Consider the following 72,089-nt stretch of genomic DNA (forward strand, 5'->3'; position numbering starts at 1 on the left):
TTTTACACTGATCATAGGTCCTTTTGTTTCCGTAACCGTATATGGCATTGGTTTGAACTGCGTAGAGCACTTAGACGGTGTCTCATTTCGCAGTAGCACTTTGTCACCAATGTTGATGTGACGTTCCCTTGCCCTAATCCTTCTGTCCTCATACTCTTTCGAGTGGGATTTTGATTTCTCGTCATTACGCCTTGCGAGTTCGTCTAATCTTACATCTTGTTCTGGTTTTGCGATATCTGGTAATCGCGTTGATGGTTACCGCTGAAACAATAAACGGAACGGCGTAAAACCAGTTGACGTATGTGGCGTCACTCTGTATTGGCGTAAGAAACGGAATAACTCCTGTTTCCAGTTCTTTCCTTCTACATGTGAAGATTTGATGCTATCATTAGGGGCTTATTAAAAGACTCTGCTTGAGCATTTGCCCGCGGCCACCTAGGTGTGATTTTTCGGTGAATAAATCCACAGTATTTTGCATAATCTGAAAATGCATTACTGTTAAATGGACTGCCATTATCCGTTTTGATCACTGTTGGTACCCCGAACATTGCTATTATTTTGTCCAGCACTGGTATGACAGTGTTCGCCGATACTGATTTGACTATCTCCACAATTGGATAACGTGAATATTCATCAACGGTAACTAATAAATAGTCCCCAGTTTGTAACGGTCCACAAAAGTCCGCGCTTAAATTCATCCATGGGCCTGATGGCATTTCCGACATTCTCAGTGGTTCTCTTGATCTCGGTTCCTTTGTATTTGCTTGACAAGCCAAACAACCTTTTATTGCTGTTTCGATATCAGTGTTCAAATTAGGAAACCAGACTTTTGAACGTATGTAGCTCTTGGTTCGCACGACCCCTTGATGCCCTTCGTGGCCCAGTTTGATAGCCTGCGCTCTTAACGATTTAGGCATAACGATCTTGTCATTTCTCAATAGTACAGTTCCACAGTGTACACTCAGTTCATCCTTCACACTTCTAAGTGCAGATAATTCTTCTTTGTTTATTTTTAGATCACTTAGTGTCTTTATTTCGTACCATTTTCCATTTTCTGTAAGGTCAATAGCCTTTCTTATTGTACTGTCACTTATCGATGCTGATTTTACCTCATCTAATGTCATAGCATTTGGAACAGCTCTTTCAGCGATAAAATATTCCTCTGCTAGGTTTCTATCGTTACCAACATCTTGCAATGGATGTCTTGACAGGTAGTCAGATGGATTGTCTTTTCCAGGCTTGTAGACAATGTTCATTTTGTATGGCTGAAGTCGTAAACCCCACCGTTCAATTCTTAGAGGCGGTTGTTTTTTCTTCCATATGCATTCTAGCGGCTTATGGTCGGTTATGACAGTGAAGCATGGAGCACCACGAAGATACATGTTATAGTGTTCGCATGCCCATACAACACCTAACGCCTCTCTTTCCGTCTGACTGTACCTAGACTCTGTTGGTGACAATGCCCGACTTGCATATGCCACGACTTTGCCCTGTTGGGTAAGAATTGCTGAAAGTCCCACCGGTGAAGCGTCTGTCACTACTTCTATTTCCTTCCCTGGGTCGAAATACACCATCACTGTGTCACTTGAGAGATCCTGTTTGAGCTTCTCGAACGCGTTTTCTTGCTCACGTTCCCATGACCATGGTGTTTCGTTTCTTGTCAGTCTTCGGAGAGGTTCTGTTATTGTCGCATATTCCTTTATAAAACGGGAGCAATATGCTGTCATTCCAAGAAAACTTCTTATTTCTGACACATTGGTTGGTTGTTCCATTTTCCGGATAGCTTCCACTTTTAACGGATCTGCTGAGATCCCTGACCCATTGAAAACAACACCAAAGAACGTAATCTCTGACTTGTTGAATTCGCATTTTTGTTTATTAAGTGTCAACCCGTTGCGATGAAGTGCATTGAACACTTTGTCTAATGCAATGTCATGCTCTGTTTGGTTTTTCCCATATACAATTATGTCGTCTGAAATGTTCTTTGCTCCTGGAATTCCTGCTATTATTGAACTTATTGTCTTTTGAAATACTTCGCTTGCGGAGTTTGTCCCAAAGTTCAATCGTTTGTATCTGAATAGACCTATGTGCGTCGAAAAGGTTGTAATTGGGCGTGACTCTTCTTTGAGAACTAGTTGATTGTATCCAGATTTCAAATCCATTTTACTAAACACCTTTGATCCATTTAAATCATGTATAAGCTCATCGATGGTTGGCATTGGGTGTCGTTCCCTTTCAATCGCTTTGTTTGCTAATCGCATATCAACGCAAATTCTGACGTCACCATTTTTCTTCGGTGGTGTCACGATTGGAGACACCCATGGCGTTGATTCATTCCTTATTTCCTCTATTATGTCGTTTTTTAACATTGTTTCAATTTCCTTTTCGACATTTTTTCGCAAATGAAAAGGAGTTCTTCTGCCTTTTTGTGCCACTGGATGCACGTCCTTGTTTACGTGAAGTTTCACGGTTTGCTGCTTCAATTTCCCAATACCTTCATATATTCCTGGGTATTTCCTTTCGATCGTTTCCTGTGAAATGTTGACATTTTGGATTATTTTAACAACACCTAAGTCTGAAGCCGTTTGAAATCCCAAAAGTGTCCCGTAATTACCTTTGACTAGGTAAAATTTGTCTACAACTATTTTGTCATTTTTCTCAGCTGTCATTTCACAACAACCTTTCACTTTCAAGTTTGAACCCCCTCCGTATGGTAATAATTTAGGTAAATGTTTCGTTTTAAGTGTTGGTTTTCCGAGGAATGCGTATGTGTTTTCATCGATAATGTTTACACTCGAACCGGTATCTATTGTTACTTTTATTGCTATATTGTTAATTGAGATGAGTGTTTTCGGAGTCTTGTTGTTTTTGCTAACACTTTTTACACTGACTTGGTAGTTGTATTCATCTTCTGAATCGGACTGTAGCTTAACTTCCCTAATACCCCTCTGTCGGCAGCACCTACTAAAGTGATTAGGCTTTTTGCAAAGATTGCAAGTTTTGCCCTTCGCTGGACAGGTCTGCTTGTGTGGATATTCATAACCACATGCTCGGCAGGTATTTTCATTCAGTGGAGCGCGATCACGTGGTCTCGCCGATAAGCCAGGGTGATCACGTGGTTTCGCCGATAAACCTCTTCGCATGCCAGAATTTGCATAATGCTGACCACCGCGCTCTCGTTTATGTCCACGCCTGTTCACACTGCCACGTGGTCGTTGTGAAACCCTTTGCACAGTGTCCGAATTCTCCATAACAGCAGCCTGTCGGTCGGATTGCTCCAGCATTCGACCCATTGTTAATATGTCGCATAATGCCTTATCCGGTTCTCGCAGGGCACGACGTCTTAATTGGTTCGATCTGCAGTTCTGAATTACTTGTTGTAGAATTTCCTTGTCTACGTTTGTGAACTCACAATTTTTTGCAAGTGTCCGGAGTTCTGTCACGAACTCATCTAATGACTGCGTGTCATGTTGCTTGCATGACCGAAAATTGTATATTTCCATTTGAACATTCTTTTTAGGGGCGAAATAATCATTAAGCACTTTCCTCGTTGCCTCGAAGGTCGCATCCGTGTCCCTTTTTTCTACATCGTATATGTCATACACTTTCTCACCAGCGTAATGAAGCAACAACGCCCGTTTTTGGTCATCATCTGTCACTTTTAATCCTACAAATAAATTTTCTAACCGCCCTAGCCATTTCTCCCAACGCGTGCCAGCGTTTGATTTGTCTGTGTCCACATCAAAGGATGGAAAATTCGGAAGATTATTCATTTTATGTTCACTGTTTAACGTCTTTATCCATTAGTTAAACAAAATGATCATTAATCCAAATATTACACTATTAATTCACAGTATCCTCGTCGCCAGATGATATGTTCGGGGATTAGATATTCTTAGAAACAACCGATGACCGTTCACTAGCTTTATTCATGATAGTATATCTTCCGGAAGTCCCGGTATCATATTACATGCACATACATATAGAGTGGCTACTGAGGACACAACATCTACGGTCGAGTGTACTTATCGGCCATGTAAAGGGCCAAAACCTTTTGAGGTTTTTAAAATGAATATTACTGAAATTATTCTCCTTCTTGATTTCATTCTTTGTTTTAATTATTGTAATATGCATTTAATTATATGGACCGCTGGCAAGGTTTGAAGGAAGAAAGGTAATACTAGCAAAATGATCATACTTTATCAAAATTTGTATAAAAAGTATGTTAAAGTAAGTGATATCAACTCATTACATGCACTGGTGTTGATAATGCGATATTGCGTCAGTAAATAATTGAATAATAATGTATGATTATATTAAACTGGGTTAGGTTTAGTTTAGTTAATTATACTACTTCGACAAACACATATGATATCAATATCAAATGGTGAATCTGGAACAAAAATACACACACCAAAAACAGGTGTCCGTGAATTTCAAATTATAAAAATAGACAAATCATGACATAAGAATGAACTGATAATCACAATCGTATTGCATACGCAGACGACGCCTGACTATATGACCCGCCCGCTTGTGTCTGCAATGATATGGCCACGACATAGCAAAATTAAATGGTGAATATGGTACAAATATACACATACTATTAAAAGCAGGTGTCTTTGAATGTCGGATGCAAAATATAGACAATTCATGACAACAATGTAGTGATAATCACAAACATAATTCATAAAATAGTGCTGCACTTCCGCTCATGTAAAGGGTCGTCTGCTTTATCCCTATACGGAACTTCCGGTTTGTTGATATAGGTGAAGCTGCATCTCAATACGGAGCTTCTGCTCTAATATCATGATTTCTGTTTAATCCCTATATGGAACTTCCGGTTTGGTATCACAGATGAGGTTGCATCTCAGTACGGAGCTTCCGGTCCGGATATGCGATGTTTGTTTGATAATTATACGAAGCTTTGGGTCTGGCGTCACGGTTCGTTTCTCAGCTCAATACCGGTCTTGTCACGCGGTCTTTTTTGATAACTGTACACAATGTATGTTCTGGTAGAGTAACGTGTGTGCCATTAACTCACTGGTTAGACAATGCTGGGTGAGTTGGGTCATGATGCGCAACTTTATGTATGGTGTCACAGGTTCTGCTGCATCACATTTACAACGCCTACTGTCCAGACTGGTGTCTCGGATTATCCTGAACAATTGTACGCAATTTCCGGTCTAGTGCCGCAGTTGTCGATGGCTTCCAACACAGCATCGCCTAAAATAAGGTCAATACTTTTGGTTGATGTTTGGCTGTTTACTTATCATTATTTGAAAGTTGTTCGAATACATGTACTGTAATAGGAATGAAAAGAATCCATTTCACCTTCGCAAAATTGTGTTTCAGTTATGAGGTAAAGAGTAACGAAATGGTGATGCACCCTGCCCTATTTTGGTAGCACCCTTTTGTCATCATGGAAATCAGCAAGGGTACCCTTCTAACTTCATAGAATAAAACGCTCTATACTGTCAACTATCTTTTTTGATTTGATTAAAACTCATTAGAGGCTTATAAATACATACACACATTAAAAAGGTCGCAGTTGAAACCTTATATTACTTCGAATAAACACATTTTGTAACATGTTTTGTCAAAATCATTATTTTTCAGTTATTCACAGTCCTCTTTGATGTACCCTTTCTCCTGTAGTAACATATCCTTTTTAAAAGCCCAAGTTATATTCTGACAACATTGACCAGTTTAGTAATCAATACATTACATAGTAGTCACATTCAAGTTTATTGATGTTAAGTTTTGCCTGTTCAAGCGGTCGGGTGAAGCGGTCTATTTGCGTCACCAAATTAGTCCATATTTGATTATACAATGATACTTTTACCGATGTTTTCACCTTAGTGATATATTTGGAATGATACAATTATTGTGTTTGGGAGGTTTATAAATAGTTAAACTTGTTATTTTAAACACGATTTTTGCAGAAACGTGAAAAAACGACATGGACAAAAGGTTATGTAAAAATAAGGTTTGAAATGAGGTAACATGGAAGTAAGGTTATATATGAAATAAAGGTTACATGGACACAAGGTAGCATGGAAATATGGTGACATGGAATAAGGTTACATGAAATAAGGTAACATGGAAATAAGGTTACATGAAATAGGGTAACATGGAAATAAGGTGACATGGAAATAAGGTTACATGGAAATAAGGTTACATGGAAATAGGGTAACATGGAAATAAGGTGACATGGAAAAAGGGTAACATGGAATAAGGTTACATGAAATAAGGTAACATGGAAATAAGGTTACATGAAATAGGGTAACATGGAAATAAGGTAACATGGAAATAAGGTAACATGGAATAAGGTTACATGTAATAAGGTTACATGGAAATAAGGTTACATGTAAATAAGATTACATGGAAATAAGGTTACATGGAAATAAGATTACATGAAAATAAGGTTACATGGAAATAAGATTACATGGAAATAAGGTTACTTGGAATTAAGATAACATGGAAATAAGGTTACATGGAAATAAGATTACATGGAAATAAGGTTACATGGAAATGAGGTTACATGGAAATAAGGTTACATGGAAATAAGGTTACATGGAAATTAAGGTTAGTAATTGAAAATAAGGCGACGAAATGTTGCCTAAACCCGACGACAACGACCGATCGATCACAGAAGCTAACCAAGAACACTTCAATTGCACTTGATGATAAGCCCAAACATGACAGCCATTTTATCATTCTGAAGATCCTCCCAAATATCCGTTAACATTGAATTTTAAATGCGATATACTAAAGCTTCAAAACACTTACCCTCAACGCTCTGTGAATTTCAGTGAAGTTGTGATTTATCCCGGCCTTATGGTTGTCTATTCCCGGCTTTCACGTCATGGAGAAATAGTCTGCTCCGCCTAAGCCTCAACCATCTCCGTACTTGGATACAGGCATCTAAAAGGAATGATTACAAAACCTCGAATAGTATCGATACTCCATAAATATCTAGGCTAATGAAATGAATACTTTATATTCAATATGTGCAGCCGTCGTGAGTTCGATTCCCGGTTGGCCGGCTATGCACACAAATATGGCTCAAAATGGAAAGTTCGAAACCGCATTTAACTTTTATTGAAAAATTCACGCATACAGTATCACGTTTAGTCTCTAGTACAGATGCTAATTGTTAATGTTTGTTTTTGAGAAATGTTTCCGCTTCCGTAAAGTATTGTAACGGTATTCTATCAAAGATCCTGCATTTGGTGATATTATTAGTTATGATTTGGTGGACATTTTCTGTAATAAGATGTCAATGAAAATGCTTTTAAAATTACACAGCGGGTGACGAAAACGAAACTAATGTTGCACTTAACTAACGTTTGAACAACTGATTCACCGTTTAAGCCTTCTTTAATGAGCGTATAAACGCCCCTATTTATTGGCATTTCATTTAAGTACATGCAAAAATAATCATCATAAAAAGCGACAATAATGGCATGGTAATCGATATGTAAGAAAATGCAGTTGCCAAATAATGCTGCACTTAACTAAAGTTAAATTTACTGATTTTTTGCCTGACTTTTATATTCTCTACTACGACAGCATAGTGATCTAGATCTGATAATGGCTTGCGGAGGCAGCCTCGCTCATGAAAGTCCCTTTAAGCCACCTTGGTCCCTGCCGCTACCAGCACATAGTTCAGAGAATATTCGGCTCAAATTTGTAGAAGGCGTCGATCGCGTGTCCACCACGGTTGAGCATCAGAGGTATTCCACTTACAAGAAAACCCGAACAAGCGCTACCAAATCTAGACAACAGTTCCATCGTAAAAGTTAACATGAAAGTGATGTATTTTAACTCATTGTTGTACCATTGCAACAACATATTACAATTTAGTTAGCATGGAATGTCCACCGATATCTCATGTATGCTTTGCATTCCCGTGTTTTATTATGGTTTTCAACAAAGAGCCAACGAATGCTTTGTGCAAATTGTAAATTTTTGAAACTATATTTTGCTTATTAGCATATGGGTCCAAAAAGAGCACCACTAGCACTTAAAAAAACTTACAGTATTGTGACAATGCATATTAGAAATAATACAACTTAGCTGGTAACATAATTTCCACCATTTCTGCTTCATCCAAGTAATATGCCAAAATTGCTGGCACTGAACATTTTAAAATGTTAATATATAAAGGGTAAAGGTTGACTAATCCTTCACTGATGGCTTACCCTTAGGTTATATTATACGCTAACATATACAATAGTTTCTTAATTGAACGGGAAATTGATTGATTCGCCCATTGGTTAAAATCGCTCACTATTGTGTTATTGTGGTGATAATTGCTAACCACTGTGTAACTTTCGTCCTAACAGTAGGAATATACACCTTTATGTTACTTTCCTACCAGCGGCAATTTTCATAACGTTTTCCTTTCAATCAAAACCGTTTCTCATTTGAAGAAAGTCTAGACCGTGATTACAAACAGTATTATGTCTGAGTTCAGACTCAAGTGGGCAAACTGCAAAACTTCATTTCATTTCAACTTTCTTTCTAGTTGAATATTGATGATAAAAGTTGCATTTGACATGATTTCTTTCTATATGTTACATTCGCCTCTACGGTTAAGTCTTAAATTGCGAAAGAAAATGTTAATATTTTTAAAAAGTTCTTAAAGCTGCACTCTCACAGATTGAACGTTTGGAAAATCCATTAAAACCAGTTTAATAAGAAGGCGGACAAAAATAAGATCAGAGAATTTAATATTTAAGTTCAAAAATTGAAGTTTTATGCATTTTTCTTAAACCGTTAGTAACGGTTTAGGCCATAAAACATTAGTTTTCGAATGGAAATATGAATATCTACGATCTGAGTTTTTGTCAGCAATCTTTTATTATTAGTTTGCAGATATTTACGCAAAAATGTGCTCATTCCAAGACAAAAATATAAGAGAGTTGTAAAAATGGTAAATCTGTGAGAGTGCAGCTTTATGGCCGATACGACAATAAAGGGATTAATACAGTATTTGAAATTGTACAGTTATTAACATTTGTTTTAGTAAAACGAAGAGAACAAGTTTTATTTTATAAAAGTACTTAACTGAGTCAGAGTCTAGACTTGGAGAGTGTCCGTAATCATGAGCACATATTTCGTTTAGTTGAACTATAAAAATTGCATCGAAAAATAATATTAATATATTTACAATATGTCTAGGTTGACCCTTTAATGAATTTCTTTCAATGGCCTTTAAAACTATATACAAATTTTGTTTAAATACCTTCAATATCAGTAATAGCTTTATTTTCGGAATTTTAATTTTAAATATATCAGTTTTAAAAATTATTGAAAAGAATTATTATAGAAAAGAACAGAACAAAACGTGTACCTATTTACCAGAAGATCATAGACCAAAATGGCCGAATATCATACAAAATGGCGACAAGTTCAAACATGTGTACATATTCCTATACACTCATGCAATTTCATACGTTACGGACAACATATAACAAACCAATAATAAAATTTTTTAACAATACATATACCTTTACATATACGCACATACATTTTTCAATCTGGACCCGAAACACATGATAAATATTATAAGTCGGTAAACCGTCGAGGTTCAACCTCGTCTCAACGTCGGTTGTTTGCTAGGAATCTGCTGCCAAGAATTTACACATTGGCTAAGTTTTCCATATTTTGGCTATATAGCAAAATTGGTTATCTTTAAAATCGAGCCATGTATCATAAAGAAATTGACCGGACATGAACTGCGACGGACAGACGGACGGAATCGAGCAATCCTATAGTCACTGATGCAAAATTGATCGTATATGCAACGATAACCATCATGATTTGGTTCAAAAGATATCAAGTGACCAAGTGACCCCTTAAAGCAACATGGTACTTTTACTATAAAATGAGGTATAAGTGTTGAAAGGTTATCAAAATATTGAGTGCTACAGATTTCGACAAATTAAGCACATGTGACCTTGACCTTTGGTCCAATGAACCAAAACTGTACCTGGGTCACTTACGAAATATGTTCTAGCATCCAGTAAAATATAAGGGCTATAGCAGACATTGCAAAAACAATATGATCCCTAATTTATCTTTGTGGCATAGACTGTTTTAGGAATATGTGACGTATACGTATGAACAATATTTTTACAAATGTTTTTTTTTTCCTTTTTTGACATGTGACATATACGTGTTTGCTTTGAGGTGGAGGAGTTAGAGGTACAAAACTTATAAGATTAAAATCAGAGCAAGTGTTAAAACTGGACATGTCATTTAAGAAACAAATTACTGATCAAATTGTATATCAAAAATATGAGTTCAAATATTTTGCCGTGCTTACAATCAACGGATTTTCGCCACAAACGCTCCGAAATAATTGTATGCCTATTTACCGCTCGTTCAGTTAGCAAACTGTGTATCAGCTACTGTACAGTAAAGTCCCTCCAATATATCAAAGTGAATTCTGCGTAGTCCTCACCAAAACATGCGCTTAACCGGAGACGCATCAACTTATTTATTTTACAAATAAATTCGATATTTGTATTCATATAAAAATAACAGAGTTAGTATATGTAATTCGTTATTTTGTGGAAAGAAAAAGTGTTTAATGATTATGAAGTTTATCACACTGTGATTAAAATATCTCCCTTGTATCATTTACAATTTAAATAATGATATTCATTATAACAGTGGTCAAACACGTTTTATATCTAACAGATTAATTAATAAGTCTTACATTAGGACTCCTGGCCCCAATCTCACAAAAATACTTAAGTCAAATCTCAATCTCTATCTCAACTCATTTTACGACATACAAGCATCGTATTATTTAAAATCTTGCATGTTTTCATACTTTTTGTAAAAATATTTTCTGATAGAATGTGTCAGTGAAATTTTTGACCATATTTCAAATAAAATTTTATTCTAGAGCAAAAACTATACTTGAGTAATTGTTAAAAGGCAATGAATTGAACTCAAGTACATTTTTGGCTATAAAAAAGTTTCAATTGGAATCTAGACCAACGGTTTTAATCAACATATTCAATGAAATAATGCGTTTGATGAGTTTGTAAAAACATATTTTTGTTTCCAATAAATTTTGTATTATATAGAAAAAAATGAGTTACGATTGAATTTGAGATTTGACTTAAGTATTTTCGTGATATTGGGGACTGCTGTCTCTTATCCTACTGAAGGTGAATCTTACAGGTCCTCGGTTTGCCTTTGATTCAGAAAAGCTTAACACTGGGAGATCAAGACTGACATATTATCATGTTTATTAAACATTTTACAAATTGTAGAAATAACTACTTTTGGGACTCCATCTTATCAACGTGCGAGCGTCAACATATCGAAAGGTCAAGGATTTTAGTAAAATATTCAGGGAGGATCACAAATCAAAATGATTGTTCAACTTGTCCAATCAAAAATATATTTTGCCTAATTCTACGATTGGAAGTAGATGTTACAACAACCCAGAGACATGCATTCGAGGAAACATAGTGATAGAGATGTCCACAAAGTGGTTTGTTTATAAAAGTTTGTCCTTGATTTCTTGTAATGTCTTCCATTGAGTTCAGTGTGTGACAAAACAATTCTTGAAATGCATGTCTTTTCAACGAAAACAACATTGAAAGCTGTGAAAGGACATACAAGACTTCCAGATTGCTAATTTATGCTGCCAAACTGCTAACTTTACGGTCATGCAATTGTCAGGTTATTATCTGGTGAAGATATTCTTCTACGAATTATACGAAATTAACAACGGATTTTATCGTCGTCAGTTGTCTCCATAGGCGATAGGTTTATAAGTTGTTCTTAAATTTGTAGTGATCTGAACGAACGGATTCAATCTCAGCTTTGGCCAGAATAGTTTTTCGGTGTTTGTGCATATTTCCGCATTGTTTCATTGCGGAATCAATCAAACTGCATCGTTTATTATTTATGATTGCGACATTTCCATAGCCAAATCGCCAACGGTACATAGAGAAGCATAGTGCAGTAGTGTATCGGGTACCGTCTCCGTGGCCTAGTGGTTAGGGCATCCGCCTATAGAGTGGGAGGTCTTGGGTTCGGTGGGGCCGCGTCACACCGAAATACGTTAAAAGTTGGTACAATTAGCTCCCTTGCCTGACGCTCGGCATTTAAAAGGGTAGTGCTTGGAAAAGTGGTGCACTCAGTACTGGTTCAACCCAGGAAAGTTGTATCCCGTGTATCGGTGCTTTACACCGAGCACGTTAAAGAACCAAAAGGTCTCTTTACAAAGAGCTAGGGTATCGCACCCGGATCTCTTGCATCTCACTCTATTTCTTCAATTACTTCTGGATTTGACTGCGAATTACTGTCACGGCGGGGTCAAGCCATAATGCAGCCAATGGGCGCAGGCAGACCTTGATAAACTCAAATAAACTAAACTAGTCTATCGGGGTATTCGACGATAAACAGATCTATAAACGATGTTTGTATTCAATATCGACGGGCATAAAATATGAAGACTTGCGTTCCGAAACGAAGCAGGCGGTAAGACAGAAAAATAAGTTAAGTAATTAAAAGTAATGCATCTAAAGAAACGAAAGGGAAAAGTCCAGTAGCATGAACTTAACAAATATACTGTTTAAGGCACAATACTTCAGCAAAAAAGCGTTAAAAGAGAGGCACACGACACCACAAGACAACAGATTAAACAAATATCATGTTTATACTGCACAATAAAGCTAAAATAACACACGTTAATACAGTTATTTGAACGTAAAGCAATGCATATTGGAATAGTGTTCCCAAAATACGTCCCATAATTATATTTCAAATATATTTTTCAAACGAGCCTGTATGTTGAAAGACGAAATATTATAAATCAACCAATTTCATATCAAACCAACAGCCTTTGACAATGACAGTCTTTAAAGGCCTTGTTTAAGGAATGTTTGGCATGATAATCTCCTACTGTGTATCTCCTGCTAATCGCACTGGTGTCACAGTAGGGGCCAATTTCCTGGGTATTGGTTTATTGGCTCAGGGCCATTAAGGGTCCATTTTTATAATAAAACATCGAAAACTGCACAGAAGGATACTCAGATTGAAGATCTGTTAAGCCAATTAGTCAATAAAATTAAGATCAATTAATAGAGGTAGTGTACTAATACACGGTTGTTCTTGTTTTGTTTTTTTGTTTTTTGTTTTTTGTTTTGTTTTTTTGTTTTGTTTTTTTGTTGTTGTTTTATTTTTGGGGGGTCATTTATAGAATGCTTAAACTAGGCCTTTAAGTCAAGCATTATCATTGCTAATTCAGCAAGGCTGCGTCATCGTATCTGTATGTATGTTGATCCATTTGCTCTTCAGGTTCTTCAAAACTTGGTGTCTCTGAAAGGTAATATTTGCTTGTCATTTAAAAAATGATTTTAAGAACATATGGTGGAAAATAAAATCTATCATTTGAAAACAATTGTTTCATTAAAATATTGCAGGTTTTGAATAATAACATATCAAAGTTATGAAACACATTTGTTGTAAATTCATTTACATATAAAAAACAACATTATTTTCTTGTCGAAATAGTGGTGCTATCGGGTGTCTGTCTGCTTGGCTACGACAAGTGTGCCTTTTAACAGCAGTATAATTCGAGTTATTGCGAAATAACTGGTCCCTTAAGTTTACATTGTTTAATAGGAAACTACTGTTTATACTGTTTACAACATAGCCATTTACACTCCATGTATCAAACATTAATAATTATACACACCTTCGATTGTCCGATTAGCTCGCTTGTTCTTGATAAAAAGAACGATGACAATAATCAAAAGAAACACAGCCACGCCGCCGGAAATGCCTCCTGCTATCGCAGCTGTATTCTTTGAATGTTTTCCTGGTTTTGATTCTGTTAGTGAATTAAAAAGACTTACATTGTAGAATATTCATAAAATCAATTGATCACCAACGCGATTCAATATGCATTCTCAACAATGCTAGCTTTTTATTAAAATACACATGCTGAATAAGTCTGTATTTATTTAGTAGTATTTACCGGACGTCGTAAATTGTATCGTCATTGATTCTTCAGATGGCCCATCAAAATTTGTAGCAATCATTCGAATGATATATAGTGTACTTGGAGATAAGTTATTTATAGTGTTCGACTGTACCGTCTGTCCTTTTCCGTTCGTCTTGTCCTTTAGATCGGTAACAAAGTCTGAAACATGAATGTTCATATTACAAGGGAAACTACAGGAACACGCCAATTAGGTTAACAATATCCAGTTTAACGGCTAAAATTCAAGGCAAAAATCACTAAACAAGAGATACAGTGCTACAAGAAAAACATTACACAACTATAAAATAATAATAATAATAATAATAATAATAATAATAACAACTTTATTTAACGAAGGTTACATACTAAGTGTACAATCATTACAGACATACTACTTATTTCCAGCATGGCCTTCACACAAAAAGTATTACAAAAACACATGTACTATACATATTAAGCAACATACAAAACATACATTCACACTATCACTATCATACATTTCTTCGACAAACACAACTCAGTTTAATATGATGATTATAAATTGCAATAATTTCATACTGTAAATAATGTAGATATATTCAGTAAAACCACATTCAATCAATATATTTACATATTTGGTAGTATCCATTACAAGTTGTTGCAAGAATGTCATATACGTACATTAACACAATTCATGTAAACAATGAACTATTTATTATAATGTGATTTAAATAAAGTGTCAAGATTTTTTGTTCATGTGATAAAATTATTTTGCCAATAAGTAGCAATAAAATATCGTCAATGGTAAATGTTGGGGGACCAGAACAAACCAAATATGAGCCCAGCTGATAATTAAACCAGTTTACTAACTAAAGCTTTTTAGTTAATTAACACAATTTGAAACGCGGCCTAGGCTCTAAATACAATTCTTACAAACTAACTCCTTATTGTGTTGTAATGTAAAACGATTTGAGAAATAAAACAAAATACTGAGGCATCCTGTCATTATAGCGACCAACCAGTCAGTTCACATACAATTTCTATGAGTTATGAATACTAACTACCATATGTTCTTTTGAAGTTAAACATAAAGCTGATGGAATACCTGTCCAATTGCCATCTGCGGCATGAGTCTGCACCGTGAAAGTTTGGTTTGTTCCGTAGTTAAAACCAGGAATATAAAATACAACGACTGAACTGTCTGTAACTTGCGATACATTCAAAAGTTTAATCCCCGCTGGTGGCCCTGAAAACCGACAGAAATGCAATTTTCTCTTTTCGTGTGTTTTCTTAGTGTTCCGGATTAAAATCCAAGGGTATCTTATGTATTTAAAATGAGTTTCTGGGGTTGTAACGTCTTGTGTCTCTCGCTTATAGTTGAGCCATGGTCCTTAAAACAGGGATATCGTTAAATAGTTGGCTTCGGGTCTTGGCCTTCAGGTTACCACTGTATCATTTTATTTACAGCCTGACTTAATACTAAAATGCATTATCTGTTTCACATACTACATGATCAATACAGTATTTAAAGTGTGCGCATTTCAATGAGACTAACCTGTTGCCTTTAAAATGAAAGTGAAGTTTGACTCTCCGTATGAATTTCGCACATCTAAATTGTAGTCTCCGTAGTCATCTGCAGTAACATTTGTAATACTGACAGCAGACGTCAGATTTGTATCAGCGTGTGTAACGTTAAAACCGTTGTGTATCCATAAGAACATTGGTTTCGGATTTGCTATCACTTTCATAACAAATGATCCAGTTTGGCTAAGTCGAGGTGAGGAAACGTTGACAACATGGTAATTTGGGTCCGTTTGTGGCTTACCTTGAAAATTCAGTTCATAAATACATTCGATAACATATCTCGCATACGTTTTTTCGAATTAAAATTGTGCTTAAGTGCATTGATCTAAATCAACATTCGTCAATAAACAATTATTTAAGAACAAATTAATTATTCAACTCACCATATGTTACAAATGTCAAAACTTTAGACTTATTTGATTTTCCTCTTGCATTCTGTGAAGTAACTGCGATATTATAGAGGGTGTCAGGAACGAGATTGGTTAAACGAAAGGACAGTTTGGCTCCTCCTGTGTCGTTAGATATTCCCTTTACTTGTGCGATGTCTGCAAGCAAAAAGTAATAATTGTGAAAATCACTTAGTGTGTAATCTGTTAGGCGTCGAACCGTGATTTCCTAAACAAGCTCATCTCTACTACTTTGGTTTATATGGGGCTTGTATGTTGATGCTGGCTCTGATGTGGCCAATTAAACTGGTTTAAGGCACTAACAGACGTTTAACTTAATACTTTTTGTTAAAGCAATTTTATTGAAAACAATTGAGTTGTATCACATGCCTGTTGCATATTCAAAATATGAGCTATTTTGTTTCATAATTGCTATAATATGTTATTGACTCTCCATTTATCCATTTATTCATTTACGTATGTGACAAGAATTTAACCAAATTGATAACACTGGCAATTTAATACTAATGAAATTCACTGTCATACAACTGTTTTGTAAGAAATCAAATATATATATATATATATATGTATGCATTTCACTCGTTTGCCTTTGTAATATATATCATATGATATTACCTCAGTTATCCATGTTTGTATTGTAATGAGTGAAATAATGGTAACTTGACTTGACTCGACTCGTGTTCCAGTGAATATAGATTTTACTTACTGTTCACAGGCAGTAATTATCTCATTATTAATCAACAACAAATATCTCAGGTCATACATACATGACAACATAAGGACAAATAAGTTAAGTCGGCAGTGTCAAAAAAAGCTTAATTATACTTATACGAAGAGGGATGGCTTTTGTATCGAGTGGCGGAAATAAAATGGATTTGTATTTTATTTCCATGGTCGTACATGTATCGAATATATATATCTTATCATGGAAAAGAGGGAGACAGTTATTTTAAATATCTTACAAAATATGAAGGATAAAAGGGATATTAATATAGTGCCAGATTTCAAAGGCTGTGCCTTGGACAAGCATATCGTATAAATAAATTGCAAACGTTTTGGGGGAACTCAGTATAATTAATTCAATTTAAAAAAAAAAAACTAGAGAAATTACACTTGCTGACATGCGTTGCGTATTAAATGTTTCACAAATAAGGCTAATCGATAAAGCTGTGTCTGTACGTGTATATGTGGTGTTTGTGCGTCAATATCTCTATTTGAATGTCGTTAGGGCCTTTGCCTTGTGCCTATATACAGGGCTTATATTTGATTATATTACTAAAGGGCTTGTCCCTGTATTTTTCATTGTATTATTGTCCTTGTAGTTTCAATTGATTGTATTATTAACAATTTTTCAATATTGGTGGTACTTAAATGATAACTTGAATAGGTAACGTATGTTATAATAAAATAGAGTGGTAACATTGTATATTACCTTTACTTTTACCCTTCCCAATCATAAGAACGTGAAATGTTTGTGCATTATTGTAGTCAAAACCAGATACCCACGTAAGATTTACTGTAGAATTTGTTTCTGTCGTAAAAGTCAGCGCTGATGGCATTTCTGGAGGACCTGAAAACTCAACGAAAATCCTTTTTGGTGAGAAATTATTGCGAAAACTAAGATTAGATGACATTTAAATTTTCTTGGTACCTTTAAAGGATTCGTTTACAGATTTGTGTTGGCAATTCTTTGTTTTAAAGGTGTTCAAATTTATTTGTTTTACTTACTTTGATTTACCAAAAAAAATCAAACGGCAACTGACACTAATAGAGCTCATATTTGAAATGTTGATTATATTGTATCAATGTTACAAACAGTGCGCTCGCGTTGCACACGGAATTGGTATTTTCTATGTCTGAGCCTATACACGTGAGCAGATCCTTTTAAGTAGCTGTATATAAAAAAAGAATCTTATGAGAAACAAAAACTTTTATTTTTATGTCCAGGAAAACATTACACATACCATCGGCTTCAATTGAATAGTTATACTGTTTCTTTCCAAACTCATTCTCCATCGCCAGTGTATAAATGCCGTAATTGTTGATGTTAACGTCTTGTATGGTGACCTGGCTGGTATAGTTAGAGTCGGAACTATTAACGAGGACCCCATCATGCTCCCACATAAATGATGGCACTGGATTGCCAACTGCATGCATGGTTAGTGTTACTGTCTGCTGTAGTCTTGGTTTAAATATAAAATTCACCGGTCGATCTGGATTTGCAGACGGAGCTCCTGAAAAAAATAAAATACATCTGCAAACGGGTGCATTGGACATATTTCGAATGCTCAATGAATTTAATATTTGCAACATAGCTGCCAAAGATACAAAATACTTTGATAATAGAAGAAGGTCGAATAAAGCTTCAAAGCTGCCAATAGTAAGTGTTTAATCCTACCTAATGTTGAAAAGGTCGTATGTCCGGTTGTGCTCTTGGTCTCGCCTCGAGAGTTTTTCGACAACAATGTAAAATTGTACGTGGTGGTTTGCGTGAGGTCCATTATTGTGTGAATGACTATCGCGTCACCGCCTCCGCCAGACACGTCAATAAAAGATTTGAACACTGGAAGCAAAATGAGGTGCTAAAACAACGGGTAGCATGCACATAACATCATACCTTTATAGAACATATCACGCTATGCCAACATGTATTCCCCATGTCATAGAATCTTGCAACAATTGTAGACGAACACCTCGTGAGATGCAATTTCGACATAGGATCATATATAACCATATGATCATATAACAGTAGTAGCCGTGAAATGCTGTGTTGTATTCGTGTGTACTACCACCGAACGTATCGAATTAATGTTGTTATGAGTGTTTTACAGTGTATTTTGTTTCGCTGGACGATCTAAGAAGGAAGCCTCAACACTTATTCATAAAACCGTTTATATATAACATATATGTGTGCGTGATCTGTGTTAAATTATTATGTTAAGTGTCTCTCGCCTAGTGCCTTTTTGACACGTTAATCGTTAAATGTATTGCAACTGGGCCTGTATTTGTCATTGTATATATACCTGTGGCTTTACCGCCGATATACCTTTGAATAACAAAGGTTTGCATGGAGTTGTAATCATATCCAGATATCCAGGAAAGGGTTGCATTCGTTTCTCCAACGTTCAGAGCCGTGAACTGTGAAGGTGCCTCTGGAGGGCCTGTAATATAGACGCATACGTTTTTCCATGTGCTGTTAATGTCGTTAAGTGAAAACTTGTGCGTACTATCATCATTCGAGTTTGCTGTGTATAAGATATTTGACCTGCAATAAATGAACTGTGTATTTCTAATGACCCGCTTATAATTTGGTATCATTTTAAAGAAACTGCATGAACAGGTATTTTTAATATTTGAATCTTATAATCTTATTACGTTAACCAGTTACTATGTTACATATTGAGTGAAATCCGCAAACCATAACTAGATAACCTGTTTATGTTGTACAGCTAAAAAGGGTTATACGTGGCAGTTCTGGGCTCTTTCGAACCTGTTTTTAGTTTTATGATATTTATCTTACCAAAAACGTAACGCGCACATCAACTAGTTAGCTAGATAATTATCGCGAAAATTAAGTGGCAAACACAAAACAATTCGCGAACGTTAACAGGTTATCTTACGGCAGTTATATGCCACCATAGTTTACTACTCCTGACACAGAAAGTCGTTGTTATTATGTCTAGTGAAAGGGGAATAACTGAAACATGTCTCATTCAGTATTAACTAGATAAGTTAATTTCAAGAAACACTCACCATCTGCAATGAGTTCAAATTGCAAATAGATACGGCCAAGTTTGTTGGAAACTGTCAGATTGTAGTAGCCAAAGTCATTCACTGCGACGTCGTTGATATGCAGTATGCTCGTAAGACCATGGTCTGAACTGTTCAGGCGCGTGTTGTTATGCTGCCACAAGAAGTCAGGAAAAGGGTTAGCTATAGTATGCATGACCAGATCCACATTTTCCTTGACACGCGGCTTTGAAGTAAAGTTTACTGTCGCATTTGGGTCCTGTTTCGGGGATCCTGTTTAAATATGATGACATATAAAACAGTACTTGCTCAAGTTTCTTTTAATCCCACGTGATGCCAAACTTTTTAACGTAGTAATGAAATATTTATACATAAAAAATAACATTTTTGAAACAATGATGTTGTTTAAAATTATGATGACCACCAAAAATCGAGCTTAAATAGAATATCAGACTCGTCACAAGACGCCTAAATTGTTAAAGAAATAAAATAATACGAAGGTAGTTTCCACGAACCTAAAGTTGTAAAGTTAATTTCATTCGATGCAGGAGATATTCCGTCCGTATTATTTGACTGCACGACCATGCTATAGAGGGAAAGTTCATTTAGATCCATGATAGTGTGTGTGATGACAATGTCTCCACGCCCATCAGTCAAATCAGGAACTCGCGCCGCAACTGCAATGGAAAGACACTTTTGATTACGTTTTCACAAGATGCCGTTTTCAAAAGTTTAAACAAAAGTTATTGATCTTATGTGTACATACTTCTTAAGCATAAAACATGTACTCATTAAGTATTGAAAGTCTTCAAACATACATGTTCTCAACAATATTGATACAATGTTATTTTGCTACTATCAATTGCCTCCAAGTCACGTGTTTGTTTACGCTGCATTTGCTTGACAACTGGATACAAGGGACATGTGCATGACAACGGGATACAAGCGACATGAGCTTGACAACGGGATACAATCGACATGAGCTTGACAACTGGATACAATCGACATGAGTTTGACAACTGGATACAAGCGACATGAGCATGACAATTGGATACAAGCGACATGAGCTTGACAACTGGATACAAGCGACATGAGCTTGACAACTAGATACAAACGACATGTGCTTGACAACTGGATACAAGCGACATGTGCTTGACAACTGGATACAAGCGACATGTGGTTTTCAACTGGATACAAGCGACATGTGCTTGACAACTGGATACAATCGACAGGTGCTTGACAACTGGATACAATCGACATGAGCTTAACAACTGGATACAATCGACATGAGCTTGACAACTGGATACAATCGACATGAGCTTGACAACTGGATACAATCGACATGTGCTTGACAACTGGATACAAGCGACATGTGCTTGACAACTGGATACAATCGACATGAGCTTGACAACTGGATACAATCGACATGTGCTTGACAACAGGATGCAAGCGACATGTGCTTGACAACTGGATACAATCGACATGAGCTTGACAACTGGATACAAGCGACATGTGCTTGACAACTGGTACCAAGCGACATGTGCTTGACAACTGGATACAATCGACATGTGTTTGACAACTGGATACAATCGACATGTGCTTGACAACTGGATACAATCGACATGTGCTTGACAACTGGATACAATCGACATGAGCTTGACAACTGGATACAATCGACATGAGCTTGACAACTGGATACAAACGACATGTGCTTGACAACTGGATACAATCGACATGTGCTTGACAACTGGATACAATCGACATGTGCTTGACAACTGGATACAATCGACATGTGTTTGACAACTGGATACAATCGACATGTGCTTGACAACTGGATACAATCGACATGTGCTTGACAACTGGATACAATCGACATGAGCTTGACAACTGGATACAATCGACATGTGCTTGACAACTGGATATAATCGACATGTGCTTGACAACTGGATACAATCGACATGAGCTTGACAACTGGATACAATCGACATGTGCTTGACAACTGGATACAATCGACATGTGCTTGACAACTGGATACAATCGACATGAGCTTGACAACTGGATACAAACGACATGTGATTAACAACTGGATACCCGCGACATGTGCTTGACAACTGGATACAAAGGACATGTGCTTGACAACTGGATACAATCGACATGAGCTTGACAACTGGATACAAACGACATGTGTTTGACAACTGGACTCAAGCGATATGTGCCTGACAACTGGATACATGCGACATGAGCTTAGAAATATCGTTGTCATCTTATCAACGACCTTTCGACATAATATTGTGAGATCATGAATATCAGTTTATTATTTAATTAGTGTCAAAATCTAAATTTAAATTTTCATCTGGATAAAATAAATACCTTTAACCTAAACTGACCAAAAAACACATTTTTTTCGAAAAAGATAGTATAACTAGTCAGATATATTAATTCGATAAAGCGATCGTAGGATGCGTGCGATGATACGATTGCCACAGCGTTGTTTATTTTACCTTCTCCATCACGAAACTTAACGATGAACGTCTGTGTAGTATTATAATTATACCCGGAGACCCACGACAAGGTCACATTGGAAACTTCAACTTCTTTAACGCGAAAGTCCACTGGTGTCTCCGGTGGCCCTGAAACAGTGCAAAAGAGATTCCGTTTTGTTTTTTAAACTCTTAATATGTAGAATAGTAAAGTAAGAGCTGTGGAGACTAGTACAACAGTCACAATCCTATAGTGATCATGTTTAGTTCTAAGATTAATACGATACAAATTGTTTGTTAAATAACTTTTCAGAAATACACAAAGGAAACAAGTATTTCGCTTCCAAACCCGCGAGATATATTAAAGTTAAAACTGTATCAATTATTTTTGTTAATTTTCTGATCATTCCATCAAGTCATTGTATGAACGGACGCCGTCTTTAATATTGCTTTTGCGTTTGCTTCTTTTACATGTTAACTGAACAATGATGATAAATTGTATATGAAATTGTACACTTGTCAAGTAGTTTTACAATTGATACCTTTTGCTTTCAGAAGGACATTAGATGTGTCTTGGCCCGCTTGATTTCCCATTACAACATTGTACAATCCGAAGTCGGCATAACCGCGAACGTTTACGTCGACTCTGCTCGTGTGATTACCATCTGTATGGTTAACTGGTATTTTGTTATGAATCCAGAAGAAAATTGGGGTTGGACATCCAAGTGTGTGTATTTCTATTGTAGCGTTTTCTCCAATGCGTGGATACAAAGTTCTGTTTGGAAATTTTGGATCAAGTCTTGGGGCATCTGAAATAGAATGAAAGTGATACATTTATACATCGTATATTGTCATATGAGGTCTTAAAGTCTCCTGTGCCAGTGTTCACTAACGTCTTGAGTGAGGTTTAAAAGACTCCTGGGCCAGTGTTCACTAATGCCTTGATTCTGAGCTTAATACTGAATTCTAAAAACTGCAAATGTTAATGTTCTCGTAAAATAATGATAAATATTAACTGTAGATTATAAGTGTTGCTGAATGCTAAACAGATGACCAGTTTTACCTCAATTCTAAACATCAAATCTTATTGTACCGGGCTGGTATTCAATATTGGTCTACATTGGATCTTTGAACGATGTAGCTAATCGGATTACTTGTTGTTAAGAACTGACCTACATAGGGAAGGAAGTCAACGATGTATGACCATAAGATTAACGTAATATGCTGAATATTGAATACCACGCCTGCAATGGTGGACCCGGCTTGTGCTAGAGTATTTTTTAAGGGAAAGCATCTGCTACCTTGAAGAACCAATGAAACTGTCTAATTAAGTTTTTATGATAACGAGATTTACGCATTCGGAGCTTCTCGGCCATTTTTTTTTCAAAAACAAACTCGGATGTATTTGGACGGTTTACATACTTAAAAAGTGGTACGTTTAAGTCCGCTGCAAATAGATCGCGTAGTAATCTTATTTAGCAGTTAAACTTTAATAATAATTTGATTATTATTCAAAAATTTACGAACTACTTCAACTGATGTACCGGCGTACATCCGAGGTTGTTTTCGATAAAATGGCCGAGGAGTTCCGAATGGAGATTTACGTAGCCAGAACGCCCACGGTACATAACGAATAATAGTGGTAAGTAGTGTATCAGGGATATCCGCGATGGACAACTGTGGCACTTACCCGAAACCGTCACGTTTTCCATCTTTTTGTCTTCACCAGCACTATTATAACAGAAAATGTACAACTGTCCCCCACTGTCGCACGTTAGGTTTGAAACAGTCATGTTATGGGTGCCGCTGCCATTAAAACTCGCAATCACATTTCCTTGTTTGGAAAGTGTTACATTAGTAGTCGGATCGGGGCTGCCTTGGACTGTTATACTTAGGTCAACTGATCCACCTTCCGGCACATTCGTTTTACTGACCAACACAGATGTAATCTTTGCGGGAGCTTGATTAAATAAATAAACGAGCATGAAACAATTTAAATTAGCCAAGCATGTATTAGGTACAGTTTATTAATGTATTCAATAAAGAAGCCAGCGGAACTTTAAAAAATGTACTAAGAGTAAGAGCCAAATTTGGTGCGAATTGATATGTAAGTATCTATAATATGGAAGTTTTCCTGTCCAATTACAGATTCTACAGAAAAGAGGGCAGTGTTTTCAAAAGAAATCGAAAATGCACTAATTCCTTTTATCATAACAGAAATGCAATTACATTCAACATTTAAAAAGTAAGCTGCGTGTTCAGAACGGTGTGTCCTTGTTTCAGTGTAACAAGTATAGATCCCTTCATCACTTGAAGTCACATTATAAATAGTTAAATTGCTGAGGTATTTTCCAACACGATGTCCGTTTGGTGTATCCCACATTAAATTGTCTATTAATGGAGAAAGCGAAGAGTTGCAGGTGAGGGTTACGTTGTTTCCTGCGATGATGTTAAGGTTTTCTTCCGAGACTGAAAAAAAAACAGTTTTTATTAAAGTAAATGGTAGTACATGTAATTATAGTATACACGTAAGTATAAATATTCAAACTAATACAAACGAAGACCTTGAACCGTTTGGACATAAGACAAAAACATAAGAACACGTTGATGTTGGTTTTAAAATCACAAATGCCACAGGATAAGCAAATATCGCAGATTGCAAGAGGTTGCATCACCAGTTCGAGCAGAAATATGTGCATTGAGATACGCTTGTGTAAGATATAAACGAAACAATCTTGAAGAAAATGGCAAGTGTATGTTTCCGCCTTCTTTCCATAAGAGATTTTTTCAATATACATATTGGAATTCGAGGCAAGTCGTGGTGAACTAGACATGGTGCGTGCTGCCTCATGCTTTACTTTCTGTAGATCGTCTTCGTCTGTTATGTGATATTATCCCCAACAATCTCTGCATATTCTACCAATGGCCTTACACATATAAAACGGCTATACTATATCATGTGATTCTCGTCCGGAGAGAAAAATGCCCTCCCGGTGTGCAAGGAAAAACACCCTAAGGCCAGGTTTAGGGCCCAGGACGTATTTGAATGAGTTCATGGGGTAGATGGGTTGTTTGACGGATTATATATGTACATGGCACGAGCAGGCTCTACAACATGTGACGCTCAGTACCAACTTGACTACGCTTTCAATCTCAGTTTTAATCAAACCGAGACCATTAATCTCACACATGTGTGCACAGTACAGTACAGTACAAAACAAAACCGTACACTACGATATAATAAGATACAATACAAGAGTTGTTTAATCGAAAACATACCTACAACGTTTATAGCGAGCAACAAGCATGAGAATCTCTGATAGCAGTATGATTTTACTCACCGGTTTGAAATCCGCAAGATATCCGTGTTTGGGAAAATATTACCACAGAAAGTAAGAGAATTATATGTACAACATGTTTGTCCGCCATTTTGATCTGACAATGAAATGTATATCAATATTTAATATGATGATAGGGTAATTGTGGCCATAGTTTGATAACATACTTAGGATTGTTATCAGTTCAGTTCGTCTATAAGTCATATGTGTTCACGCTTAGCTATCTCATTTTCAGAAAAAGAAAATGATCTTAAAGTGGGGTTAGTTTGATAAAGACTATACTGTTCAGCGAAGTAATTTTATTTATTTATTTTTGTATTTTATATGTGCTCGTACATAGTATGATGTGTTTCAAATAGACACGAGTTATCTTTAGAAACTAAAGACAAGCGCAACAACTTTATATATCGTATGAAGCATAGATTTTGACACGTTTTGACAAAGTTTGGGAGAACACAAATCATTTAAAAGTATTTCAATTATGAACACAAATGAGTTTACACAACATTCTTGTGAAATAATAGTTCAATGAATCTAACATTATTTCTTCAGCAATGGAGGGATTTGCCATCAAAAATAGTCGAAACTTCATCTGACGCAGTCCTATATTTTAATTTATACATTTTAATTGGATTATTTTTTTCATATAGCCATGTGTCTGTATAATGTTTGTTTAGAGACATCGTCGGATCCCCACGTTCAAGCCATTCCGTTAGTCATTCGGAACTCGTCGGTCATTTTCTATCGAAAACCACCTCGGATGTATATGGACGGTTAACAATGTCAACAACTTTACATTTAACTACGCTGCATGTAGATCGCGTAGGAATTTCAAATGAGCAGTTAAACCTAATGACTTTACTCTTGGGAATCCAAAATATTCATGCAATAATACTCTTCAATGGCAATCAATTTAGACTTTTTATACACAATACACGTTAAAACACTACTATAGGGTTAATACACCTTTTTGAGGTCGTTACCATCTGCAAAGGCCCGCAAAGAGGTTTACAGCCCGATTGCGTAGCAGCCAACACACCATATCTCTGGCACCAGGACGACAATTCAAGTGTCGTGTTTTCGTTCATGCGCGTATGATATGTCGTACTGGCGACCTTATTTGTTCGGTCCTAACCTAAACACGCCAGATCGATGACTATCGAACGACAATGGTTATGACCCCACCACCACGGGCGACAACACACAAGAACGACACACGTATACCAATAATATAACAAACAGAGATTTTGTGGTTATGACCCATTCTGAGACCGCCAACGCGGGTGACGACACGCCAGCTTAACATAGTGTGACAATACGACATAAACAGTATACATGTATGTCGTTTCAGCTCAACCACAACATGCGCCAACACGCCAAATCGACACACAAATACCGGCAATACGACCAATACAATATTTGTCCTTTTGGACCTCGCCATTACGGACGCCAACACGCAAGAACGACATATAAACATGGAAAACGGTAATACGAGACATGCAGGGTGTGTCGTTCTGCCCCTTACAGTGCTTAAGCAAACAGTTCAGAAGACAACAATAATAAAACGCTAGAATGACGCATTTAGAGCGACATTACGACACATACATCAACACGGACGCCAACACACCATAACGCCAGAAGGACACATTTAGAGCGACATTACGACACATGCATTATCACGGACGCCAACAAGCCATAACATCAGAAGGACACATTTAGAGCAACATTACGACATATACATCAACACGGACGCCAACACACCATAACGCCAGAAGGACACATTTAGAGCGACATTACGACACATGCATTATCACGGACGCCAACAAGCCATAACATCAGAAGGACACATTTAGAGCAACATTACGACATATACATCAACACGGACGCCAACACACCATAACGCCAGAAGGACACATTTAGAGCGACATTACGACACATGCATTATCACGGACGCCAACAAGCCATAACACCAGGACACATTTAGAGCAACATTACGACATATACATCATTACGGACACCAAAACACCAGAAGGACACATTTAGAGGGACGACACGACATATGCATCATCACGGACACCAAAACACCAAAAAGACACATTTAGAGCGACATTACGACACGTACATCAACACGGTTGCCAACACATTTAGAGCGACAATATAAAACATACGTCATCACGTACGCGCGACATATGCAGAGCGAAAATACGAAAATTTACCAAGCAAACACGTGCGCCAATAGACCAGAACGAGGTGGTCGTAATCAATCACCATACCTGACTGATATCATAAAGATAATAATAGTTAGGATCCTTAAATATTCGTTCGTATGTTATTGATATCATGAACGTTGTAAATGAAAAGCTTATGATAAACACTATAATATATGTGAACTAAACGTAATTATTTTTGGATGTCTTCTCAATAAACTCAGCTTTCAATTATTTAATTAATTCGATTTTTTATTATTAAACAAGTGCAAAAAAATGAAAATGCCGGACTGGTGGATCACCGTTGTCTGTGTATCTCATATATACATGAACATTTTCACATGTGAAGGTTTATACGTTGGTGGTAAGTTATAAACATATCTTAAATGTTCTCTTACGTGATAAACAATGTATCGTATCGTATTTTTGTATGTTTTGTTTTTCTATTGTGCTTATAAATATGCGATATAATATGTAATTCAATGTATGTGTTTTTCTTTTTCCATAAGGTTTTTTTCATAATTCCCTGAACAAAAACAACTAGTAAGTGCATAAAAAGGTTATACCACCCTTTATAATACGACTATACCCCAGCAGAGCTATTAAAAAGTGTCTCCTTAACGTTGTAAGCGGACCGTGCACGAGAATGTCTTGTAATCCCACTAGCCGATACATTGTATTTAGAAAAGCAATGATATTAATCTAAGGTTTATCTTTCGGAAAATATTTCTATTTATCTATTTATCAATCTGTATTTATTTATTTATTTATTTATTTATTTATTTATTTATTTATTTATTTATTTATTTATTTATTTATTTATTTATTTATTTATTTATTTATTTATTTATTTATTTATTTATTTTATTTATTTATTTATTTATTTATTTATTTATTTATTTATTTATTTATTTATTTATTTATTTATTTATTTATTTATTTATTTATTTATTAATGCATTTATTTGCTCACTGATATATGAAATACACTTATCGTCGTATAAGTCAGATACAGTTACTCTTTTTTTTTCTTTAGGTGTCCTCTTACTAGCAGTAGAACCCGTTTCACTAGGACGAAGCGGCTTCTTACGTCTCTAAAAGGACACTTTTGAAGAAATTTCGTGCTGTATATATGACTCACTTTTACATTCTTGATAAATGTTGTAATAAGTGTAAAGTAGAAAGCTAAATGTGTATTCTGAGGTCACTGTAAGTTTAGGCTACTGAGGATAACAATGCCAGTTTGGGTTACTGAGGTGAGAATAACAATGCTAGTTTGGGTTACTGAGGTCACTGTTAGTTTAGGCTACTGAGGATCACAATGCTAGTTTGGGTTACTGAGGTCACTGTAAGTTTAGGCTACTGAGGATAACAATGCTAGTTTGGGTTACTGAGGTCACCGTTAGTTTAGGCTACTGAGGATAACAATGCCAGTTTGTGTTTCTGAGGTGAGGATAACAATGCTAGTTTGGGTTACTGAGGTCACCGTAAGTTTAGGCTACTGAGAATAACAATGCCAGTTTGGGTTACTCAGGTTACCGTAAGTTAAGGCTACTGAGGATAACAATGCCAGTTTGGGTTACTCAGGTCACCGTAAGTTTAGGCTACTGAGGATAACAATGCCAGTTTGGGTTACTAATGTCACCGTAAGTTTAGGCTACTGAGGATAACAATGCCAGTTTGGGTTACTCAGGTCACCGTTAGTTAAGGCTACTAAGGATAACAATGCTAGTTTGGGTTACTGAGGTCACCGTAAGTTTAGGCTACTGAGGATAACAATGCTAGTTTGGGTTACTGAGGTCACTGTAAGTTAAGGCTACTGAGGATAACAATGCTAGTTTGGGTTACTGAGGTCACCGTAAGTTTAGGCTACTGAGGATAACAATGCTAGTTTGGGTAACTGAGGTCACTGTAAGTTAAGGCTACTGAGGATAACAATGCTAGTTTGGGTTACTGAGGTCACCGTAAGTTTAGGCTACTGAGGATAACAATGCTAGTTTGGGTTACTGAGGTCACTGTTAGTTTTGGCTACTGAGGATAACAATGCTAGTTTGAGTTACTGAGGTCACTGTTAGTTTAGGCTACTGAGGATAACAATGCTAGTTTGGGTTACTGAGGTCACTGTAGGTTTAGGCTACTGAGGATAACAATGCTAGTTTGGGTTACTGAGGTCACCGTTAGTTTAGGCTACTGAGGATAACAATGCCAGTTTGTGTTTCTGAGGTGAGGATAACAATGCTAGTTTGGGTTACTGAGGTCACCGTAAGTTTAGGCTACTGAGGATAACAATGCTAGTTTGGGTTACATAGGTCGCTGTAAGTTTAGGCGATTGAGGATAACAATGCCAGTTTGGGTTACTGAGGTGAGGATAACAATGCTAGTTTAGGTTACTGAGGTCACCGTAAGTTTAGGCTACTGAGGATAACAATGCTAGTTTGGGTTACTGAGGTCACTGTTAGTTTAGGCTATTGAGGATAACAATGCTAGTTTGGGTTATTGAGGTCACCGTTAGTTTAGGCTACTGAGGATAACAATGCCAGTTTGTGTTTCTGAGGTGAGGATAACAATGCTAGTTTGGGTTACTGAGGTCACCGTAAGTTTAGGCTACTGAGAATAACAATGCCAGTTTGGGTTACTCAGGTTACCGTAAGTTAAGGCTACTGAGGATAACAATGCCAGTTTGGGTTACTCAGGTCACCGTAAGTTTAGGCTACTGAGGATAACAATGCCAGTTTGGGTTACTAATGTCACCGTAAGTTTAGGCTACTGAGGATAACAATGCCAGTTTGGGTTACTCAGGTCACCGTTAGTTAAGGCTACTAAGGATAACAATGCTAGTTTGGGTTACTGAGGTCACCGTAAGTTTAGGCTACTGAGGATAACAATGCTAGTTTGGGTTACTGAGGTCACTGTAAGTTAAGGCTACTGAGGATAACAATGCTAGTTTGGGTTACTGAGGTCACCGTAAGTTTAGGCTACTGAGGATAACAATGCTAGTTTGGGTAACTGAGGTCACTGTAAGTTAAGGCTACTGAGGATAACAATGCTAGTTTGGGTTACTGAGGTCACCGTAAGTTTAGGCTACTGAGGATAACAATGCTAGTTTGGGTTACTGAGGTCACTGTTAGTTTTGGCTACTGAGGATAACAATGCTAGTTTGAGTTACTGAGGTCACTGTTAGTTTAGGCTACTGAGGATAACAATGCTAGTTTGGGTTACTGAGGTCACTGTAGGTTTAGGCTACTGAGGATAACAATGCTAGTTTGGGTTACTGAGGTCACCGTTAGTTTAGGCTACTGAGGATAACAATGCCAGTTTGTGTTTCTGAGGTGAGGATAACAATGCTAGTTTGGGTTACTGAGGTCACCGTAAGTTTAGGCTACTGAGGATAACAATGCTAGTTTGGGTTACATAGGTCGCTGTAAGTTTAGGCGATTGAGGATAACAATGCCAGTTTGGGTTACTGAGGTGAGGATAACAATGCTAGTTTAGGTTACTGAGGTCACCGTAAGTTTAGGCTACTGAGGATAACAATGCTAGTTTGGGTTACTGAGGTCACTGTTAGTTTAGGCTATTGAGGATAACAATGCTAGTTTGGGTTATTGAGGTCACTGTAAGTTTAGGCTACTTAGGTTGTCACTGTTAAGTGGAAGTTTAAGCTACATATGTTCTCCCTGTAAGTTAAGGTTACTGAGGTTTTCCCTTTAAGTTAAGGGTATTGATGTTGTCATTGTAAGATAACGCTACTAAAGTGTCACTGTAAGATTAAAAAATTGAAGTTATCAATGTTAGTTTAGGCTACTGCGGTTATCACTGTTAGTTTATGCTACTGCGGTTATCACTATTATTTTATGCTACTGCGGTTATCACTGTAAGTTTATGCTATTGCGGTTATCAATGTAAGATTAGACTACTGAGGTTATAATTTAAAATATACCATTCGCATTGAAGAAAGACTACAGAAGGCGAGAAACGCATTTTTTTCCATGACTGCGCATGGAGTTTGACCACATGGAATTAACCAACTGCATGATGTCTATAGATCTATATAAGAAAAGTGTCAAACCAATAGCACTTTATGGCTGTGAACTTTGGTGTAACATGTCTGCGACAAATTTTAACTTTGTCAATAGGTTTTAACACTTATTGTAAAAAAGATACTGAAATTGAAGTTTTATTTTTGCACAAACTCTTAAGCTTTAATGTCCACTGCACTAGCAGAAATCTGTTTATTCGTATGTATCTATTATATTTATCACACGTTGGAAGTCACATGTAGGTTTTGGGCCTGATATATGTTGTATTCATTGTGAATATGGTTTACAGACAACTGTTAACGATGTTATTGTTAATCCATCAAAGCTGCCATCCAAATCAAATTGGAAGAGCCACGTTAAGACCTTAGTTTACCAGTTTGAAGAGAGCGAGTGGAACTCACGTGTGCTTTGTGATGACAGTTTTCAGTATTTATGGGCTCTTCACCAAAACGTCCTTCCATGTAAAGTAAAAACAAAGTGTGTTCTCACAGCGGATTCAGATATATTATGAACACTATTGCAAGACATTGGTGCCGCACTGTCAAACTCTAGCAAAATATCTGCTATCAATTATTTTTACATGACAGATGTGCTAGTACATAGTGTAAATGAATGCGTTGCGACATCGATATTACGCACGTCATTTATATGTGACATTCATTTTTGGGGGGCGCGATTCCATGCAGACTTATTGCATCTAGATGGAACTTTCTTTATACTCAGACTCCTCGGTGCTCCTATATTAGCACTGTTAAACGTAGAGGAAACCTTGTTTTTCTCAAACGATCATTTACGTCCATTTATGACTGTGTTAAAGTTTCCCTTTAAAGCTGCACACTCACAGTTTTGACAACTTTTTTGCTTTTTGTCTTGAAACGAGCCAATTTATGCGAAAATGCATTGACACCAGTGATATGAGACTACTGACAAAAATCAGATCGCTGATTTTTATATTTAAGTTTAAAATTGATCTGTGATCTCATCTTTTGTCAGCAATCTTTTATCTTTGGTTTTCAGATATTTACGCAAACACTTGCTCTTTCCAAGACAAAAAACAAAAAAAGTTGTAAAAATGGTATAGCTGTAAGAGTGCAGCTTTAAGGAATGTATTGCGTAGGGCACGCGGGACATGACGCTTACAGTTGAATTACAGTTCGCCTGTATTTCGAAGAAATAAGTCAGTTTTGTCGAAGCCTTGTTGTCGGTGGATTCGCTGTCGTCTACGGCGTCCTCGTCCGTGTCGCAGTGCAGAAACTTTACTCTTTTGGCCATAACTAACTCAAAAAGTCGTTCAAGATATGCAAATGACACCCCGTACAAATGTTGTAAAATTATGCCCTGTTTTGACTTGAGAAAACAGAAGAGCGTTGACATTAGTTTCTGATGCCGCTCTTGTTGGTAGCTTTGTCATTAACCCAGATAACAGTCAGTTTTTGGCCAATACGCTTGACCTTGGATCATTAATAGCAGTTATTAAAACATATTCAAATAAAGAACGTCCAAAGCTAATTAGAAGTTAACTGTCTAGTTTAACGGTTACAAACCCGTATGCTTTTGCAAGGGGAAAGTCCAAGGTAAACCAAAAAACACCGTCCCCATCTTATCAACAACCGTATCATAGAACTGCTTTTACAAATCGATTATTCCAATGATAATACATCACATTGCTATTAACACTACAGGAATAGGACCACAAACAGCTGTATAAAACGAATTACAAAAAAAATCATTCATGTGTATATGCTTTTGGTTTATTAATAAATGGCATTGATAAATTCGATTATGAATTATTTTTTACGACTTAATTAAATTATTGAAGTCATTTTGCGAAGTCAGCAGAGAAATCTACAATAAAAGACTGCTCGGAATACGTAACAATAATTAGGTTCACCGTCTGTTCTTTTGTTCGAAGAATCGGAAACACGTTACAATAAACAAGATTGAAATAATGTTCTCAGATCAGACATTACTTAAGTATCTTTTTGATGTTGGGGCCAGATGAACGCTTGATGCTGGGACCAGATGAACGCTTGATGCTGGCGCCAGATGAACGCTTGGTGCTGGCGCCAGATGAACGCTTGGTGCTGGAGTCAGATAAACGTTTGATCCAAGCGCCAGATAAACGCTTGATGCTGGCGCCAGATGAACGCTCGATGCTGGCGCCAGATGAACGCTTGATCCTGGCGCCAAGCGAACGCACCAGACGAACGCCTGATCCTGGCGCCAAGCGAACGCTTGATGCTAGCGCCAGATGAACGCTTGATGTTGGCGCCAGATGAACGCTTGATCCTGGCGCCAAGCGAACGCGCCAGACGAACGCCTGATCCTGGCACCAAGCGAACGCTTGATGCTAGCGCCAGATGAACGCTTGATGCTGGTGCCAGATGAACGCTTGATGCTGGAGCCAGATGAAATGTTGACGCATGGGCCAGATGAACGCTTGATGCTGGCGCCAGATGAACGCTTGATGCTGGCGCCAGGTGAACGCTTGATGCTGGGGCCAGATAAAACTTGATGCTGGCGCCAGATGAACGCTTGATCCTGGCGCCAGATGAACGCCTTTCCTTCTGAATACCTCTAAAAGTGTTTTCGGCCAGCAGGTGCCGTATTCAATAATCAACTTAGATTGAGTTTAACTTTAAGAATAGAGCCTACGTGTTTTGATTGACTTGTATATTTAGCTGACCAATGGGCCGAATGGAATCACTGAGGCATGTCTAAGAATAAGGATAAGATCGATATTGAATACTGGCGGCCTTGTGGACTAACCGTACAATGACCACAGATGAACCGCGATACTATCCCATTCAGTTCTTTAATATCATAACGTCCTTTTGATTATCACATTGCAATTATTATTACAGTTTTAGAAAACTTGGAAAATGTGCGAAAGGAAGAAGGCCAAAATATCACACTCTTTTGCAACGAGACCGCACAGGGAGATGTTAAATGGACAACACCAGATGGCACCAAGGACGGACATGAGGTCAACATTCATTCCATCAAGAGGGTTGATGCGGGAATTTATGTTTGCTACAACAACAATGGAACCAACATCAAAGACATTGTATCATACTACATAGACGTTCTTTGTAAGTAAATTTTAAAGAATCATATTCTGTTTCTGAAAAATGAATGCCCAAAATATATTGCAGATGAAGGTTTTGAATACATGTATCAGCTCAAAAACGTACATGAATACTTGTTTTTCTCTGGTAAGCCTCGTTTCCGCAAATCATCCTTTGCTCGGGTTTGGGTAAAAAATTCCCTACTCAGATATGATTCCAAAAATTTGATCATGCTAAAAATTCTTATCTTGCCCACGGGCAAAGAAGAAACAAGTACCCTATGGAACTATTTTTATTGTCATCACACAATTACTTCATTTGTTGAAGACTGTCGTCTGTAGCATCATGGAAACATTGTCAATGATTAGAATTCTAATTAATTATTTATCGCTTTAAATGGCACCATAAAAAAGTTTTCACGCTCCATTGAAGAAATAATGCTGCACACTACTCAGTACTATTTCAATAACGATATGACTATTAACATAAACTGAATCGCTGCGCGCATATCCATGACAACCACGAATTATCGCATACCTATATGCATTTATTTTCGCTTCGCACAAAAGAGTTACAACGAAAAATACAATTTTACTTTATTTTGTTTACCTGAGGTGAGAGAAAAAGCATCTACCATAGTCGCTCGTGTAAGATAGGTTCATCCCAACCCTCGCGCAGGGTGCTCTGTTTCCGCAGAACATCCTGGGCGAGGGTTGGGATGAACCTATCTTACACTCTCGGCCATGGAAGATACTTCAAGGCCCCAAAAGTAATGTTATTCAATAAATATCGGGGGGGGGGGGGGGGGGGGGTTTCGTGAGACGTTTATCAGTGTTGTATTTTAAAGCAGCCAACTGTATAATACTTTGAAAAGTTATCCACAAGATATATTTTGGCTTGCCGACCCTTTAAAACGATTTCATTGGTAAGTAGTTATTATTGGATAAGTTAATACAATCGACTGATGATACTTTCAAGTAATACAAAAAGTACATGGGGTTCAAAGGATTAAATACGTACCTATTGTGTATGTTTCTAACAGATGTTAATTTCTCTATTTCTTTCTATTTATAATAAATTAAGGAGAATATGCTGATTCCTTTATTTGAAACAGTTATGAGGCAAATAATATGAAAGGATTATTGTGAAACAATAAGCCGATTGTTCAGAACTTTGTTAAAGTTAACAACGATGTTAACAGCATCATTGCTAACTTTAAAAGTAAACTATTTCACGATGTGCCCATATATTTAAATATAGTCGAACCCCGTTAGCTCGAACACCCAAAGACAGGCGAAATTACCTCGAGTCTCGGGAAATTCGAGCCAAGCGGTAATGCTTACATTTAATAGAACAAAATCGGTCCTTTTCATCCAGTTCTAGCCAACGCTGAAATCGCGCCAAGCGAGTTCGAGCCAAAGAGGCTCGACTGTTAAAACAATCACTGTTGAATCAGTTGTCTCACCAGATGATATAATTGCAAGGAAAAAAATGTCAAAAACTTACATAAAATTGTTATCGACGTCTACAACGCATTTAATCTTACTTATTGATGTATCACATTGCTTACAAAACATGCATCTTTCGCAGTTTATGCTCATTTTCCCAATGCGAAATTTACTAGGGTTGTTTACAACGTAAATACCAGTAATAGCGTCAGTATATATATCTGAACTCATAAACAAATATGAGTTAAACTGTGAAACCATAATGCGCTATTTTAAACCTATTTTAAACGAGGAACAGCAAGATGATTGTTGCGTTTATTATTTTAACCATGTAAAGTGATATATCATCGGCCTCCTACTAGCTCGCATATAAAATAATAGGCTTGTTTTGATGAAATACTGTTTTTGCCGATTTTTGGATCATCTGGTGTCTTGCCCCTCTAACAAAATTATATACAGTCGGGCCATTGTGTCCCTGATGCGTATCGGTTTGTTTTTTCAGACCCAGCGTCAATTGATTTTTTGAATGCGTCTACATCTGTTGTCCTGGTGAATGAGGAGTATACATTTCAGCTTAACGTTGATGGAAACCCGCCGCCATTTACTACACTTAAACTGGCTGCTAATGAAAAGTTGTATTTCAATGGCACCCAAACGGGCAAATTTACAATTGATATGCACAATAGGGAATGCACTGAAACTCAGGAATATATTTTTACATCTGAAAATAAATACGGAAAAGATGTTAAAACACAGAATATAAGCGTAATAGGTAAGTTATTTTTATATTAATTTAACAAGAACAATCCACCATGCATAATTGCATTAGGAAATTTGACAACGATATAGTTGGACAAAATATATGTAACTGACAATTTAAGCGGGATAAAGACACACTAACAGACTGTTAAACCTCGGCGCTCATTTACTACGCTTTTGAAGTTATCCAATATGAAACTTACGAAAAAGAAATAAAATACTTTTACAAGTAAGAAATTAAATTGGTAATATATTCATAAATACAAAAACAACCAAGGATTTTAAAAGTAAAGTTCCCGTCGGTAGAAGGATGCTACAATTTTTCAATTGCACATAGACCAGAAGTTATTTAGGGTTCTCGGTCATTAAATTAGTATTGCTAAATTCAAAACGCAAAAAGATGTGTTAGATAAAGTAACATAATATTGTGCAACAATACTGTTTAACTTTGATGCATTCTTTTACAGAATCGCCAAAATCAGACCCTGAATACTCCTTCAACTCAACTTACACACCACGAATTGGAGATACAATAACCTTGGTGTTCCATTCAATTGGTTGTCCTTTTCCAAGTTTCAAATGGTCACATGGCGATGAAATTTTAAAGCATTCTGATGATAAGATGACAACAAGCGTTACCATACCTGTCACCGGATATATGGATTTCGGATATTATACAGTGGAAATGGAAAATTCAGCCGGTCAATATGTGTCCAACTACGAATTCCTTGCGACAGGTAGATTTCATTAACTTCCTACAATATTTATCGAGTGAACAAGAGGTTTTAAAACGATTTCAACGTGTAGATGCTTTTGTAGTAAACGTGTGCAAATATTCAATTAAAGAGTTATTTCATATCTTCTATTAACGTTACGGTCTACAACAAATACAGCTTAAGCCTACAAAGCACATCTGCATTGCTTTTCAAAAATATCCATGTATATTTAAACATGTATACAATAGATTTAGGGAAGCTGAAATATATAGTGTATGAATATTTGTTAGTTGTAATTGTAGGGAAAATTACATCCCTTCGGAAGTGCCTACTTATTGTTACATGCCTCATTTCTTTTAATTCACACATGACAATGAATCAAAGCATGGTTTTACCAGCTCTTACCATATTTTTACCGCATTGTCTGTTTATATATACCGGATTTTGTCATTCTATCGGATATACAGTGGTTACTGTCAACTAATATTATTTTTCTTATAAGAAACGGAACATTTTTTTCTTATGTTGAATAATGTTTAGTGCACAGGTGTAAATTTCTTCCCATATGTGGAGTTGGGGGTCATGAAGCAATAGAAAGCAATCGCACGTGCAAAATGGTCAATTGTCTGTACGAAATATACGGAATTAATCTAGTAGTCTGTGACCTGTAACTTTTCAAATAATGGAAAATCTTCATTAATTATCGATGCTGTTCGACTTTATTTGTAACGATACCGTCAAACATTGAGTGACTTTATGCTGTCTAACTTTCAATGTTACGATGGTGCTGAACTTTGTGTGTTATGATGCTGTGTGTGATAGTGTGTGGAAAATTGTGTGTTACGATGCTGCCTAACCTTCTGTGGTGTGCCTTTCTGTGTGTGTTACGATGTTTTCTGACAATGTGGGTTGAGTTGGAAAAGTGTGTCTAACTTGTGTGTAACGATACGTTCTAACTCTGTGTGTTACATTGCTGTCTAACTTTGTGAGTAACGAAGATGTTGTTTAACAGTCTTTCTTATGATGTTGTCTTACTTTGTGTGAAATGATGTGTTTATCTTTGTTCGCAATGATGATGTTGTCTTACGTTGACTGTTACGATGCTATCTAACCTTGTTTGATATGATGATGTGTTACAGTATGTGGTATCACGCTGTCTAACTTTATGTACTAATATAATATGTCTTATTTTAAGTTCAACTTGTATGATACTGTCTTACTGTATGTGTTATGAATATGCCTAACTGTGTGTGTTATGATTCTGTCTTACTTTGTGTAGTATTATGCTGTCTAATAATGTGTGTTTTGATGTTTTCTTACTGTGTGTGGTATCATGCTGTCTAACTTTGTGTGGTAACATGCTGTCTAACATTTTGTGTTATGATGTTGTCTAACAAGAGCCACATCAGTGCCTGTGCTCCACTGGCCAAAAGGTTCAAGCAAAGACCACCTAACGAACATTTTCGTCAAGTTTCATAGAAATACAATCATCAATTTTTGAGGAGAAGTTATTTAAAAAAAAAAAATACTTTTATAGCTCTGGCTGCCATGTTGTGCAGTGGACCGAAATGATTTGGGCAATTTGAGTAAAGGAGCACCAAACAAACATTTCTGTCAAGTTTTATCGAAAAAAGGTCATCGGTTTCGACGACAAGTTGTATAAAGTTTTTTTTTTATTTTTTAGCTCTGGCAGCCATGGTGTGCAGTGGACTGGAACCATTTAACAAATTTTGGTTAATGACCACCCAAGGAACATTTCTGTCAAGTTTCATCAAAATCTGATCATCGGTTTCTGAGGAGAAGTGGTGTAAAGGTTTTTCCTATTTTTAGCTCTGGCTGCCATGTTGTGCAGCGGAACGGAACCATTTGGGCAATTTTGGTTAAAGGGCATCCCGATGAACATTTATGTAAAGTTTCATCAAAATCTGATAATCGGTTTCTGAGAAGATGTAGTTTAACGTTTTTTTTCTATTCTTAGCTCTGGTGCCCATGTTGTGCAGCAGACCAGAACTGTTTGGGCTATTTTGGTTAAGGACTACCCAAGTAACATTTCTGTCAAGTTTCATTGCAATACGATCATCGGTTTCTGACGAGAAGTCGTTTAAAGGTTTTTCTATTTTTACCTCTGGGGGCCATCTTGTGCAGTGGACCGAAACCATTGAAGCAAATTTGATAAAGGACCATCCAAGGAACATTACTGTTAAGTTTCATCAAAATCTGATCATCGGTTTCTGAGAAGATGTTCTTTAAAGGTTTTTCTATTTTTTTGCCCTGGCAGCCATGTTGTGCAGCGGACCGGAACCATTTGAGCAATTTTGGTTAAGGACCACCCAAGGAACAATTCTGTCAAGTTTCATCAAAATCTGCCTATCCGTTTCAGAGGAGATGTCGTTCAAAGATTTTGCTATTTTTAGCTGTAGCGGCCATATTGTGCAATGGACCAGAACCATTTGAGCAATTTTAATAAAGGACCACCCAAGGAACATTACTGTCAAGTTTCATCAAAATCTGCCGAACCGTTTCAGAGGAGATGTCGTTTAAAGATTTTGCTATTTTTAGCTCTGGCGGCCATATTGTGCAATGGACCGGAACCATTTGAGCAATTTTGGTAAAGGACCACCAAAGGAACATTCCTGTGAAGTTTTGTCAAAATCCGCTTATCAGTTTCAGAGGAGATGTCGTTTAAAGTAAAAGTTTACGCACGCACGCACGCACGCACGCACGCACGCACGCACTCACGACGGACAATCTGTGACGACATAAGCTCCATGGCCTTCAGCCAGTGGAGCTAAAAATGTGTGTGTTCATGCTGTCTTACTCTGTGTGTTGTCATGCTGTCTAACTGTGTGTGTTATCATGCTGTATTACGGTATGTTTTATCATGCTGTATAGCTTTGTGTGTTATCATGCTGTCTAACTTTGTGTATTATAATGCTGTTTAGCTTTGTGTGTTGTCATGCTGTCTAACTGTGTGTGTGAGTGTGTGTGTGTGTGTGTGTGTGTGTGTGTGTGTTATCATGCTGTCTAACTGTGTGTGTGTTTTATCATGCTGTCTAACTGTGTGTGTGTGTGTGTGTGTGTGTGTGTGTGTGTGTGTGTGTGTGTGTGTTATCATGCTGTCTGACTTTGTATGTTATTATGCTGTTTAACTGGGTGTGGTATCATGTTGTTTAACTGGGTGTGTTATTATGAGGTCTAACTGAGTGTGTTATCATGCTGTCTACTTGTGTGTGTTATAAAGCTGTCTAACTCTGTGTGTTATTATTCTGTCTAACTAAGTGTGTTATCATTATGTCTAACTTTGTGTGTTATTATGCTGTCTAATTTTGTGTGTTATGATGCTGTCTAATGTTGTGTTTTATCATGCTGTCTAATTTTTTCTGTTATCATGCTGTCTAATTTTGTGTGGTATCATACTATCTAACCTTGTGTGTTATCATGCTGTCTAATTTTGTGTGTTATCATGCTGTCTAATGTTGTGTGGTATCATACTGTTTAACCTTGTGTGTTATCATGCTGTATAATTTTGTGTGTTATCATGCTGTCTAACCTTGTGTGTTATCATGATGTCTAACTTTGTGTGTTATCATGCTGTCTAACTTTGTGTGTTATCATGCTGTCTAACATTGTGTATTATCATGCTGTCTAACCTTGTGTGTAATCATGCTGTCTTACTTTGTGTGTTATCATGCTGTCTAACCTTGTGTGTTATCATGCAGTCTAAACTTGTGTGTTATCATGCTGTCTAACCTTGTGTGTTATCATGCTGTCTAACCTTGTGTGGTATCATACTGTCTAATCTTGTGTGTTATCTTGCTGTTTAATTTTGTGTGGTATCATACTGTCTTACCTTGTGTGTTACCATGCGTTTAATTGTGTGTGTTATCATGCTGTCTAACCTTGTGTGTTATTATGCTGTCTCACTTTGTGTGTTTTCATGCTGTCTAAGTTTGTGTGTTACCATGCTGTTTAACCTTGTGTGGTATCGATTGATGCGTTCGGTTTATATCTCTTTAAATGTATGTAAATCATAGTTTACTTGGTTGATGTACAAAACAATATGTTCACTTGTTGTTACATGTTTTGTACAATTATACGTGCTATATTTGATCCAAAAGCTTTGGAAATCCATCGTTCTAGAGTCCACGTCTTTACTAGAGGCAATAACACCTGTTTGTTCTTAAATAGGTCCTCCGGATCCTCTGGAAATATTGAAAGTGGAAGACGTCAAGTATTTCTCGGCAAGCATTGTTTTCCGACCTGGTTTTAACTACGGAGAGTCTCAGACATTCTCCATAAAACAGCAAACTAACGATGGAAGTTGGACAAGTAAAATGCTTTATTATTAATTGTACAGTTATATTATTTTATCTTTCTGGTATGTATTTGGACAACCTGCATAAGTATTTAACCACACATTATGTCTACTTATTTATCATTTTGTTTCAAATTATATTTAATTTACGCGTGTTTAAATGCATACAGTATGTTATCAATGAATTCTAGATAATCATGTATGTCTAACATCAATATTCAGATATTACAAATTCACGAAAAATAAGGTCATACTGTGTGTGTGTGTGTACTTCTCAAATTTTGCGAAGGATCACCTGCAATTATTTGGTAAATGAATAATGTATCTGCTAAAGGAACTATACATTTCTGTATGTCGAACCATTGCTGGATATAATGTTTCATTTCTTTTTAACATTAGTATCAGTTGAATATACGATATATAGAAACATAAATTGTAAATGAAAAAATGTAAACCATGACTTTTTATAACTCTTCAATTGAGTTGAAGACATTGGCTTATTCAAATAATAAGCACATATGGCATATATTCAGGTGTGACAATTTTAGCTTCTGGTATAATTAGAATTATAGAACTATACGCAAGCCGCAAATTCAGAACAATGCGGTATTTTGTATTTTGGGCTTTTGTGAGTTAAATGGTAACTCAGTAGGAATAAAAGTCTATAAGTTTGGGGACATTGCGGATTCTTCGGAGACAAAGCAAGCGTTCATGTGAGGTAAAGTGCTACTAGTATAAAAGCATGGGGGCAGTAGGGTATTTATTTCTGGAGATAAAGCAACCGTTCATGTAAGGGTGGTTCCTGACAGTGTAGAGTCAATGGTAACTGTAACTATCGAAGGCAACTGTGTTGGTCCTCTTGTTAGACTTAGTTACTTGTACGTGGCACTAGAGATGTATGTTGAATCAAGAAAGGCTTCGGGATAGTTTTTTTTGTAATTTGCTAAAGAGTTTGAAGTTTGGGGTTTTGGTGATTACTTTAAAAACCAATTGAAGTCATATTGATTAATAAGAATCTTTTTTTTATGATGTAAAACGTTAAATAAATGTTATAATTGTGCAAATCATTGAAATATAATCAAAAGGCCAGGAAGCAAGAGGAAAATATTATACATATAAAGACCGCTCGAAATATGTAACACTGGTATATGTTCTACATTTTTGTATCATGTTTCTTTTCAAAATGACAGACGAAGCCAATGCCTTCTGTTGATATGTAAGTAGTAGATTCAGATGATCCTTAGCAAATTTGACTAGTTTATAAAAAATTATCATGTTAGGATATAACCTCATTTTGAAAATGTGCATGTCATTATAAATTGAATGAGCAAATTCAGGGTTTCTGCCCAAAATTAACTATTTTAGACATGGAAATAAAATCTCGTTTTAAACAGTTAAATATCATTTTTATTTCACTGAAAGATCTCTATGAACCGCCGGACAGCATATAATAAAGATGATTCTTTGTAATTTAATGAAATTGCTTTTCCGAGTCTGAATCTAGACTTGGACTTGAGAATGTTCCGTTTCTACGCCCAAACTCAAACAACTATAGCTTAATGTATGTAGTTTGCAATGGTTCTTATTGTTTATCATACTATCAAACTGTTTGATTACCAAACATTCTCTATACGAAAAGTGCTATATACTATGCAATGTCATCCTGTGTGTTGGTCGCTATAAAATTTGTAAGTTATTATGCGAGATAAACAACCATTGTAGTGTATCTTATTGTATTTCTCCGAGTTGTATTCTATTGTTGATATGTTGCCGTTGTATTTTAGCGATTAAAGAAAACATAGCTGATGAAACTGACGGGAAGGGAAAGGGGGAACAAATATATACCTTGGATGAATTATCAGCATCAACATCGTATAAATTACAGTGGTTTGCCGTAACTTCTAGAGGATACTCTGCTGGTTCTAATATTTTAGACTTTACTTCAGCAGGTATGAAAACTACCTGAATATACGTGGCATTATTGTATTATGTGAACGTAAACGCACTACCAACTTTAGTAACTATTTGGATACTATTTTTAAGTCAAGAAACTCAGATAATTCAAAACGTATATTCAATTTGAATTTGTTCAGATGGTGCATATTTAGTACGCTTCGAAACATCCGGTGTTCTGTTATACAGGCATACGTATTTCATTCTTCTATTTGCTCACATTCATTGCATTAGTTTTGTACGTTAAGAACTTTTAAAATCTCTTAAAACTTATTTTACTCAAAAACTAAAACAATGTGATTGTATTGTTACAGATGAGCCCCGACCAACGCCACAACCTCCAAATTCAGCGTCAGTCATCAAGTCTTCGTTTCAGTCTTTTATTCTGTGTTTTGTTGCAACTTTATTATATGTTGTTGTGTAAACTCCATGAAGCGTATACATCACATCAATCGATGCTACTTATTGTTGATATATACATGCTTAAAGACAATATTTGCACTGTGATTTGTTTCTGACGTTGGTTAGCTTCTAAGAAAAGTTTAAGAACCCCTTTGGGTAAACGTGCATGCGTATATCAGTATATATCGTCATATATAAAAGGTGCACTCTTACTCCAACATAAGTTGTTTCACAGTAAATACAATTCTTTTAATTGAACGAAATGGTGAATAAATATCGAAAACAATGGTTCTTATGATGGACACCGTATATCAGTATGTATCGTCATATATCAAAAATGCATTCTTACTTCCACATAAGATGTACCAAAGTTAATAGTTAATAGATGTGTCACATTTTTTTTAATTTACAGAAAAGGTTAAATAAAAATCGAAAACAATGGTTGTTATGAGGATGCCGTGTTAAATTTGAAAGAAAGGTGCAGAAAACACGGTAGTACTACCTCATGAGTCATAGTTGAACACTGTAAATCTTTTAGGATCCACTAGTCATTTAATATTTGTGCGTTTTCAGATGTTAAACACGGTTATCCTATTTTTTTCAGTAATGATTTTTTTCCATAAATGCATTATTTAGTAAGTATTTGAAGGTGTGTCTGTTTGTTATACATGTACATGTGTTTATTTTGATGTTAAATATGAGTGTCACTTTAAACAGTCATGCAGTAAACATATCAAAATTATCTTCATATAAGTATTGGCATGTTTGTTCTTCTTCGTGATTTGTTTTATAATAAAACTTGGTTATTCTCATTAAAATCAGATTCTCATCGTTTGCTTCACTGAGAGGACATCACTTTCTAAGTCACCACATATTGACCGTAATAAATGGAATGTAAAAGACCTTCTCTGAGGGGTATTCAAGCGCTATTAAACTTTTTTTTCTCTCCCGATCGCCCAATAACACTGCTTAGTGGCTTTGGTAAGGTATTTACTACCGTTTTCAATAATATATTATTAAGATAAATTGAAAAATACGATATGTTAAGCGAATTTCAAACTGGTTTTGACCAGCCCATTCAACAGTCGATAACATGTTTGTTTTAAATATGCTTATAGAACATAAGAAATTGTTCTGTGCCTTTATTGACCTAAAAGGTGCCGTTGATTCAATTAATAGAATCATGCTACATGGACATAAGATACAAGGAAAATATTTAAATGTTGTAAGGAACATGAACGAACAAGCAAAAAGCTGTGTAAAAGTAAATGGAACAAAGTCAGATTATTTCCCTTGTTGTGTTGGAGCCAGGCAAGGAGAAATTTTATCTCCTTTACTGTTTTTATAATTTGTAAATCATTTACATCAATATTTTCTAAGTAGCTTGGTTGTTAATGGTTTTGTTATTGATAAACATGAACATGATTACAGGTTAATTGATTAATTGAAGTTATTTGTACTCCTTTATGCGGACGATACTGTTATATTGTCTGAATCTGCTAAAGATTTACAGAATGCACTATACCTGTATGAGAACAAATGTTTACAGTGGAATTAACTGTTAATACTTCAAAAACTAAGGTTGACATTTTCTCCAGAGGTAGACTAAATCATCATACGTTTTCTTTATGTAATGATGCAATGGATGTTGTTACTGAATATAAATATTTGGGAGTTATTTTTGCTAAAAGTGGTTCGTTTTGTAAAACAGGCAACAAAGGCAATGTTCTGTTTGCTTAAAAAGTCAAAATATGTATGTTTATCTATTGATTTACAAATAGATTTGTACAACAAAATTATTAAACCTTTATTACTATACGGTTGTGAATGTTGGGGTTTTGGTAACAATTACATACTCGAAAAAGTTCAATTGAAATTTCTAAAATATATATTAAAGCTGCACTCTCACAGATATACAGTTTTTACAACTGTTTTTTTTTTTTAATTTTTTGCCTTGGAAAAAGCAAACCTTTGCATAAATGTCTGCAATCCAATGATATAAGATTGCTTACAAAAATTCAGATCGTAGATTATCATATTTCCGTTCGAAAAGTAATGTTTAATGGCTTAAACCGTTAATAACGATTTAAGAAAAATACCTAAAACATTATTTTTTGAACTTGAATATAAAAATCTGCGATCGAATTTTTGTCAGCAGTCTTATATAACTAGTTACAATGGATTTTCATAAAAAAAAAATGACTCGTTCCAAGATAAAAAATAAAAAGGTTGTCAAAACAAAGTTTCAAAGTTTCAAAGTTTATTGTACACTCTGCACATATAATACATGTGATACGAGGTTTACAACACATAAAGATACAAAAATTAAATCGGTCAAGCTGTGTAAGTACTAAGAAAAAGAAACTATTATCTATCTTCTAGAGTAAACTAAGAATAATATAATAAATATATACAAATGTGTAACAATTTAAAATAAAAATGAGAAATCAGGAACATTGTCAAAATAGCATGCATAACCAAATGTATCTTTAAACATTCTATAATTCAAACAATTCGAAATAGAATTAAAATTAGATGTCCAACTTTGTATTTATTGATCAGAAAGTGTTTGATTGATTCTTGTTAGTAGCAGTTGTTTTGTTCCATTGAAAAATTGATTATTCCATACATAGCTAATCCTACATTCGTCGAAAATATGTTTAACATGATGCATCCACTTGAAATGAGTACCATTGTCATTTAAATGGGTAAATACTATTATATAAAGCTTTGTAGACAGTTTCCCTTCGGTTGATGTAACTAAATTATGCCAAAATTCAACCATATGTTTCTTAATTACAATCGACAATGGATTGCGACCAAGATCACCATATAACATAAACTGAAGCGTGCTCATTTTAACTCCGAAAATATGTTTTAGGAAATCTGTGTGTACCTTTTCAATAAGTGACAGGTCACCATAGCCCCAGATCTCACAACCATATGTCAAAATTGGTACAATGGTGTGGTCAAACAATTTAAGCTGGCAGTCAATGGAGAGGTCTAAATTCCTAATTTTCCTGTACAAACTAAACATTGCTTTACGAGCTTGCTCCGTTATATGTTTCTTACCTAATGCAAAATGTCTATTTTTCGAAAACAAAACTCCTAGATATTTGAAATGATCAACGACTTCAATGTACAATCATTAATTTTAATATCTCTATTTCGTCTCATTTTATCGCCAAATGCCATAATTTTTGTCTTATCAAAATTTTAATTTAGGTTCCACTGACTGCAATAAAAATAAAATGTATTGAGTACAGATTTATGATCATCTTCAGAGGTGGCAAACACCACATAACGTTCAGTCTGTGAGAGTGCAGCTTGAAATGTTAAAAGAAGTACGCCCACATGTATGATATATGGTGAAACGGGTGTTAAGCCTTTGCAACTAGATATAGATTCACGAATGGTCAATTACTGGTCTAATTTGATCGTTCCATCTTGTCATAAACTCTCAATCTCAGTATACAACGTCACATTGAGTAAATTCCTGTATTCTTCCGATGTTAGAGCTTATGACTTCAAATGGATTAAACATGTTAAGAATATCTTCTTCAAATGTGGTCTTATTAATGTTTGGCAAAGCCACGAATTCCAAAATAAAAAAAAATCGCTACAAAAGAGTGGTAAGCAGAAACTTTCTGATTTGTTTTTAAACGAACGGTACTCTACTATTCCAACAAACAATCATTTTCCAGTTGAAGTAGGTATTTGGAGGAATAAAAACATAAATGACAGAAATTGCCATCTTTGCTATTCTAATCGTATTGGTGATGAATTTCAATATTTGTTAGAGTGTAGTTATTTCATTAACGAAAGACGGCGTTTCATTGGTAACATTAAAAAACAGTAAATAAAAACAAATAATGGTGGTCTATGGAATGCTTTTGAAAAACAAATAACTGGCCTCTGTAGAACAATCCAAGACACAATATTTAATCACAAGAAAACATGGGGTTGACCAATGCGTTGACTCACAAAATTGAGTAGTAATACATGACTTTGAGGTCAAGACGGAATAAAGCTACAAAAAATCAATTAACAAGTCCCACAGGCAATGATTTCTCCAATTTTTACATCAAAACTATCAGTTTTTGCAATACAGTATCAAATTATGTTAAGCTCTATGCAAAAAGGCTATCCGTTTCTTCTCTTACATTCAAATTTAAATAAAAAAATGATACTTGAACACAAGCACTCTTTTTTCTGTTTTCACATCCGGATCCTGGTCAACGGGGAACTGTTGTCATGAGCCACAAGCCAACGCTTCAATATGTGACCGTCACGGATGCTGGTGTTGCCATCCATCACTTCCCTACAAAGGTACAAAACTGATTTTATATGTTTATACTAACCTTGCTACAACTGTAAATTCAGTTTAAATCTATTAATTAATGCACAATGCACACACGGAGTTGTAGCATCTGCCTTATAAGTAATGTTTTGAAAATATTTATCGATATTCAACTTTTCAGCGCAAGCTAGGGTATGTGCCTGTATACTTGAGTGGTCTACCCATTTTCCTAATAATTTATTTGACTTTCAATGAGTAGACTCGAATCAAACTGGCGATTGATGTCTTTTATTACTTATTCCCTATTGTTTCTACAATTTAGATATCAAACATTAAAATATTTATGTGAATGTGATACAGGTAAATGTCAACATATTCATTTTCAGTTTCAGGAAAAATAATGTTTGGTATCAAAACATTACCAAGTCCCTTTAAGAGCATTTGTCGATTGCAAAGGAAATTGAGATGACACTCATTTCTGTGAGCATGCATAAAAAACAAAGCATTAACTACAAAATGTATAAATGTTACTTTATAAATATACACGTGTACATGAACCAAACGCATGTATAAACACAAAATACATGCACGTTTCTACAATTATATAGATTATTATTTATTCACGGCGTATTTCTGAACAGCATCTTTTTATAAATAAAACAGTTTGCACTTCTAACCTATGAACAGTTTTTGCGTTGAAATCGCTGTCAAGGAAACAAGTCAATCTCGTGGTGCATATAAAGCCACTTTCCGTTGTCTCATGAAGGTTTTATATATACGGCTTTGATGGTTTGTGTCATTCCAAAATGACTGACCCGAAATAAGCACGGTAAAGTCACTCAAAGCGGCATTTAATTTCAAAGACTTCTCTGTGTTTAATAATTTCTGTCTAAATATTACAGTTGTTGACACTTGTACGCGAAACGTCTCGCGGAGTTCACGAGCCAATGAAATAAGCCGCTATAAAACCCTTACTATTAAACCGGAACTCAAGGGTAATAGAAAAACTAGGAAAACAGAAAAATGTGAAGATATATATATATATTTCAACATTTGCTCAAATTTTCGATATTGTAATTTCAATTTTGAAATTATAAGATTATTTCTTGATTTTTTTAAAAAAATGATTGAGTTTGAAAATCCGGCGCCAGTGTGCAGACTACCAGTCAAGTGAAATTACGGTATTTGATATGACATGGCCGCGGGTTGAACCCATGGCGGTTCAATAAACAGCACCCTGGTTGTGTTGCAGGGAACGAGAGTTTCTTTAGCAGTATAATCCAGTATGGATCCTCGAAGCAGGCATCTGAAGATTATTCTCGAGAAAAGGGGATTTGTCGACCCAAAATGTACCGGATTAAATTGCCAGGGACGATGATACATTTGCGGATGACTCATATGTTAAGTAAGGACAAAGACCCAATAATGACACAGATTTTCGAAGAACTTGCTAATCAAAGGAGCGATTGAATAAGAATTTTCTCAGAATCATCGGCACTGGGCTTAATCACTGTGTGGGAATGGACACCGGATATAGCTCAAAAAGTGATAAGTAAACATACCAATATGCTGTTGTTTTTCTAGACCAGAGGTAAGATCTTGCTGTGTTAACGATTATCTACCGTATCCACAAATGAAACAAATGTTTGAACTAATAGCTGAATGCTAAATTTGGCCTATGATGTGCTTTATAATGCTTAAAAATTAGCAGACCATGAAAAATGTTACTTTAAATCAGTGATGATCACCGTAAAACTCACAGAATTTCGACAAGTATTGTAATCTTAGGAAATATATCGAATAGATAAAGAAATCTGAATCGAAGGATTTTACAAGCATAAGCTAAACTATGTTTATTGTAAAAACTGGCAATGTAACTTTTTAACTGTTAAAGATATGCCCTTACAAACGTTCACGATACTGTACCGGGAATAGCCGTTTTGTGTACTGGGGATAGTTTCAAAGTTGAGCAATGTGTACTGGGGATAGCATGTAAAAATGGACCAAGATGATCGTAACACAATAACAGCATATATACAATACACATAGTATTTAATGGCTTCGATATTTCATTCGCCTGTTCTTTAGATTTTGGAGTGCTGGTCCTTGGTATGTCTCTTTGTACATTCATATGCCTTTTCAGGTTGCTTTTGTAGTCAGTTGAATATGTACATATGCTGCACACAAATTTTTTTCTATTATCCTCAGTCACACTTACCGCTGACAAATCCATGGATGCATCCGTCAAATCCATTTTTCAAATTATCTGCAAAAGTGAGAGTACAATGTAATGACAAATTATTGAATAAACTTAAGTTATCAATGAGTTTGGTACATGTCCTCCTAAATGAACGTATACATGTGTATGCATGCTGCTTATATTTCAAGGTTGGTCACAATACTTGGTTTCTCGGTGAAGTGAACGAGCTGAGACCATTTCCTGTTCTAAGTAATAGCAACATCGATCCAAGCTTAGAAACAGCTTCAAGTGAACAAAATTTGATCACAATATATTATTTATTATGGATGACTTAGTGTGCAAAAACGTTGCAAAAATAGCCGGGACTTTGACTTTCGGTCCAGCCAACCCCGGGTAAAATCCCCGCTCTGCGGTAACAAACTGATGGTTAAACCCCGGCCAAATGCCCCCGCACCCCAGAGACTCTACATAAGACCCAATCTCCACTAAATTTGGCGCTATGACAAAACCACCGCGGTCACCCGGCCCTGCGGGGGCACATGGAAAGTAAAAACACGGCCCTTTTCCACGGCTATCCCCGGAATACCCTAGGAGACCTGGAGGGCCGTGGTTACAATTGACTGGTGCCCGAAGTGTAATGTAAATATTTTTTATACTATACCGAACCTTTTATATTACCATTAAATACTTTTAAAGTGCTGTAGGTGTGTTTTATTAAACAAAGCTAATGAAGTTTTCTTGCGACTTTTCTACGTCGTTGTGAAAATAGCAAGCCGCACTTACTAGTTGTATGACGTCACCGGTCAATATTATATTTATGATATGGACAGCTGATAACTGAATTTTCATTAGAATGCAAACACATACGGACCGATCATCTTTATTTATATATACAAACAAGGGACACATTTATGTAAGGTATACTCAATATACAAATAACAGTAACATTATTGCTCTAATTTCTCGATATGGACAACATTGGACAATTTTCCCTGAGCTTGCATAGAGTTAAGAAGACGTAACCATCATCACAGTCTCGTTAATATAAATACATCGCAACTATCCTCAGTACAGTTAATATTTATCCCCTGTGCAGTTATTTATTTGCTTCAGCTATCCCCGGTACATCTTCAGGTCATCAAAAAGGATGAATATCTCCATAACAACAAAACATATCGTATTGATATCATACATAATATTAGATGCTGTAATTATAATGAAATCGCTCGATTCAGTTTTCATTCTTATTTTCTATTTGCTGTTTTATGTTTGAAATCGTACCACATAACTGAACATTTGTGAGCGATCATGCAACATTCGGCGAGAATTTTGCTATTATACAAAAGAGGAGACACATTTCCATTATAGTCGTGTATTGCACAGGATTGATCTATTCGAAGCTCTTCGAATTTGATAAATATCACTATAAAATAAAATAATAATAACAAAAAACTTACCATGTGTCAGAATCATATGCTTATTGATTGATCATTTTTCGAGCTATATCCGGTGTCCGTTCCCACACAGTGTTAATATCTGCATTTGAAATAACGTATATGCAAATCACACGAATGGATTGTCAACGCACGATTCTTGAGGGACTTGCTAATCAAAGGAGTGATGTTTTAGGGATGAAATCTCTACAGCAAATAATAATATATCTTCATGTTAAGCTTACGTAAATCAAGCCTCCGTTTAAAAACATTTATTCGCTCTTATTTAGAAAAGCCCCATGAACGAGGTTTCACTATGTCAAAATGTATATTGATTCCGTGTTGTTGTTTTTTGTTATAATTAATTAAAATTTTACAACTTTACTTTTATAAAAGATTTCGTAGTGGGTTTTTTTTGCGCAATCAACAAGTCTTTTTCTGGACCCTAACGATGCTCTGGGATATTCGCCTAAATGTAGAATCTTAACTACTTTCATTGGCGCCGCACTGAAATGCGCGCCTATTATGGAAAGGGAATTTATTTTAGTTAGTGGTAGGAGCGGTTTTTAAGTTGATTGACAGTTGGGTTTTACTGTTATTTTATTATGATTAAAAAATGCAAATGGATGGCGATTGCATGGGTGTTAAAAATGCTATTTATTGTTGAATAGATTGTCTTTAATTTATCTTCAAAACATTATATCGGAAGAACGACAAATAAGTTTAATAACTGTTTCCGATTGGTTTACGTTTTCCGATTGGTTACCTGTAATATCATGTGCCGGAAATGTAAACATTCGGAGCTCCTCGGCCATTATTTTCGAGGAGTTCCGAATGAAATGTAAAATGTGTGGACCGGTAATTTTAAGAATGGGAATAATTATGTTTTATGTTGTTTTGTTATGTTTACTGCATTGATAAACCATGAGGTAAGCTGTTTTCTTTAATTTAATCGATATTGGAATTAAATGTTCACCTAACTTTATTTGTTAATGTGTTGAAGGTGACATTAGTAAAATTTTATTACGATTGCCCCCGAGTTGTTTTATTTTTAGAACACTACACATACCGGATGTTGCTATTTTTAGAACCAGTAGGTATTTCCCCGCTATTCATAGGTCAATAATGGACTTTCTACATCGTAGCAGTTGGAAACTCGTAGATGTTTTCTCATGAATATACGTTTAAAATAAGTAAATACTAAAAGTGCACACTGACAGTTGATTACGATACATCTAACAAATTGAGTCATTACAGTTAAACATGGAATATAAGTGAATTATACGCGTAAGAGAAGATTTTCTGTCGAAAAAACGAGTGTCAACAATCAGCATGGAACTGCGATATTCATGTAAGTATCCTTGAGTAGTTGTGTACGTTTATGTGTTCAAAAATGTTTGTTTTTTAATTTATCTTTGGAATGCTCAAATCATTTTTATTTGCTAAATATTAACACAGCGTGTTAATATTTTTACATACGTACTATAAATATACATGTTACATACTTGACATCTACTTATAATGCACCAGTCAATTGTAACCACAGCCCCCAGGTCCGAGGAATAGCTGGGACTTTGACTTTCGTTCCAACCAACCCCAGGTAAAATCCTCGTCCTGCGGGGACGAACTGATGGTCAAATCCCCGCCATATGCCCCCGTACCCCAGGGAGCCTATGTAAGGCAGATTCCCTGCTATATTTTGCTCAAAGACAAAACCACCGCATTCACCGCGCACTGCGAGGCCACCTGAAAGGTAAAAACACAGCCCATTTCCCCGGCTATCCCCGGCATATCCCCAGACCTGGGGGCCGTGGTTACAATTGACTGGTGCATTATGTACGTGTTACATATTTTTAAATGTACTTATGTACATCATTTATGTATATATGAGTATGTAATCTTTTATTTGATTGTTTTATCTTACAAAAATATTAGATTTAAAATTTTGTTTAAAAATGATGTGTTTTGGTAACCGTATGTGACCTATTTCTAACATACCATAATACATTAACATACCCATTATTTGTTTACAAACTGCATATTTTCAAAATAAACCTGTAAGAAAAGATGTACATGGTTTCAGGCTGGAAGCCACGACAGCTTGGACACAAGCGACATTCATTTGCTTGGTGTAGGTCTCGTTGAACGCCATACTGTTGTGAATCATTATCAACCATATGCACAACAACTACGCATTTGTGCCTACCAACCCTTACTCTTGGCTAAAACGGATATTAGTGCAGAATGAATAATTAATACATGTGCATTTGTATTTTACGGTTGTAGTTTCTGTTGGTTGATAATCAAAAGTCTAATTTCTTTCAGGCAGGAAAAGGACTGAATATTACTATTATATGAAGAATTCCAGCCTGCAATAAATACTTTGTTGGGTCATTGAGACAGATTTGACATCCATGTCTATTTACAAGGCAGTCACATCTGATAGAGATGATGTGAGTATTTCATATAAAACATATTTGAGTTGGTGTTTGTTGTATTATAAACTCACTGTATTCTATAATCCAGTGGTGGTGATGGTGGTGGTGGTGGTGATGGTGGGGATGGTGATGATGATGATGAATTTTATTGATAAATTTAGTAATTTTCTTTATATAATATACATGTATGTATCAGCTTGTTGTTGTTTTTTTAAATAATGTTGAGAAATATTAAACTGTTTATATTTTGTTTTGTATATATGTATGGTAGTATTATTATCTATACTAAATACTGTAATTAGTTAGAAAGTACTTTTTTTTTCTTTTACAGCACTAAACATTTTAGATGGGTAAAGAACCTGAAGGGGCATGAAAACCAAATCAGCATTGACTCAGCATTTAGTAATTATCATCTGTGCACACACTACAAGTACAAACGCATGGGAACAAACCAAACTTCAAATGTTGAAGAGTGAAGAATTATTGTGAAAAATTCTAAATGTTAGAATACCATTGACTAAATAAAACAAATAAACATTGATTACCAACAGAGACTGTTTACATGTTATAATATTAAAAAGACATTAGTTGAGAACTTTCACTCTGACATTTTTTGGAGGGGCATTACCGCCTACTTAGTGTTCTTGTTTCTTTACATATTTTAATTTAAAAGTACATTGATTCAATGTTTTTAAATCTGAATTCTGAGTTAGTATCATAAGTAAAAATTCATTTATTTGAATGATTACATTTTATGAAGTCCAATTAAGCTTTATCAATTTTTACAAGAAAAAGGTTGATTTTAAGCATTTTATTAGTTATAAAAATGTATAGTTACATGACATTATGTATATTTTCTTCAAAACTGAACGGTAAACTATCATAAATTGTCTTTTAAATTGTTCATTAGACATCATAGAAAATATTTAAAATGATTTCAGCAGGTTGTCTTATTATTAACTATTTTTTATGAATTTATAAAACTGCTATATATTTTCAAACATCGAAATACTGCTCTGTTCCGAAGACTCACAAGATCAATCAAAATGATTTTTTTCCATGTGTATCAATAATATGTTCGGTTGAACTTAATTTTTCTGTAAACTGAAGTATATTTTACCAGAAACTGTTGTGTTTATTTCATCTCTGATAATGTGAAGAAAACAATCAAATATAGACAAAATATTTTTAATTCATGGTAAAAAATCTTCAAAATTTGGATAAAAGTCCCATAGTGTACCATGATAATAACTATGTTGTCGGTAAAAGCTTTATAAAAGTGTGTATTACTTATACCTTAATTCAGTTTAAATAATTATGGCCTTTAAGGATTTTTGTTTTCATATAGGTTTCATGTTATATTGAGCTTTGTCAATTTTTTTGTTGTTTTGTATTATGTACAATTACTACTTCTATTTCCTAATTTTTTTGTCTCATTAGTCAAATTGAATTGTTACATATTTAAGTGAAAAAAACACACACTATTTTTAAAGATGCACTCTTTCTCCCAAATAAGACTTATCACAATTAATATTATTGTTTTGATTTTTTTTAAATGGGTTGATAAATGTCAACAACAATGTTTCTAATGAAGGATCTTGAGATCAATTAGCTAATATGAATGAACATAAAACATGGTATTTCTGCCTTGTGATACTATAGTAGGCCACAGTAAATCTTTTAGCAATCACCAATCATTTAATATTTGTCATGCTTTCTGCTATTATAAACAGGGTGACAAGCTTGTTATCAGTAAACAATATTTCAGTAAATGCATTATTTAGTAAGTAGTTATTGTTTTATCAGTCCATTTGATGTGTGTTATAAATACAATTATATGTATTGATTTCAAATAAGAGTTTCACTTTAAAGATGCTCATTTAAAGATAATGAACAGACACACAAAAGATAGACACATTTGATACTAATTATATGAATGATTATTGTTTAGGTGACCTCTGATTTGTTTTGGAGATATTCATAAATGGGTGTTATTCTTTGTTGTCTTCAGTTTCTTATACATTTAAGGATTTTTATAATTGCTTTTCTGGTATATATTTCAATGTAATTTAATGCAAATGACTACACACTTTAAACTAGACACATTTGATACTAATGATATAAATGATTATTGTTTGCATGTACTCTGATTTGTTATGAAGATATTCATTTAGGGGTGTTATTCATGTTATTATACATTTTGGACTTGATTTAGTATTGCTTTTCTGGTATATATTCATTTAATGCACAATTTTTTTTGCATATTTGGCCTATTTATGCTTATATGTGCATTGTTGTATTTCAAAACCTTTATGAAAAATAGAAACAGTATTATTTCTTTCGTACATAGTCTGATACATATTCAGTTTGAATGCGTTATTTTTATCATATTTGAAAAATTTGCCATTGTCCAATAAGACACATGCTGTTTTTGTGTTAATATCATTATCAAATAAAAACATCCATTTTCAACTCTTCTTTACCACGTAAATGGAGAAGTTAGCATTGTAACTCCATTGACCAGATTTTTATGCAATTTTACATTACATTTTAGTATTATTAAACAGCTAAAAACAAGGCATGTTATGTTATAAATGGATTTCATCTAGTAAACAATGTTCACTTTTTATATATCAGTTCAATAATTATGTTCTATTTATGTTTGCAACTTTCAGACGAAATGATAATGTTTATTAAAGTATTAAAAATATCAATTTGTTATTTCATATCACTTCTTCATGATGAATGAGGTAACTTATTCTTCCCTACAAGTTGTCCTTCCAGCATGGTGACGTTGCCACCTCCCCCTATATGATTAGAACTGCAGTGTACATGAACAATAACTCCATTTCAGCGTATTGCAAGAGTTATTCCCTTTGTACCTTTTTCTGTCCGGAGCATAACTAGAAAACTACTTTTTTTTTGAAATTTCATTAAACACCATTCAATGGTATTTAGCACAACGAGAGGAAGTGCAGTGCACAATGTATAGCTGTATTTCAGCTAATTACATAATTATTGCCCTTTGCCGCTTTTTCTTGACCAGAGCATTACTTTAAAACTACTAACGGTATTGAAATAAAACTTGGTATATGGGTAGGTGGCAATGCCAAAAAGTACAGGGCACAAGCACCCTAATTTTGTCGTGTTCATTAATGTACCCCACCCCTAATGAAATGTTCAACTTGAAACTCTTCAATTTCAATGCTTTTGCCTATGTTGTCAAGCAGAATACTACACATATTTTGAGAATTTCATGGATGCGGTTCAATGCACCATGATATGCTTGTTGGCCTTGACATTCCTTGTTTTTCAACATATAACAAATGCATAAACTATTAAACGGCGCTCTTTGATGCTTTGCATCAATGGTCTTTCTTGTTGTTTTTTTAACTTTCAACTACATGCGAAGCGAAGTGCAAGGACCACTAATCATCTAGCTATCTAGTTAATATTCGCGATACCTTTTTGGTAAGTTAAATATCATAAGACTAAAAACAGATTTCAAGGTGCACAGAACTGCCACATATTACCCTTTCTAGCTATACAACACTAACAGGTTATCTAGTTATGGTTTGCGAATTCCACTTAATAAGTAACATAATAACTGGTAAACTACATGTAGATAAGATTCGTGTTACCAGTTATCTATAATTGCACTTTTGGTTTCTACCAGTAACTGGTTATTTAGTTATGGTTTGCGAATTCAACTTAATAAGTAATTTAATAACTGGTTGGCTAGATAAGATTCGTGTTACCAGTTATCTATAAACATATTTATACAACTGGTTATCTACGAAAGTGTCGCGCGATACGGATTCTTCCACAAGCAACTCGAAGTGATATAACACCACGGATCAACCGACTAACATAACAATCCCTATATACTACAGTATTGCAGTGAAAGTAAAAAGTCATTTAAAGGTTATTCTTCGGCTTAAAAAGGAGTCCAATCTCATGAATTAAAATGGACAAAAACATATATTGGCAGTACATGAGTTTGATTTTGTGCTTGAAAAAAGTTTACAAGTATGTAATGTATTCGGACGCGAACTTTGGACGTTTCGTAACATAACAGTTTTGTACCATAATAGTTTCGTACCCAGATTTGTTGTGAACGTTTCGTTCAAATCATACCAACATTTTTTATTTATTTGTATCCTTGGAAAAATTACTAAGGGTCTTTCCTAACCACTGGGATATTTACCGTAAACATTTCGTGTTAGTACAAACATTATTCATCTGGATATCTAATGGAGCATTTTATAAGCTCTGAAAATATTTTCCCTACAATGGAAACGTTTCAATCCAGGAAATAAGATATTTGTTTTCTTACAGATCGTCCTATGAAGTACCTTTAGTACGTATTTGCTGCATTTTACACCACATTTGGTAAGGTCGCCACTTACGCCTTATCTGGGCGGTGCCCTGCAATTCAAAGACGGATTTTCGAACAATCTATAATCTGAAAAGTTGTTATATACGATTCGTGGGCAAAATGTGTTCTTTTTTTCTTTCTTTTTTGTTGGTTTTTTCAAACATAAAGCATAAATCAAAGATTAAGACGCCAAAAATATTCAAATTCATTTACTGTTATAAATGTGCTTTATCTTAAATCATATTTTCGGAAAATGATTTACCAGTATTAAAGCTAAGACACATACTTATTACTATCACGAATTAATCGTATATATTGATAAAAATGTTTCATCAAAATATGTATATGATAACTTCACAAGTAGTCTTGACTGTTATCGCTAGTTTCAGTTCGTTCTAATTAGATGTTTTGACTCAATTAAGGTGTTGATATGAGATGCATTAATTTTTTTTTTATTCGCAGTTGTTTGTGGATAGGACTTTTTGTTTTTCTTCTTGCTATATCTGCTCAGACTCAAGGTTTGCACAAATTATTTTTTATATATTTAAGGTACAACAGTATCGGATCTTGTAAAATGTCAGACAGTGGTTTATTTTTGTTTTAAGGGTAACCATTAAGTAGCACTCCTACCGTGCAATAAGAAACGTGTGGATAAATAACAACGATATTCCAATGCACACAAGCTAGTAATTACACTGTAGGTGACAATAGGGCACAAAACAGTACATCATCTATCCTCACTGGAATTCAACTCACAACTTCAACTCAATATAACTCACGCTTCGCTCTCGGTGTGTATACTTTTAGTAACTCGGCTTGTGGGTGAAGCATCTTTTACTTATATATACATGTACTATAATGTTATTAATTAGGTGAGTTCATATTGGCCAAGTTATTTGTCCGAGGTAAGCTGTATTTGTCTGACACGAAAGTATTTTATTGATAAACTATTACGTATGGTTCGACATTTTGGTTAAAAAAACATTCTAATAACTTACCTTAAGTTTATATTTAAAGCCTGTTTATCGCTCATTCATTCATGGTGTCTGTTTTTCTAGACTTGACTTTGCTGATTATGACATGCATCTTTTAGTGGCATTGCACAAACTTATGAATAAAGCGTTGTACAGTCTAAGGAAGCATGTCTTTTCATCTTTATTTTGTAAATCGTTTGCCAAAACGTCAATTTTACACCTTCGTCATCCATTTTATCGGTGTACAAAAACATAATAGTCGTTAAAACCACCAACGGGTTAAATACAACTGTAATAGCAAACCGTATAAAGTGGTAAAAGTATTTAATAGGCTAGTAATTCAAAATATGTTTAAACGAAGCACAACATTTTCAAAACAGTCGGAAAAAACAGAAAACAAAATGGCTACCTTTTAAAATAATTTCCAGCATATTTCTCATATTAGGCGATTTTCGACAGCCAATGAAAATGGTCCATTTCCTAAATCCGATTTTGGCGAGTTTTGTAGCCAATCAAAACCGGGATAACTCATATTGGCTGAGTTTGGTAGATATTGGCCGAGTTTGGTCGATATTGGCCGAGTTTTGGCATATATTGTCTGGTATTGGTACCGCGATTGTCCCCGTATCGCGTCAAATACGTAATAGTTAATTAATAAAATATGATATAATGTAAGAGTTCTTCGACACGGACTTTATCAAATGTTTCTATAAATGATAAAAAAAAATGTGCATTGGTGAGTTTATTAATTTTATAAAAAGCGCCGTTTAAATTTCGTATAAAATCACAACGCATGTGATATAACATTAAAATGATTAACACTTATGTGTTTGTATAGTGCTAAATACATTGAAGGCCGCTATATAAACTGCACAATTTTGAATTACTCATTTAGAACATCATGTCTAAATTATTACACTAGGTGGCCACTAATTAAATATCAAAATTGTTTATGATGATGGCATCATTCATGATATATATGTTTTATGATTAGGTTTATCGGGGAACAATTTACTTTGAATAAAGATATGTAAAAAAAACAAGCGTTAAATTAATGAAACCCGTCGCCTTAACTCACAATAAGTCCGTTCATTCATTGGTATAGATGGGGTTTTTTTCTAATATCTGTTTACCATTCTATATTCAGAAAACGTAAGTGCAAATTTAGGTGACAGCATCACACTGGAGTGTAATGCATCACCAGCAGATGATGTAACATGGGAAACACCGACAGAGAGACGATATGAAATCAAAATCACACTGGCTAATGCTACAAAGGAAGACATGGGCGTGTATGTGTGTTATATCAAAAACACAACAGGGGTGTTCGTAGCTACAACCATCAATTTGGTAGTAGAATGTAAGAACTTTCAGTCTCTAAAATGATTTTTCTTATGAATAACAATGTCATAGTGAAAAATAACTTTGTAAAAGTGTATTTTTTTAATATCAAAACTCTCAAAAAGCCATTCCCTTTCTAATAATTAGTGCATTTCTCGCTCAGTCTAGTTATTTTTTTTCTGGCCGCTCAAAATCAGCGAATTTGTCTAAAATGAACTACTTTTTCGATGGATGTTCCATGGCGGTTACCCAAACATTTAATAGCTAACATAGTTTGATAAATGTCTTGTCTGTCTGTGTTGTTTTTAACGTTGCCTCTCTCGTGTAGTGTTTGTTAGACCTTGGCCTTGTGCCCTTATTCAACCCTTCATCAAATGTGTCATTGCTTCGCTTTTCCCTGCAGTTTCCATTGTAGTACTAATTATTCTTGAACATATACTACTGCTTGAATAAAATATGCACTTCCAGAATGTATTGACATTATTCTACACATGAATTAAAAAAATCATAAATGTATTCAATGTCTTTATCAAAAGCGAAACTGACAAAAAATACTTATAAAATGTATGTCATAAAAAATAGTTGTGTCATTTGTTTTAAAATTTATATTTCTACAGATCCAGCAACTATATTTGAGGTTAGCTTTCTAAAGAACGTAGCAACGCCTGAAGATGATAAAACAATGGTGGCAGTTGTAGACGGATATCCATTTCCTTATACGAGTCTTACTAATCAAAATACTGAGAAGATATGGTTTAACCTAACAGGCACAGGAAACATTACATTTCGAATGAAAAATGTCACGTGTGGTGATTCGGGGAAGTATGAGATAAGAAGTAGTAATTCGTGGGGAGCCGACACAAAGTATGAGACTTTACTTATTGAAGGTACACGAATTTCTGAACAAAACTAAAACACTAGAAAATAAAAAAATAAAATAAAAAAAAATATATTATAAAAATTATAAAATTATATCATTGAAACTGCTCCATACATTAAGTTTTGCTTTTTTCTCTGATATGTTTTTACTAATTTAGTAATTTATTACACATTTATGAATTTAAAGAACTTTACATGTATTATACAATACTAATTGATCTAGCAGGCTCTAAATTAGTTTTTGTACGTGTAGAACCACCTGTGTTCGACCTAGATGAGAGTTCAAATACTAAACAGTTTCCAAGAATTGGAGATTCCATTAACCTTCTAGTCAAAATCGAGGGTTGTCCAAAACCTTTATTTATCTGGAGTCATGGCGTGGAAATGATACCGCATAAGGATACGGCCTTCACAACTACAGCGAACATCTCTGTTAGTAATGCAGATGCATTTGGAGAGTATACCATTGCAATGAGCAATCCCAAAGGCCAGGAACAAGTAACATACAGTTTTATACCGGAAGGTAAGAGAAAGCAGTAGAAGGTATGAATTGTGGCATACACAAATTCAGCAAAACTGAAAAATTTAATCAATCAATTGTAACGGCCAAAAACAAGAGACACCTAATATGATGCCAGTTTTGACAGTCGAAATTGCATTGAAAAAAGATGTTGAAAAAGTTGATTGGTTTAAATTAAAAGGTCGTTTCTGATATGCATACGTGAAACATATGTTGATATCCAATATGTAATATGCTATCGGGATTATACATGAGTAGTAAAATCGATTATTTTTCCAATTTTATGAAATGTTATCTGTTCCAGGACCGCCGGCTCCAGCCCATATAACAGGGGTGACGAATGTTACTCATAACAGTGTTGTTCTTACATTCATTCCCGGGTTTGATTATGACAAGAACCAATCTTTTACGGTGCAAACCAACGGCTCAGATTCATATGGTATAATCTGTATTTCTCTCTGAATCTTATAGACAGGTTTTCCACTTAGCTATTGTAATCTCAAACGTTCACGGTGTTATTGTCATCTTTCTTCCGTGTTTGTTGTATATCTATATAAAGATATCGTGCTTGTGTAATCAAACAGTTCTGCGAGGGGTACTGTTTGAGTTTATTGGCTTATCTACTATTTACCATGGTAGTCATATTATAGGCAGATTTATCAGTGAAATAAAATCGTAAATTCAATGTTTTTAAATTTTAGGCCGTTTTTATGTCCAAATCAAACGCCAGCGCTCACATGACTTGCATACAACTTCAACTACGCCATTTCCGGAATTATGTTACGTTTGCATACCATTTGGCACGTTTTCTGTAAACTTACAATTTACTGTCTTACTGTTTATATTTTTAAAGCATGTAGCAAAAAGAAACGTGACTACGACACTAGTAAAATAAAGCCTTTGATTTTAACTCGGTGAAATATTTTGCAATTTAACACTGAAAAAATATCCTCTGTTTCGGTATAAACTTTGTTAGGGTAATGTGCAAATGTATAAACTGTTTGCTAACAATTTACTTCCAGTTTTAGCAGAGAACATAACGGACAACACCAATGGGAAAGGACGTTCAGATGAAAAACAAGAGTACGTGCTCGGTGCCCTAGACGCAAATACTAAATACACCCTGGAAATAATCTCCTTGAATGAGGATGGAAGATCTCATGCTTCCAACAAAGTGACATTTACCACAATGAGTATGTCATTTTGAATACCAGATTCTGCATTAATTTCAGATTTACATGTAGACCTTTTACGTACTTTGAGAAATTCATTATGTTTCGAACGTAGACACATTGCGTATATATCTCTAATCGAAAATAATATCACTGCGAATCGGTACAAAAAGGGTTTATTTTTGTTTTGATAAACATGTTATGGTCGTTCATGGTAGTTATGAAACATCCTTAATCTATTATGATTATGCTTGCTCGAATTTTAAGACAGTGGTTAGCTTATATGAATCACTCTCAAATTTGTTTTCCTGTTTTCTTGGAGAAACAAGTGCAAAACAATGTTGAACCATATACACCTACTACACTCAAGGGAGTTATACTGACTGCCAATACAAGTTGGAGAAGGGGAAAACATTTTAGTAACGTTTAATTTGCATTGATGACATGTTTAAGGCACGACCCGCCTGGATTACATATGGAAAATATACTGGATATAAATATCTCCAAACGCGACCTAAATTGGAACACGAATCTGAGACATTACAGTGAGCCGGTGAAGTCTTATGAATACCGGCGAGAGCGAAAAACTCAGGTTGATGCAAAAATAAAAAAAGTTATATTTTTATGCATTTTAAGGTTTTATTCATTTGACTACAAAATATAAAAGCATATTATTTGTGTACAGATAAATAAATTATTAGCGATATTTTTGCGCTTATTCAACTGGGAAATGTAGCTGTTAATTGAAAAACTAATGTTATGTAATGGCTATGTTTTAATCTGTACACAAATCATATGCTTTTTTTGTGTTTGATCATTCCGGACAAATAATTTAAACATTAAATGCATTAAAGCTGCACTCTCACAGATTGCACGTTTTGACAACTTTTTTATTTTTTTTATCTTGGAACGAGCCGATTTTTTGCATAAGTGCATGGAAACCAGTTATATAATACTGCTGACAAATAATAAGTTAATATGTGTTTTATGCATTTACTTAAACCGTTAGTAACGGTTTAAGCCATAAACATAAACATTAATTTTCGAACGGAAATATGAACATCTACGATCTGGGATTTTGTCAGCAATCTTATATCATTGGTTTGCAGATATTTACGCAAAAATTTGCCCTTTCCAAGACAAAAAATAAAAAAAGTTGTAAAAACGGTGCAGCTTTAAGATTAAAAACCTCATATATTTTGGCATGAACCCATATTGTGCGCCTTTAACGTTTAGGAGCTTGGACAAGGTTGTGTGTTGATAGTTTTGCTCCAGTTTATCAAATGCTATCGTATTTGTAATAAGATTCTATAAATTGTTGCCTTTCTTTTTTGTTATTGCCCATTACAGTTCTGAATAAAACTATAATTAGTAGTATAAATAAAACTGAAATGCATTGATTTCTATTTCAGTAACTCCTCCAAGTTTTTCCATTGTGTATGGTGTTGTGGGGGCTCTATCAGCACTATTTGTTATGTTTCTTTTGGTAGCTGGTTCGCGATTCTGCAGAAAACAGGCATCAGACATATCGGGTATGCTTATGTGTTTTAGTATAGATATTAACGTACAATAATACAATACGTATTACAATGACACGCCCAGTAGTCGAAACTTCAAAATTAATCAATATTGGGACGCACAAGGCAGACACTCAACGAACTAGAGACACAAACGTATTAACACCACATACACAAGTCCAGTTTTGGAAAGTTTTATTAGAATCGAGCCATGTTGGATAGAAGTGTTTTGATGAGATGATTTCTGTATCTAGTTACTTCATCAGTTTACAATAATTGTTTTACTTTCTTCTTCTTTGTCCTTAAGTTGATGTTACTATTCAGAGTGTTTCTTACATTTTATTTGTGTTCATTAATATAACCTTTTTTCGTGTTAACACTGTGTTGATATAAGTGTCTAAGCTAGTTAAGAGCGCCAGTGAGATCCAGCACTGTGTTGATATATAGTGAGACAAGTGTCTAAGCTAGTTAACAGCGTCAGTGAGATCCAGCACTGTGTTGATATATAGTGAGACAAGGGTCTAAGCTAGTTAAGAGCGCCAGTGAGATCCAGCACTGTGTTGACATATAGTGAGACAAGTGTCTAAGCTAGTTAACAGCGTCAGTGAGATCCAGCACTATGTTGACATATAGTGATATAAGTGTCTAAGCTAGTTAAGAGCGCCAGTGAGATCCAGCACTGTGTTGACATATAGTGAGACAAGTGTCTGAGCTAGTTAACAGCGTCAGTGAGATCCAGCACTATGTTGACATATAGTGATATAAGTGTCTAAGCTAGTTAAGAGCACCAGTGAGATCCAGCACTGTGTTGACATATAGAGAGACAAGTGTCTAAGCTAGTTAACAGCGTCAGTGAGATCCAGCACTATATTGACATATAGTGATATAAGTGTCTAAGCTAGTTAAGAGCGCCAGTGAGATCCAGCACTATGTTGACATATAGTGATATAAGTGTCTAAGCTAGTTAAGAGCGCCAGTGAGATCCAGCACTGTGTTGACATATAGTGAGACAAGTGTCTAAGCTAGTGAACAGCGTCAGTGAGATCCAGCACTGTGTTGACATATAGTGAGACAAGAGTCTAAGCTAGTTAAGAGCGCCAGTGAGATCCAGCACTGTGTTGACATTTAGTAAGACAAGAGTCTAAGGTAGTAAAGAGCGCCAGTGATCCAGCACTATGTTGACATATAGTGATATAAGTGTCTAAGCTAGTTAAGAGCGATAGTGAGATCCAGCACTGTGTTGACATATAGTGAGACAAGTGTCTAAGCTAGTTAAGAGCGCCAGTGAGCTCCAACACTGTGTTGACATATGGTGTGACAAGTGTCTAAGCTAGTTAAGAGCGACAGTGAGCTCCAGCACTGTGTTGACATATGGTGAGACAAGTGTCTAAGCTAGTTAAGAGCGACAGTGAGATCCAGCACTGTGTTGACATATGATGAGACAAGTGTCTAAGCTAGTTTACAGCGTCAGTCAGCTCCAATACTGTGTTGACGTATGGTGAGAGCGCCAGTGAGCTCCAACTCTGTGTTGACATATGGTGAGACAAGTGTCTAAGCTAGATATGAACGACAGTGAGATCCAGCACTGTGTTGACATATAGTGTGACAAGTGTCTAAGCTAGTTAAGAGCGACAGTGAGAATCCAGCACTGTGTTGACATATGGTGTGACAAGTGTCTAAGCTAGTTAAGAGCGCCAGTGAGATCCAGCACTGTGTTGACATATGGTGAGACAAGTGTCTAAGCTAGTTAACAGCGTCAGTCAGCTCCAATACTGTATTGGCGTATGGTGAGAGCGCCAGTGAGCTCCAACTCTGTGTTGACATATGGTGAGACAAGTGTCTAAGCTAGTTATGAGCGACAGTGAGCTCCAACACTGTGTTGACATATGGTGAGACAAGTGTCTAAGCTAGTTAAGAGCGACAGTGAGCTCCAACACTGTGTTGACATATGGTGAGACAAGTGTCTAAGCTAGTTAAGAGGGACAGTGAGCTCCAAAACTTTGTTGACATATGGTGAGACAAGTGTCTAAGCTAGTTAAGAGCGCCAGTGAGCTCCAGCAATGTGTGTTAAGAGCGCCAGTGAGCTCCAGCACTGTGTTGACATATGGTGAGACAAGTGTCTAAGCTATATAAGAGCGCCAGTGAGCTCCAGCACTGTGTTGACATATGGTGAGACAAGTGTCTAAGCTAGTTAAGAGCGCCAGTGAGCTCCAACACTGTGTTGACATATGGTGAGACAAGTGTCTAAGCTAGTTAAGAGCGCCAGTGAGCTCCAACACTGTGTTGACATGTGGTGTGACAAGTGTCTAAGCTAGTTAAGAGCGCCAGTGAGCTCCAGCACTGTGTTGACATATGATGTGACAAGTGTCTAAGATAGTTAAGAGCACCAGTGAGCTCCAACACTGTGTTGACATATGGTGTGACAAGTGCCTTAGCTAGTTAAGAGCGCCAGTGAGCTCCAACACTGTGTTGACATATGGTGATAAAAGTGTCTAAGCTAGTTAAGAGCACCAGTGAGCTCGAACACTGTGTTGACATATGGTGTGACAAGTGCCTTAGCTGGCTAAGAGCGCCAGTGAGCTCCAACACTGTGTTGACATATGGTGAGACAAGTGTCTAAGCTAGTTAAGAGCGCCAGTGAGATCCAACACTGTGTTGACATATGGTGAGACAAGTGTCTAAGCTAGTTAAGAGCGACAGTGAGATCCAGCACTGTGTTGACATATGGTGAGACAAGTGTCTAAGCTAGTTAAGAGCGCCAGTGAGCTCCAGCACTGTGTTGATATATGGTGAGACAAGTGTCTAAGCTAGTTAAGAGCGCCAGTGAGCTCCAACACTGTGTTGACATATGGTGTGACAAGTGTCTAAGCTAGTTAAGAGCGCCAGTGAGATCCAGCACTGTGTTGACATATGGTGAGACAAGTGTCTAAGCTAGTTAAGAGCGACAGTGAGATCCAGCAATGTGTTGACATATGATGAGACAAGTGTCTAAGCTAGTTTACAGCGTCAGTCAGCTCCAATACTGTGTTGACGTATGGTGAGAGCGCCAGTGAGCTCCAACTCTGTGTTGACATATGGTGAGACAAGTGTCTAAGCTAGATATGAGCGACAGTGAGATCCAGCACTGTGTTGACATATAGTGTGACAAGTGTCTAAGCTAGTTAAGAGCGACAGTGAGAATCCAGCACTGTGATGACATATGGTTTGACAAGTGTCTAAGCTAGTTAAGAGCGCCAGTGAGATCCAGCACTGTGTTGACATATGGTGAGAAAAGTGTCTAAGCTAGTTAACAGCGTCAGTCAGCTCCAATACTGTATTGGCGTATGGTGAGAGCGCCAGTGAGCTCCAACTCTGTGTTGACATATGGTGAGACAAGTGTCTAAGCTAGTTATGAGCGACAGTGAGCTCCAACACTGTGTTGACATATGGTGAGACAAGTGTCTAAGCTAGTTAAGAGCGACAGTAAGCTCCAACACCGTGTTGACATATGGTGAGACAAGTGTCTAAGCTAGTTAAGAGCGCCAGTGAGCTCCAACACTGTGTTGACATATGGTGAGACAAGTGTCTACGCTAGTTAAGAGCGCCAGTGAGATCCAGCAATGTGTGTTAAGAGCGCCAGTGAGCTCCAGCACTGTGTTGACATATGGTGAGACAAGTGTCTAAGCTAGTTAAGAGCGCCAGTGAGCTCCAGCACTGTGTTGACATATGGTGAGACAAGTGTCTAAGCTAGTTAAGAGCGCCAGTGAGCTCCAACACTGTGTTGACATATGGTGTGACAAGTGTCTAAGCTAGTTAAGAGCGCCAGTGAGCTCCAGCACTGTGTTGACATATGGTGTGACAAGTGTCTAAGCTAGTTAAAAGCACCAGTGAGCTCCAACACTGTGTTGACATATGGTGTGACAAGTGCCTTAGCTAGTTAAGAGCGCCAGTGAGCTCCAACACTGTGTTGACATATGGTGATGTAAGTGTCTAAGCTAGTTAAGAGGACCAGTGAGCTCGAACACTGTGTTGACATATGGTGTGACAAGTGCCTTAGCTGGCTAAGAGCGCCAGTGAGCTCCAACACTGTGTTGACATATGGTGAGACAAGTGTCTAAGCTAGTTAAGAGCGCCAGTGAGATCCAACACTGTGTTGACATATGGTGAGACAAGTGTCTAAGCTAGTTAAGAGCGACAGTGAGATCCAGCACTGTGTTGACATATAGTGAGACAAGAGTGTAAGCTAGTTAAGAGCGCCAGTGAGCTTCAGCACTGTGTTGACATACGGTGAGACAAGAGTCTAAGCTAGTTAAGAGCGCCAGTGAGCTCCAGCACTGTGTTGACATGGTTAGACAAGAGTGTAAGCTAGATAACAGCGCCAGTAAGCTCCAGCACTGCATAATATAGCTGACATATGGTGCGACAAGTGTCTAAGCCAGTTAAGGGCGCCAGTGAGCTCCAGCACTTTGTTGACATATGGTGTGACAAGTGTCTAAGCTAGTTAAGAGGGCCAGTGAGCTCCAGCAATGTGTGTTAAGAGCGCCAGTGAGCTCCAGCACTGTGTTGACATATTGTGAGACAAGTGTCTAAGCTAGTTAAGAGCGCCAGTGAGCTCCAGCACTGTGTTGACATATGGTGAGACCAGTGTCTAAGCTAGTTAAGAGCGCCAGTGAGCTCCAGCACTGTGTTGACATATGGTGAGACAAGTGTCTAAGCTAGTTAAGAGCTCCAGTGAGTTCCAGCACTGTGTTGACATATGGTGAGACAAGTGACTAAGCTAGTTAAGAGCGCCAGTGAGCTTCAACACTGTGTTGACATATGGTGTGACAAGTGTCTAAGCTAGTTAAGAGCGCCAGTGAGCTCCAGCACTGTGTTGACATATGGTGTGACAAGTGCCTTAGCTAGTTAAGAGCGCCAGTGAGCTCCAACACTGTGTTGACATATGGTGATATAAGTGTCTAAGCTAGTTAAGAGCACCAGTGAGCTCGAACACTGTGTTGACATATGGTGTGACAAGAGCCTTAGCTGGCTAAGAGCACCAGTGAGCTCCAACACTGTGTTGACATATGGTGAGACAAGTGTCTAAGCTAGTTAAGAGCGCCAGTGAGATCCAACACTGTGTTGACATACGGTGAGACAAGTGTCTAAGCTAGTTAAGAGCGCCAGTGAGATCCAGCACTGTGTTGACATATGGTGAGACAAGTGTCTAAGCTAGTTAAGAGCGCCAGTGAGCTCCAGCACTGTGTTGATATATGATGAGACAAGTGTCTAAGCTAGTTAAAAGCGCCAGTGAACACCAACACTCTGTTGACATATGGTGAGACAAGTGTCTAAGCTAGTTAAGAGCGCCAGTGAGCTCCAACACTGTGTTGACATATGGTAAGACAAGTGTCTAAGCTAGTTAAGAGCGCCAGTGAGCTCCAACATTGTGTTGACATATGGTGAGACAAGTGTCCTAGCTAGTTAAGAGCGCCAGTGAGCTCCAACACTGTGTTGACATACGGTGAGACAAGTGTCTAAGCTAGTTAAAAGCGCCAGTGAGATCCAACACTGTGTTGACATACGGTGAGACAAGAGCCTAAGCTAGTTAAGAGCACCAGTGAGATCCAGCACTGTGTTGACATACGGTGGGACAAGAGCCTAAGCTAGTTAAGAGCGCCAGTGAGCTCCAGCACTGTGTTGACATACGGTGAGACAAGAGTGTAAGCTAGTTAAGAGCGCCAGTGAGCTCCAGCACTGTGTTGACATACGGTGAGACAAGAGTCTAAGCTAGTTAAGAGCGCCAGTGAGCTCCAACACTGTGTTGACATATGGTGAGACAAGAGTCTAAGCTAGTTAAGAGCGCCAGTGAGCTCCAGCACTGCGTTGACATACGGTGAGACAAGAGTCTAAGCTAGTTAAGAGCGCCAGTGAGCTCCAACACTGTGTTGACATACGGTGAGACAAGAGTGTAAGCTAGTTAAGAGCGCCAGTGAGCTTCAGCACTGTGTTGACATACGGTGAGACAGGAGTCTAAGCTAGTTAAGAGCGCCAGTGAGCTCCAGCACTGTGTTGACATGGTGAGACAAGAGTGTAAGCTAGATAACAGCGCCAGTAAGCTCCAGCACTGCATAATATTGCTGACATATGGTGCGACAAGTGTCTAAGCTAGTTAAGGGCGCCAGTGAGCTCCAGCACTTTGTTGACATATGGTGTGACAAGTGTCTAAGCTAGTTAAGAGCGCCAGTGAGCTCCAGCAATGTGTGTTAAGAGCGCCAGTGAGCTCCAGCACTGTGATGACATATGGTGAGACAAGTGTCTAAGCTAGTTAAGGGCGCCAGTGAGCTCCAGCACTGTGTTGACATATGGTGAGACAAGTGTCTAAGCTAGTTAAGAGCGCCAGTGAGCTCCAGCACTGTGTTGACATATGGTGAGACAAGTGTCTAAGCTAGTTAAGAGCGCCAGTGAGCTCCAGCACTGTGTTGATATATGGTGAGACAAGTGTCTAAGCTAG

The 72,089-nt window shown here is 36.2% G+C and overlaps 5 protein-coding genes across 6 annotated transcripts in view; 3 read left to right on the plus strand and 2 right to left on the minus strand.

Moving 5' to 3' along the window:
- The window catches only part of LOC128235474 (uncharacterized protein K02A2.6-like), a 4,007-nt gene extending 234 nt beyond the window's left edge, over window positions 1-3,773 (minus strand). Inside the window, exons 1-2 of the mRNA XM_052950291.1 lie at window positions 497-3,773; window positions 1-236 (exon numbers count right to left, since the gene is read on the minus strand). The exon at window positions 1-236 is cut by the window's left edge and continues 234 nt beyond it. Coding sequence (XP_052806251.1) covers window positions 1-236; window positions 497-3,773 — 3,513 coding nt within the window. The remainder of the gene's footprint in view (window positions 237-496) is intronic.
- Window positions 3,774-13,216: 9,443 nt separating this feature from the next.
- LOC128235475 (hemicentin-1-like) lies at window positions 13,217-24,166 on the minus strand. Its single transcript, XM_052950292.1, has 15 exons — window positions 23,914-24,166; window positions 22,766-23,032; window positions 22,245-22,373; window positions 20,259-20,420; window positions 19,747-20,016; window positions 19,017-19,154; window positions 18,392-18,556; window positions 17,958-18,227; window positions 17,426-17,563; window positions 15,970-16,131; window positions 15,558-15,827; window positions 15,108-15,248; window positions 14,018-14,182; window positions 13,736-13,870; window positions 13,217-13,356 (listed from the first exon to the last, which is right to left on the minus strand). The coding sequence occupies exons 1-15, from the start codon at window positions 24,014-24,016 to the stop codon at window positions 13,277-13,279; spliced, it is 2,595 nt and encodes an 864-aa protein (XP_052806252.1). The 5' UTR covers window positions 24,017-24,166; the 3' UTR covers window positions 13,217-13,276.
- Window positions 24,167-28,044: 3,878 nt separating this feature from the next.
- Window positions 28,045-45,085, plus strand: LOC128236097 (uncharacterized). Its single transcript, XM_052950950.1, has 7 exons — window positions 28,045-28,132; window positions 34,669-34,896; window positions 36,823-37,092; window positions 37,547-37,816; window positions 41,984-42,124; window positions 43,895-44,059; window positions 44,378-45,085. The coding sequence occupies exons 1-7, from the start codon at window positions 28,045-28,047 to the stop codon at window positions 44,485-44,487; spliced, it is 1,272 nt and encodes a 423-aa protein (XP_052806910.1). The 3' UTR covers window positions 44,488-45,085.
- Window positions 45,086-59,677: 14,592 nt separating this feature from the next.
- Window positions 59,678-62,867, plus strand: LOC128235476 (vascular cell adhesion protein 1-like; the record flags this gene model as incomplete). Its single annotated transcript, XM_052950293.1, has 4 exons — window positions 59,678-59,732; window positions 61,336-61,548; window positions 62,147-62,416; window positions 62,662-62,867. Coding segments are annotated over exons 2-4 (552 nt in total), but the record flags the coding sequence as incomplete, so codon positions are not given.
- LOC128233478 (uncharacterized) overlaps window positions 62,833-72,089 on the plus strand; it is a 16,128-nt gene continuing 6,871 nt past the window's right edge. The window contains exons 1-4 of one of the 2 annotated variants that reach the window (XM_052947163.1): window positions 62,833-62,931; window positions 63,233-63,367; window positions 63,951-64,121; window positions 65,513-65,632. In XM_052947163.1, the coding sequence (XP_052803123.1) occupies window positions 62,880-62,931; window positions 63,233-63,367; window positions 63,951-64,121; window positions 65,513-65,632 (478 nt within the window). In that variant the 5' untranslated portion in view covers window positions 62,833-62,879. The remainder of the gene's footprint in view (window positions 62,932-63,232; window positions 63,368-63,950; window positions 64,122-65,512; window positions 65,633-72,089) is intronic. The other variant, XM_052947164.1, reaches the window with a different exon arrangement.

Source organism: Mya arenaria, chromosome 5 (genome assembly GCF_026914265.1).
Source record: "Mya arenaria isolate MELC-2E11 chromosome 5, ASM2691426v1".
Lineage (NCBI taxonomy): Eukaryota > Metazoa > Mollusca > Bivalvia > Myida > Myidae > Mya > Mya arenaria.

Coding starts and splice junctions, on each gene's coding strand:
- LOC128236097 (XM_052950950.1), top strand. CDS start 28,045: ATGAAAATGCCGGACTGGTGGATCACCGTTGTCTGTGTATCTCATATA. Junction 28,133..34,668: donor TGAAGGTTTATACGTTGGTG/GTAAGTTATAAA, acceptor TTATTATTACAG/TTTTAGAAAACTTGGAAAAT. Junction 42,125..43,894: donor TAACGATGGAAGTTGGACAA/GTAAAATGCTTT, acceptor GTTGTATTTTAG/CGATTAAAGAAAACATAGCT.
- LOC128235475 (XM_052950292.1), bottom strand. CDS start 24,016: ATGACTGTTTCAAACCTAACGTGCGACAGTGGGGGACAGTTGTACATT. Junction 20,421..22,244: donor TAAGTTTCGTGATGGAGAAG/GTAAAATAAACA, acceptor TTTCCATTGCAG/TTGCGGCGCGAGTTCCTGAT. Junction 15,249..15,557: donor TTTCATTTTAAAGGCAACAG/GTTAGTCTCATT, acceptor GTCGGTTTTCAG/GGCCACCAGCGGGGATTAAA.